Raw genomic sequence first — 72,089 nt, forward strand, 5'->3', positions numbered from 1 at the left:
ATAGAACAGTAGGGAAACCTGAAACAGAAAGATAGAACAGTAGGGAAACCTGAAACAGAAAGATAGAACAGTAGGGAAACCTGAAACAGAAAGATAGAACAGTAGGGAAACCTGAAACAGAAAGATAGAACAGTAGGGAAACCTGAAACAGAAAGATAGAACAGTAGGGAAACCTGAAACAGAGCTTAAGTCCTAAGTGCTGCTTGGTGCACAACATAAATCAAATAAATAAGTGACACAAAATAACAAAATGTAACAAAGGCAGAGTAAAATCCACAATAAAAACCCAGTATTGAAAAGCAGGGTGTATTCATTAATCCAGAAAGCAAGTGCTCATGGTGTGAAGGTTGGAGAAAGTATGTGGAAAGAAAGATATCCCTATTTGGCGGTGCATCTGAACAGGAAAAACAGGAGAAAACTTCCCTTAGGTTCAATGCCCTCATCAGTCCCTCAGTAGAGACTGTATTGTCCACCATTTCCAGTGCAGTGAATTCCTGATGTTTAAGCTCAACATACATTAAGAGAAGCAGTAACACTCCTAGTCATATAAGCTTTTTAAGACAGTCTATGAGAGCCTGCACTCTGATAGACGTCAGTTATGTACATTTGACTGCAAGTATGCACAGAGTTTTACTTCAAAGAACAGACCGTTTATAAGCCTTCCCTTTCTGCTCTTAGTACATTAAACTTTGCTAGAAGCCAATTAAAAGAAAAAAAAACCATATTTAAGATATTATCTCCTTTGCTTTCCAGATTGGAGTAGACACCTTTATTCAAGCAACAGTGACCATCGGTTTTGGATCTCTTCTATACAATGAAAAACAGAAACATGGCTTAATACTACATGGGCATCTGAGGCATTTTGATGATTAAATATGGAAGCCCACACGTCTCACACAAATGACATTATCGCTGTAACAGGATTGGCTTTCATTTTAAGGCAGGCGAAAAGACACTCAATAAATAACATGAATGACTTGGTCAGAACAGGTCATTATAATTCACACAAAAAACAAGCGATTGATTTACTGGACATAATAGCATACAACCCCAGACATTATAACAGCAAAATAATTGATAGTGCAAAATGTCAAAATACTGAAAACCAAATGATAATGTAGCTGCATTTAAACAAGCACTGCCACTTAGCTAGGTGTTATCTTGCTCTTGTCCAGGGCATTAGTGCTGCTTGGTAACACTGGCTCAGTGTTAGCAGGCCACACAAACAGCCTGAATCAGAGTTAGCTGTTATCCAGCTTTCTATCAAGCCTTTTTCCAGAAGGTGATATGACTTGTAACTTCAAATGTAAACCATACATACAAATACATTAATACATAAACAAACTGAAACTTGGATGAGCAGCTTAAGGAGTACTACGGCCCTTTCAGGAGAGATGAGACAAAACGGGAAGAAATGTGGAAAGTGATAAACAAAGACATTCTAGGGAAAGCAGAATCTGAATATAAAGACCCAGCTGCATAAGGAAGACATGACTCTAGCTAAAGCTTCTGTCTTGGAAAGTTTTGTACGATTAAAGCACAGTACCTCAGAAAGCAGGAGAAGAAAGAGAGGAGAGGAAAAGGCAACAATGCAGAGAAAACATATTATTGCCCAAGTAGAGTTCAAGTAATGGAAAAAGGGGATCCAAAAGCACACATACAGTACACACACTGGGGCTCTCACACATACAGTACACACACTGGGGCTCTCACACATACAGTACACACACTGGGGCTCTCACACATACAGTACACACACTAGGACTCTCACACATACAGTACACACACTGGGGCTCTCACACATACAGTACACACACTGGGGCTCTCACACATACAGTACACATACAGTACACACACTGGGGCTCTCACACATACAGTACACACACTGGGGCTCTCACACATACAGTACACACACTGGGGCTCTCACACCTACAGTACACACACTGGGGCTCTCACACATACAGTACACACACTGGGGCTCTCACACATACAGTACACACACTGGGGCTCTCACACCGACAGTACACACACTGGGGCTCTCACACCGACAGTACACACACTGGGGCTCTCACACCGACAGTACACACACTGGGGCTACACACAGTACACACACTGGGGCTCTCACACATACAGTACACACACTGGGGCTCTCACACCGACAGTACACACACTGGGGCTCTCACACCGACAGTACACACACTGGGGCTCTCACACCGACAGTACACACACTGGGGCTCTCACACATACAGTACACACACTGGGGCTCTCACACATACAGTACACACACTGGGGCTCTCACACATACAGTACACACACTGGGGCTCTCATCCTCCACCGCCAGTTCTTTGAGCTTTGACCAGTCACACTACTGGGAGTCATAGACACCCCTCACCAAATCTCTATACTTTTCCCCATATATATTCTCTCTCTCGCTCTCTCTTATATATATGTATATATATATATATATGGCTCTAGAGTGAGAGCACTGAGTCATAGCAGTAGAATGAGTCCCAGCTCCTGTGGGTTTGAGATGGCTTGCGTAACATAACTAAGCCCTGCATGGTCTTTTCCATGGACTGTAATTTGGGCCCTCTGTGGCTGAGGCCTGGAGATGTAGGGCTGACCTGATGGAGCCTTTCCTACTGAGTATAATGGAGACAGTCAATACATCCACCAGCCTCTAGCCCCATAGGACAGCAGTAGGGAGTAGTTGCCCCTATCAAGCTCAAGGAAAAAGTATACATGATAGGATGATATGCGATTTGAACATTACTATGACTCAATCTCATTCTAGTTTCAAGTGTGTCTTGATCATAATAAGCGTCCCCCACTTGGACCCTCCTATTGAATATGTCTGGATAAAGGTTGGTTGGTTAGAGGGGCTCTAAGAGCTAATAGGTGAGTTAAATAAGCAAACTCATCCTTAAATACAGTGGCTACTAACCCAGTCTGTGGCTTGACATCCTAATGAACATGCATAAATAGTGCAAAAACATGTGAAGGGGAGGATAAAGAGAGAGTGAAGGGCAGAGGGGCAGCGTGGTGAAGTAGGGACATGTAGCGTTCAGATATATAGTCCAAATATATAGCGAGTTGCGACATCACACCAACAGAGTCCAGATATAGGCTATAGATATAGGCTATAGTGACATCACACCAACAGAGTCCAGATATAGGCTATAGTGACATCACACCAACAGCATATTAGTTTCAGCTTGTAGGTTGGTCACTGATGTCGGAAATGTATGAGCTGGAAATGTACATTTCCAGATGTGTGTGTGTGTGTGCGACTGTGTCCAGAAAGTCAAGAGGACGCATTACTGCTGTTGAGTCAGCATGGTCCCTCTCCCTTTATTTGTGTTGTCTGTGTTTGTGTGCGTGTGTGTGTGATGATAGCACATAGCAGAGAGGCTAAGAGGCAGAGCAGTTCCTCTCCGGTGGGTGTTGCGTTGGGATCCATCTCATCCAGGTGAGAGTGACGTCAGCGTAGCTCACAAAGCAGGTGTGTGTGAGAGAGCATAACCCTTTCTTAGTCATCAACACTCTCACTGTGTATCCTGGCCGGCTCACACACACAAACACACATGCTTCCATTGACTTTGGTGAGAGTAGCTCTGTGGAGTGGCACCGCTGTTTCAATCTGTGTGTGTGTGTGTGTGTGTCTGCATGTGTGTTTCTGCATGTGTGTGTCTGCGTGTGTGTGTGATCTCCGGGTGTCAGGTGTGTGTGTAGGTGTGTGTGTGTGTGTGTGTGTATTTGTGATCAGGTGTACTGGTAAGGCAGTGTGACGCAGCCTGGTGTATCGTCGTCAGGGCTCCAGAAAGACGAGGCTCTCTTATGGTGGAGCTCTCTGTGTACGCAGCGTGGACACGGCTGGGCCTTCTGATGACACTCTGTATGGAACACCGCTCCACAACCATCACATCTGCACACATACAGACCAAGCACAGAGTCACAAACATCAATACAACACAAATCTGAAGGGGGGGAAAAAGCATATTAGTTTCAGCATGTAGGTTGGTCACAGATGTCGGAAATGTATGAGCTGTTAAATATACATTTCCAGATATACATTTCCAGATATACATTTCCAGATGAACACATCACTGTACTAAAAGACTGGATAAACATTAGTTTCACCCCAGCCCTGTCCAGCCCCGTCTGGAAGATTGATCACATTACCAACCCTCCCAGGTATCTGTTGGACAGGACAGCATTATACACATTCATTCAAAATCCTACAATGTGATTTTCTGGATTTTTTAATATCATTTTGTCTGTCATAGTTGAAGTGAACCTATGATGAAAATGACAGGACTCTCATCTTTTTAAGTGGGAGAACTTGACTAAATACGTTTTTTGCCCCACTGTATGTATAGAAGATAAGACGAGAGAAACCTTGTTCAGCATCCACTTAACTAGGCTACACAGTTCACCTTAAAACTTCTGGAACATAGAATGGTGAAAGCATTTACTTTGCCTGAAAAGAAATACATTTGTAGTGACATTTAGAAGGTAAAATTGGAACAAACAATGTAGAACATATTTCAGAAATGATTATGGAATGCATCCGACACAACATACTCATAGCCACTCCAATCAAAATGGGGCACCGGTCCCAAAGAATCCAATTGTTCACCTATTGATGATTAACAGAGTCTATATGGCAGGCTAACGAACTGAGTGTCCCAGGCTATGTCATGGATGAGGTGGTAAAGCTGATGCAACCAGGAAAGGAGCAGGTCCTGCTCTCGGGGGCCAAAGTCTGACTAAGCTGTTACTCTTACTACAGTATAACTGGTTTACTATCACTATCAGTTAACGTGATCCTTCCTTGCCAAGGGCAATAAACCCTGGTCAAAGGTTCAGGTGTGCCATCCAGCCTGATAGTGAAGGGTGTGTGTGTACCAAGCACTGCAATTAAATCATTAGCTCTAGTCTACAGCATCTTCTGTAAGCTGAAGAAATAGCATAACATTTGTGTGGGGAGTCGATACCTTTAAAGCTAGTTGAGCACAGATTAATATATATCATATATTCACTTCGGCAAAGATTGTAACTCACACACACACACACACACACACACACACACACACACACACACACACACCTCTGCTTCTCATGGCCCTGCCTCCAGAGGCTCTCCGTTAACCCAGAAGAGAGATGTGTGAGCTGAGGCAGCAGAGATCAATAATTTAAGAGTGTGTGGACAGACTAGACATTAATGAATGTTTTATCTGCCTGTCTCGCTCTCGGGCTTCTGGCCAAGAGCAGCACAGCCACGTCTGGCGATCCCTCCTCTGTCCTCTACGCTGTCCTCTTCTGTGTCCTCTCTTCTCCTCATCTCCACCATCCTCTTCCTGTAAAAGAGAGGATCTTCTTTCCTCCTCTTCTCCCCCTTCCTGTCTTGTTCTCTTCAAAGTGAATGAAACCTCCCTGAGGTGAGAGAGGGCCATTCCTTAACAGTGGCATGTCATAAGGCTCAGGCAGAGGGAGACAAGGACAGAAACAGGGACGGAGCAAGGCACTATGGGGATGAACTGTTCCTCTCCAGCAGGACACCATGTTCTCCCTGTCACCCGTGCCCCTGCCAGTGTGTAATTAACACTGCTCTTTACTCCTTCTTCCAGGATGCCATCACGCAAGTCTCTAACATCCGTTTTCTCTGCTACCCTGAATAGTTAAAAAGGTTAAGATTGTTGAAGTATTGAGCTGATCCTATATCTGCGCATGAAGGGGCCTCACCTCTTAGTGGCGCTCTCCTGGAAGGGATAGATGACCTGTCCGTTCTGACACATCTCACAGATGAAGCCCTTCTCTCTGCACTGGCTGCAGCTGAAGACGTGGGAACTGGCAAACTTAATCACCTTGGAGAGAAAGGGGGCCAGCTTCCCATCAATCACCTGTAGAGAGAGAGAGAGGTACGCAAGGAAGGAGATGGAGATAGACAAGAGAGAGAGAGAGAGGTAGGGAAGGAAGGAGATGGAGATAGACAAGAGAGAGAGAGGTAGGGAAGGAAGGAGATGGAGATAGACAAGAGAGAGAGAGAGGTAGGGAAGGAAGGAGATGGAGATAGACAAGAGAGAGAGAGAGGTAGGGAAGGAAGGAAGGAGATGGAGATAGACAAGAGAGAGAGAGAGGTAGGGAAGGAAGGAGATGGAGATAGACAAGAGAGAGAGAGAGGGAAGGAAGGAGATGGAGATGGAGATAGACAAGAGAGATGGAGAGAGGTAGGGAAGGAAGGAGATGGAGATAGACAAGAGAGAGAGAGAGGTAGGGAAGGAAGGAGATGGAGATAGACAAGAGAGAGAGAGAGGTAGGGAAGGAAGGAGATGGAGATAGACAAGAGAGAGAGAGAGGTAGGGAAGGAAGGAGATGGAGATAGACAAGAGAGAGAGAGAGAGAGAGAGAGAGAGAGAGGGAAGGAAGGAGATGAAGATAGACAAGAGAGAGAGAGAGAGAAGGAAAAAAATGGAATAATGGATGAAGTGAAATAAAATGTACTTTCCAAAACATTCTCTTCCTCATTCTCCACGATAGAATTCAAATGAAACATTTTCAACATTCTCATTCTAATTCAACCATTCTATTTCCCATCTATAAGAATGTACTGCTGTAATATATTCTACTATACAGAGAGAAGACAGCAGAATTTTCCCTGTGAGGATAAACACTTTTAATACAGGTCCCATTGGGAGCCACTGCAGCGCAGCACATAGAGGAGATGGACAAGAGTTCACGTCAGGAATTCACATCGGGAATTTACATCAAAACTAATGAAGGCCCTGGGAGAAAGGCTGGCTGGAGAGGCCTGGGGGGCGGGGGGAATTCCTTTTTTGGGGGCCGTTTTAGCAAAAAATGATATGTGAATGCCGGTGGGCGAGTAGTTAAAAACCGGCAGGGCCTTTGATTGGTGAGGGCCTGGTAGAGAGCATTGTGGCTCTGTTGAATGGAGCTGGGGAAGGGAGCGGGCCTGAGTGGACCTCCAGAGAACACTGAGGGAGGCTGAGGGGGCAGAGACAAGTGGCTACACCTGGCAGCGCTGGGGCTGCACCAATTAAGGCCTGCCAGGCATTCTTCAGCCTGGAGGAGAGAAGAGAAGGAGAAAAGACGAGAGAGAGGGAGAGGGGGACAGAGGGAAGGAGAAGCTGAAGAAGGAGGATGGGGGTGAGGAGGGGGGCTGAAGGTGAAAGGAGAACGAAGAAAGGAGAGGAGACCACCCCGACCCCCACTCCTACACACGCACGCACATGCATACATACACACAATGGATGGATAACTGAAAAGGTGCTCTGCAGGGGAGGGGGACGTTATGTCTGTATGGTTTGGACAGAGAATGAGAGATTACATAATGTAATACTAACTGGTCTACAACAGCTCATGACTAACTACATAGAGAATGGGCGACAACCAGGAATAGTCCTAATAACTCCTCAAGCAGTGGCTGAAAACGCACCACACCTCCATCTTTCCATCCCTCCAGCCCGGAGGCTGTGGCAACCCCAGTCTGGGAGAGCTACAACACTGTGAATAATGCTGTCTAGCATGGTGACATGAGCCAGGCTGTAGCCCAGCAATCAAAGGCTGTGTGTAGTGTGGAGCAGTGAGGCAGAGCAGCCAGTTAGTGAGTCAGCCAGCAATCCAGAGAGCCAGTCAGGCAGAGCAGCCTGCCAGCCAGCCAGGCAGTGTTCCCCATCCCCTAGCCAAGCCCAACCCAGATGATATATGCCACCCCTGATCAATGCTGACACCAGGGGTAATCAAGACACGACTGGCAACACACCACACTGGGTTCTGACTGGGACTGATGCTCAGTGGACAAGGAGAGAGGGAGATGAAGGGAAACAGAGGGAGGGAGAGAGGAGGGAAAGGGACAGAGAGAAGGCAAAAGTTGCAGAGGGAGAGAGTGAGGAAGTGAGAGAGATAGAGAGAGTTGGAATTGAAGGGAGAGAAAGGGCAGGAGACGTGTGAATGGGAGATGCTTTAGGGGGAAAAAAGCAGAAAATGGCAGTAGCCCCAGGTTTCCCTTTCTTTGCCAACCAGGTGGATACATTCTCCTCAGAGAAGTGAAACCACACCTACAGCCGGTCTGAGGGAGAGGTGCAGACAGAGCGGGGAAGAGAGGGGCTACCATTCGTTTGTCCTGCCTGCAGCTGCCTTCCTTCGCTGCAGTGTCATTGTGAATGTTCCTGGAACACCAGCCCCAGCATCCCCCCCCCTCCTCCTCCCTCCTTCCACCAACACCCCTCAATCAAATCCTCCTCACCCCCCACCCCTCATAAAGTCACACCCATCTGGCCCTGTCCCGTGCGGGGGGCTTTGTGGTCCAAACGGCTTAATCCCCTAAAACCTCTGTTTAACACCCGCTACGTTATCCCTCTCTAGTGTTCCGCTGATGAAGGCCGGGCCTCCATTAGTGATGCTCAGAAAGCCACCCGGATTACACACATAAAGACAGGGTGAGCTCTGTTTGGATAACACCCCTCTCACCAAACAGGATTACTACCAGCCCCAGTGTGTGTGTGTGTGTGTGTGTGTGTGTGTGTGTGTGTGTGTGTGTGTGATTATGGATGAGAGCGAGTGAGAGATCGAGAGAATGTCCGTGTATGTCTGTGTGGGACAGAGGCAGCGGTGTTTGAGCTTTAAAAAATAAAATATGTGCAACTTTTGAGTTTAAAATCAATATATTACAGTTCAGAAAACGCTGAAAAATGACCATTTACCCAACAGCTCTCAAGATGACCAACATGCCCCTATTCCAATGAGCGTGCCAGTGTAAGGGCATACATGCCTAATGCCTGTGTCTATGCCTGTATCTGGGCTCAACTAGGAAGTCCTTGTGTCTTCGTCAGTGTGGCTACTAGATAGCCTGTGGTGTGCTTAAGTTGTATGCCAGGGTGTCAGTGTGGGAATCTGCCCTATCGCACGTATGTGCGTGTCACCATGGCCACCGTGCAATCCGGGCCGGGCCGGGGCTGCTCAATGCCCCTTTGTCCCCTCCAGTTGTTTGTAGGTCGTTGGCAGGACTAGGACTGCTGCCCCGGTACACAACACACAATACAATTAGCATCTATATGGTACTCCTCAGTCCTCCAAAACAAGCCTATCTCCCCATCCCACTACTTTACAACTGGAAAAGCAAAAAAACATTTCAATGAAGCAACAAAAGGGCCAGTAGCCAAACAAGTCCAGCCTCTGGGCAGGCCCTGGGCAAACAAATATGGCCAACAGTCTGATGGTTTAAAGACAGAGGCTGCTCCAAATAGGACACGTTTGTTGGGAGTTCAATAGCAAAGAGCCAAGTGCACTGCTGCTTTCTATGAAGGACTGGGCCTAGTCTATAACTAGCCAGGGAGAGACGGTTCAGCCTTCACTGATCTCGCTGGGCAACAATAAAAGCCAGGCTTGATGAAGGAGCTCTGATTATTCAGGAGAAATAAAAGAAACAGCTCGTTAATATGGAAAGCCAATTAAGAAGCTGAGAGAGAGAGAGCAAGAGAGAAAAGAGAGAGCAAGAGAGAAAATGTATGGGGAAAAGTATACTTGGCAAATAGGTTTTGATATAGTTGATCAATTATGGGGAAAACAAATGCAGCCATCCATCAATTTATCATTGCTTATCACTGAATTGTTGAGCTGTTTGCAACTTTTAAAGCAGTTGTCAAGCCCCGAGTAAGTTGCCTACAGCAGCATGTCTGTAGTAGCATGTTGCGGTGTCCTCAACTTGAGGTAATCTTTAAGCCATCTATTAGAGTTTGTTTGACATGGGCATCATAACCTGTCTGAGTGTTGTGTGCAGTCCACTGGAGAATGTGACAGTGACACACGCAGACACCCAGAGAGAGAAAGAGAGACAGAGGGAGAGAGGGATAGAGAGAGGAGTGAGAGGGGATAGAAGTACAGAGCGATAGAGGGGGTAAAGCGGAGGAGAAAGGAGATAGAAGGATAGCAAAAGAGGGGGAAGAGAGAGACAGTGTCAGGGCAGGGGATGTAGGGAAGAATGGTGGACTGTCACACTCTTGTTTTTCTGCCTGTTGATTCTGAATGTGTGTAATTAGTGAATGGGCCAGGAGGAGAGGGGACATGGAGGGAGCAGGGAAGGGGGAGAAGAGGGCTATGGACTCTCCCTGGGTTGTTAAGAGAGGGGGAGGGGGGGGGGGGGGTCAGAGAAAGAGAGGGAGTGAGCGGTACCCCACGACATGATCAAAAGTATATGGAGACCTGCTCGTCGAACATGTCATTCCAAAATCATGGGCATTAATATGGAGTTGGTCCCCCCTTTGCTGCTATAACAGCCTCTACTCCTCTGGGAAGGATTTTCACTAGATGTTGGAACATTGCTGCGGGGACTTGATTCCATTCAGCCACAAGAGCATTAGTGAGGTTGGGCACTGATGTTGGGCGACTAGGCCTGGCTTCCAATTCATCCCAAAGATGTTTGATGGGGTTGAGGTCAGGGCTCTGTGCAGTCCAGTCAAGTTCTTCCACACAACGCTCTAGCGACTCCTTGTGGCAGGCCGGCGCATGCATGCTGACTTTGGTTGCCAGTTGTACGGTGTTTCCTCAGACACATTGGTGTGGCTGGCTTCCGGGTTAAGCAAACAGTGTGTCAAGAATCAGAGAGGCTTGGCAGGGTTGTGTTTCGGAGTTGCAGTGACGGAACAAGACCGTAACTACCAATTGGATATCACAAAATTGGGGAGAAAGAGGTAAAAAATACAAAACAATATAAAAATATTTAGACAAATATTCCACACCGATCTCGACAAACCATTTCTGTATGGACCTCACTTTATGCACGGGGACATTGTCATGCCCAAACTGTTGCCACAAAGTTGGAAGCACAGAATTGTCTAGATTGTAATTTCATGCTGTAGCATTAAGATTTCCCTCCACTAAGGAGGGGCTAAGGGGCCTAGCCCAAACCATGAAAACAGCCCAAGACAATTATTCCTCCTCCACAGAACTTTACAGTTGGCACTATTCAATGGGGCAGGTAGCGTACTCCTGGCATCCGCCAAACCCAGATTAGTCCGTCGGACTGCCAGATGGTGAAGCGTGATTGATCACTCCAGAGAACGTGTTTCCACTGCTCCAGAGTCCAATGGTGGCGAGATCTCCAGCCGACACTTGGCATTGCACATGGTGATCTTATGCTTGTGTGAGGATGCTCAGCCATGGAAACCCAGTCTATTGAAGCTCCCGACGAACAGTTCTTGTGCTGCAGATGATTTTTACGCGCTACGTGCTTCAGCACTCCCTTTCTGTGGGCTTGTGAGGCTTACTTTTGTATATATAGTGTATATGGAATTGTTTTAAGGTCATACCAAGTATAATTTTGCTATTTGATTTAGAATTTTAAGACCCCTTGAAGCATAACAAAAAAAAACGAGAAAACATTATTTGATGAAAAAAACTGCCATCAGCCCATACAAACGCACTCAATAACAGATTCCCGACATGGAACAACATATAGACGCATCCAATGCAAAAAACAGATATCTCTAGCTTAAACTGACTGAACGAATGACATTTTTTTCACACATAAACAAACGTTACAATAATTCACTGTGATAATTCAGAGAATTGTTTAATTATGCTAATTCGATTGAATTTAGGGGGTTTAATAAAGGGATACTTCGGGATTTTGTCAATGAGGCCCTTTATCTATATTTTGTCAATGAGGCCCTATTTGACCTAGATAGTTTGTGTGTATGCATTGATATGTAGGCTACATGTGCCTTTAAAAAAAAATGTACGTAGTCCTGTCTTTAAGCTGTTCTTGTCTATTGATGTTCTGCATTATGTCATTCTGTATTATGTTTCATGTTTTTTGTGGACTCCAGGAAGAGTATCTGCTGCTTTTGCAACAGCAAATGGGGATTCTAATAAAATACCAAATATCTACTTCCCCAGAGTTAAGAGGGAAGTTAGAAGTAGTTTTGTGAACCAATACTAACTTCCGTCTGATTGGAAGTCTATGGGTATCTGCTAGCATACACTAGTTAGCATTGTCTCGCATAAATACCTCTAACTTCCTTCATACTGGACACAGAGACATACAAAATCACCTGACTGGGGGAAGTAGATAAAGGACCTCATGGCTAAAATCCCAAAGTATCCTTTTAAACGTTGGAGGAAATGCATTCCTAGTGTATGAGGAATGTGTTTGCTGGCTTCATAAATGCTAACTTATTTTCAATCCCTTTAGCTTTGCTAGCTAGCTTGCTGGCTAGTTAGAGAGGTTAGCTGACTAGTTAGTTACAGTAGTGGGCTACTGTTGTGTTATTATCAGATTTAGCCTTTTCCATCATTTTCAGAATGCATACAGGCATTTGAATATAGTGTGGGATAAGGGAATCCGGACACCATGTAGACACGGTTGACATATTTAAAATGTAGGTGTAGACCAGGGTTCCCCTACTGGTGGCCCTCGTGTCGAATTTGTCCCACGAGTGGTTTTATTTGGCCCCCAAAGTTTAAGAAAATGTCATTTAAAAAAACATGAGGCTGTAAAAACAACAGGAATTCTATTAATTCTATTATAGTTATTTTAATTTTGGAATTCTGCTCCCAAGTATTCCCACGCATAATAGAGAGACACGTGATTGTAAACAAACGTAAGCAAGGTTTGAAATGATGATGTTTTAGTCAAATATGATATCCGTTTGTGCTTCTTGCAGTCAATTTGCAAATCTACAAATGATTTGTAATTATATTCCGTCTCACTGACCATCCCCTCAAGAAAAAAAATCTAGTTGATGATCCCTAGTGTAGAAGCATGCATGGCATGTTCGTAATTCCGTGATCAGAACTCCATGATCAGAATACAAAAGCTGCATCATCTATCAAGTGTAGACATGGCCTAAAAACAGCCTGTGTGTCTTACCTGCTGCAGGTCAGCCAGTGAGTACAGGTGGATGTGTTGCAGTAGGTATTCTCTGGGGAAGATCCTATGAGGAGAGAGAGAGCATTACATCAATGCAAAATGCATTAAAGAGGTCAATGGAAAGCAGACTGGGGAATAGAAGGAGGACGTTGGATTGGTGCACATTTAACAAATCTGATCTAACAAAGTAGATATTTGTCAAATCCGTAATGATTGGTATAAGCAACAGGCCCACAATGTGGTTACTAAAGTCCGATGTGTATCTATTTCGCTGTTTTCCCTGCATAACATTTAGAAATGGTCCCTTTTAAGGTTTAGAAGAAGTGACGGCTAAATGCTAACTCCCGTTCGTATAAACTGGTAGCATAGCTAGCATCAAAAATTGGTGGTGGTATTTAAGGACATTTTGAACTGTAATGCAGTTGATTGGTTAAGGTGACATGAACATGTGTTAGGGTTAACATCCATACAAGCATTATACTCAGATTTCTACCTCAACATAGTGTGAAATACACAGGAATAATAGCCTAAATGTAGGCTAATTTTACTGGGGGGCAATGAGGGTATTCTGAATCTTTCCCCGCACAGATCTTTTCCCCATGCATTTCCATGGCATTTCCATTGTTTTGGTCCAGTTAGATTGACTTCTTTACCGTATATATTCAATTATTGGAATATTTTCTTAGAACCATGACTTATATCCTTTCATAATATATAATAATACATACCATTTGACAGACACTTTGTGTAATTTTGTCTCGCACGCTTGAACTAAACTGACCGGTAACTTCAAAGTACACGTATGTAAATGTATAACACCGTTTAATGGTATTTCATACATTAAACAGTCCTAAACAATATCATAACCGCCATCAATAAAAGACAGTACTGTGCAGCCGTCTTCATTGACCTGGCAAAGGCTTTCGACTCTGTCAATCACCATATTCTTATCGGCAGACTCAACAGCCTTGGTTTCTCTAATGACTGCCTCGCCTGGTTCACTAACTACTTCTCAGATAGAGTTCAGTGTGACAAATCGGAGGGCCTGTTGTCCGGACCTCTGGCAGTCTCTATGGGGATGCCACAGGGTTCAATTCTCGGGCCGACTCTTTTCTCTGTATATATCAATGATGACGCTCTTGCTGCGGGTGATTCTTTGATCCACCGCAGATGACACCATTCTGTATACTTCTGGCCCTTCTTTGGACACTGTGTTAACAAACCTCCAAACGACCTTCAACGCCATACAACACTCCTTCCGTGACCTCCAACTGCTCTTAAATCAAGTAAAATGAAATGCATGCTTTCAACCGATCGTTGCCCGCACCCGCCCTCCTGACTAGCATCACTACTCTGGATAGTTCTGACTAAGAATATGTGGACAACTATAAATACCTAGGTGTCTGGTTAGACTGTAAACTCTCTTTCCAGACTCACATTAAGCATCTCCAATCCAGAGTTAAATCTAGAATTGGCTTCCTATTTCGCAACGAAGCCTCCTTCACTCATGCTGCCAAACATAACCTCGTAAAACTGACCATCCTACCGATCCTTGATTTCAAATCAAATCAAATTTATTTATATAGCCCTTCGTACATCAGCTGATATCTCAAAGTGCTGTACAGAAACCCAGCCTAAAACCCCAAACAGCAAACAATGCAGGTGTAAAAGCACGGTGGCTAGGAAAAACTCCCTAGAAAGGCCAAAACCTAGGAAGAAACCTAGAGAGGAACCAGGCTATGTGGGGTGGCCAGTCCTCTTCTGGCTGTGCCGGGTGGAGATTATAACAGAACGTGGCCAAGATGTTCAAATGTTCATAAATGACCAGCATGGTTGAATAATAGTAAGGCAGAACAGTTGAAACTGGAGCAGCAGCATGGCCAGGTGGACTGGGGACAGCAAGGAGTCATCATGTCAGGTAGTCCTGGGACATGGTCCTAGGGCCCAGGCCAGTTGAAACTGGAGCAGCAGCATGGCCAGGTGGACTGGGGACAGCAAGGAGTCATCATGTCAGGTAGTCCTGGGGCATGGTCCTAGGGCTCAGGTCCTCCGAGAGAGAAAGAGAGAAGGAGAGAATTAGAGAACGCACACTTACACAGGACACCGAATAGGACAGGAGAAGTACTCCAGATATAACAAACTGACCCTAGCCCCCCGACACATAAACTATTGCAGCATAAATACTGGAGGCTGAGACAGGAGGGGTCAGGAGACACTGTGGCCCCATCCGAGGACACCCCAGGACAGGGCCAAACAGGAAGGATATAACCCCACCCACTTTGCCAAAGCACAGCCCCCACACCACTAGAGGGATATCTTCAACCACCAACTACCATCCTGAGACAAGGCCGAGTATAGCCCACAAAGATCTCCGCCACGGCACAACCCAAGGGGGGGCGCCAACCCAGACAGGCTGACCACAACAGTGAATCAACCCACCCAGGTGACGCACCCCCCCCCCAGGGACGGCATGAGAGAGCCCCAGTAAGCCAGTGACTCAGCCCCCGTAACAGGGTTAGAGGCAGAGAATCCCAGTGGAAAGAGGGGAACCGGCCAGGCAGAGACAGCAAGGGCGGTTCGTTGCTCCAGAGCCTTTCCGTTCACCTTCCCACTCCTGGGCCAGACTACACTCAATCATATGACCCACTGAAGAGATGAGTCTTCAGTAAAGACTTAAAGGTTGAGACCGAGTTTGCGTCTCTGACATGGGTAGGCAGACCGTTCCATAAAAATGGAGCTCTATAGGGGAAAGCCCTAACTCCAGCTGTTTGCTTAGAAATTCTAGGGACAATTAGGAGGCCTGCGTCTTGTGACCGTAGCGTACGTGTAGGTATGTACGGCAGGACCAAATCAGAGAGATAGGTAGTTCCAACTTCCGGGTTGGAGCGAGCGGTCGCATCTGCACTCGGTCCGCAGGTAGTATTACATTTCATTACATTTCATTATAGTACAACGGTTGGATTTGTCTAATCTTAGCAATTTCTTCTTAGCTAGCTACATAGCCGTCTTTGTATCATAGATAATTGCGTAATTATCGTATTTCGTCGTCCTAACGCAGTCTACACTGCCCTGCAGCTAGCCAGCTAGCTAACGTCCACCGTTAGCTAGTCCACCGTCTACCGATTAGCAGCACAACTATTACACTCAACTGAACGACTTGATTAGTGTAGTGTTAGCTAGCTACATAGTTGTCTTTGCTGTCTTCGTATCCAATATAATTGTGTAGTTTTAGAGTGTGTAGTTTTAGAGTGATTATCTTAATTTACCGAGGTTAGCTAGCCAGCTATTTGTCGTCCTTAACGTAGGAGACACTGCTAGCTAGCCAACAGCTAGCCAACGTCTACCGAACAGAACTTCCGCACTCAACAATCCGGTCGCATTTCGCTTCGCTCCACAGGTAGTATCACATTTTTCATTTCATTTCATTACAGTACAACGGCTTGATTTGTTTGATCGTAGCTAGCTACATAGCTAGCTACATAGCCGTCTTTGTATCAAAGATAATTGTGTAGTCTAGAGCGATTTCCTAGGTTAGCTAGCCAGCTATTGTCGTTCTTTTAACGCAACGTAACGTAATCAACACTGCTAGCTAGCCAGCTAGCCCCAAATAGCAGCACAGTAGAAACTATTACACTCAACGGAACGACTTGATTAGTGTAGTGTCAACAACGCAGCCACTGCCAGCTAGCCTACATAGTCAACAACGCAGCCTCTGCCAGCTAGCCTACTTCAGCAGTACTGTATCATTTTAATCATTTTAGTCAATAAGATTCTTGCTACGTAAGCTTAACTTTCTGAACACTCGAGACGTGTAGTCCACTTGTCATTCAATCTCCTTTGCATTAGCGTAGCCTCTTGTGTAGCCTGTCAACTATGTGTCTGTCTATCCCTGTTCTCTCCTCTCTGCACAGACCATACAAACGCTCCACACCGCGTGGCCGCGGCCACCCTAATCTGGTGGTCCCAGCGCGCACGACCCACGTGGAGTTCCAGGTCTCCGGTAGCCTCTGGAACTGCCGATCTGCGGCCAACAAGGCAGAGTTCATCTCAGCCTATGCCTCCCTCCAGTCCCTCGACTTCTTGGCACTGACGGAAACATGGATCACCACAGACAACACTGCTACTCCTACTGCTCTCTCTTCGTCTGCCCACGTGTTCTCGCACACCCCGAGAGCTTCTGGTCAGCGGGGTGGTGGCACCGGGATCCTCATCTCTCCCAAGTGGTCATTCTCTCTTTCTCCCCTTACCCATCTGTCTATCGCCTCCTTTGAATTCCATGCTGTCACAGTTACCAGCCCTTTCAAGCGTAACATCCTTATCATTTATCGCCCTCCAGGTTCCCTCGGAGAGTTCATCAATGAGCTTGATGCCTTGATAAGCTCCTTTCCTGAGGACGGCTCACCTCTCAGAGTTCTGGGCGACTTTAACCTCCCCACGTCTACCTTTGACTCATTCCTCTCTGCCTCCTTCTTTCCACTCCTCTCCTCTTTTGACCTCACCCTCTCACCTTCCCCCCTACTCACAAGGCAGGAAATACGCTCGACCTCATCTTTACTAGATGCTGTTCTTCCACTAACCTCATTGCAACTCCCCTCCAAGTCTCCGACCACTACCTTGTATCCTTTTCCCTCTCGCTCTCATCCAACACTTCCCTCACTGCCCCTACTCGGATGGTATCGCGCCGTCCCAACCTTCGCTCTCTCTCCCCCGCTACTCTCTCCTCTTCCATCCTAACATCTCTTCCCTCTGCTCAAACCTTCTCCAACCTATCTCCTGATTCTGCCTCCTCAACCCTCCTCTCCTCCCTTTCTGCATCCTTTGACTCTCTATGTCCCCTATCCTCCAGGCCGGCTCGGTCCTCCCCTCCCGCTCCGTGGCTCGACGACTCATTGCGAGCTCACAGAACAGGGCTCCGGGCAGCCGAGCGGAAATGGAGGAAAACTCGCCTCCTGCGGACCTGACATCCTTTCACTCCCTCCTCTCTACATTTTCCTCTTCTCTCTCTGCTGCTAAAGCCACTTTCTACCACTCTAAATTCCAAGCATCTGCCTCTAACCCTAGGAAGCTCTTTGCAACCTTCTCCTCCCTCCTGAATCCTCCTCCCCCTCCCCCTCCCTCTCTGCAGATGACTTCGTCAACCATTTTGAAAAGAAGGTCGACGACATCCGATCCTCGTTTGCTAAGTCAAACGACACCGCTGGTTCTGCTCACACTGCCCTACCCTGTGCTCTGACCTCTTTCTCCCCTCTCTCTCCAGATGAAATCTCGCGTCTTGTGACGGCCGGCCGCCCAACAACCTGCCCGCTTGACCCTATCCCCTCCTCTCTTCTCCAGACCATTTCCGGAGATCTTCTCCCTTACCTCACCTCGCTCATCAACTCATCCCTGACCGCTGGCTACGTCCCTTCCGTCTTCAAGAGAGCGAGAGTTGCACCCCTTCTGAAAAAACCTACACTCGATCCCTCCGATGTCAACAACTACAGACCAGTATCCCTTCTTTCTTTTCTCTCCAAAACTCTTGAACGTGCCGTCCTTGGCCAGCTCTCCCGCTATCTCTCTCAGAATGACCTTCTTGATCCAAATCAGTCAGGTTTCAAGAATAGTCATTCAACTGAGACTGCTCTTCTCTGTATCACGGAGGCTCCGCACTGCTAAAGCTAACTCTCTCTCCTCTGCTCTCATCCTTCTAGACCTATCGGCTGCCTTCGATACTGTGAACCATCAGATCCTCCTCTCCACCCTCTCCGAGTTGGGCATCTCCGGCGCGGCCCACGCTTGGATTGCGTCCTACCTGACAGGTCGCTCCTACCAGGTGGCGTGGCGAGAATCCGTCTCCACACCACGTGCTCTCACCACTGGTGTCCCCAGGGCTCTGTTCTAGGCCCTCTCCTATTCTCGCTATACACCAAGTCACTTGGCTCTGTCATAACCTCACATGGTCTCTCCTATCATTGCTATGCAGACGACACACAATTAATCTTCTCCTTTCCCCCTTCTGATGACCAGGTGGCGAATCGCATCTCTGCATGTCTGGCAGACATATCAGTGTGGATGACGGATCACCACCTCAAGCTGAACCTCGGCAAGACGGAGCTGCTCTTCCTCCCGGGGAAGGACTGCCCGTTCCATGATCTCGCCATCACGGTTGACAACTCCATTGTGTCCTCCTCCCAGAGCGCTAAGAACCTTGGCGTGATCCTGGACAACACCCTGTCGTTCTCAACTAACATCAAGGCGGTGGCCCGTTCCTGTAGGTTCATGCTCTACAACATCCGCAGAGTACGACCCTGCCTCACACAGGAAGTGGCGCAGGTCCTAATCCAGGCACTTGTCATCTCCCGTCTGGATTACTGCAACTCGCTGTTGGCTGGGCTCCCTGCCTGTGCCATTAAACCCCTACAACTCATCCAGAACTCCGCAGCCCGTCTGGTGTTCAACCTTCCCAAGTTCTCTCACGTCACCCCGCTCCTCCGCTCTCTCCACTGGCTTCCAGTTGAAGCCCGCATCCGCTACAAGACCATGGTGCTTGCCTACGGAGCTGTGAGGGGAACTGCACCTCAGTACCTCCAGGCTCTGATCAGGCCCTACACCCAAACAAGGGCACTGCGTTCATCCACCTCTGGCCTGCTCGCCTCCCTACCACTGAGGAAGTACAGTTCCCGCTCAGCCCAGTCAAAACTGTTTGCTGCTCTGGCCCCCCAATTGTGGAACAAACTCCCTCACGACGCCAGGACAGCGGAGTCAATCACCACCTTCCGGAGACACCTGAAACCCCACCTCTTTAAGGAATACCTAGGATAGGATAAAGTAATCCCTCTCACCCCCCCTTAAAAGATTTAGATGCACTACTGTTCCACTGGATGTCATAAGGTGAATGCACCAATTTGTAAGTCGCTCTGGATAAGAGCGTCTGTTAAATGACTTAAATGTAAATGTAAAAAGGTAGGAGCAAGATTTCCGCGATGTCATTTACAAAATAGCCTCCAACACTCTACACAGCAAATTGGATGCAGTCTTTCACAGTGCCATCTGTTTTGTCACCAAAGCCCCATATGCTACCCACCACTGCGACCTGTATGTTCTCATTGGCTGGTCCTCACTACATATTCGTCGCCAAACCCACTGGCTCAAGGTCATCTATAAGTCTTTACTAGGTAAGGCTCCGCTTTATCTCAGCTCACTGGTCACCATAGCAGCACCCACCCGTAGCACACGCCCCAGCAGGTATATTTCACTGGTCATCCCCAAAGCCAACACCTCCTTTGGCCACCTTTCCTTCCAGTTCTCTGCTGCCAATGACTGGAACGAATGGCAAAAATCACTGAAGTTTGAGACTTATATCTCCCTCACTAACTTTAAGTGTCAGCTGTCAGAGCAGCTTACAGATCACTGCACCTGTACACAGCCCATCTATAAATAGCCCATCCATCCATCCAACCAACTACCTACCTCATCCCCATATTTGTTTTTCTGCTCTTTTGCACACTAGTATTTCTACTTGCACATCCTGTCCTGCACATATATCACTCCAGTGTAAATTGCTAAATTGTAATTACTTCACCACTATTGGCCTATTTATTGCCTTACCTCCTTACTCCATTTGCACACACTGTATACAGATTCTTCTATTGTGTTATTGACTGCACTTTTGTTAATCCCATGTGTAAATCTGTGTTATTGCTTTTGTCACACTGCTTTGCTTGATCTTAGCCAGGTTGTGGTTGTAAATGAGAACTTGTTCTCAAACTGGGCTACCTGGTTAAATAAAGGTGAAATTATTATTATTATTAATTACAGTATTACATACAGCATATTAAACATGAAAGTATATCCATACATCAACATTATCATACAGTATCATACAAGACAGAAAGGAGATTCTGCTTTCATGTTGAGATTCATTTAGGACGATAACAGAATGTACACCATGAGTCACGTCTCACACACACGCCATGATCGGGCCTGTGTAACTGTGGCAACGAGTGGCCAAATTGCCCTGAAAATGGGGGTCAATTCAATAGAGTGGGAGCTGGGTTGGGGTGGCAGTGGAGGCTGGGGTTTAAAATCCCTCTGCCTTTATTACGAGGTGAAGCGGGGTACCCTCAATAATCTCTTCATCCTGCCTGTCTCGCTATTACAGTCCTCTCTACGCTCATCTGCTTGAACTACATACACGCAAACGTTAGCATACATACTCACATACACACACACACTCTCGCCCACGCTAGCTCACATTACAGCTCGAGGATCCACAAAGTGACACAGTGAGAGAGAGAGAGAAAGTGAGAGAGAGACAGACAGAGAGAGCGGGAGAGAGTAGAAGATGGAGAGGGGAAGATATGGGATCACATGGACAATTTGGGTGCACTCACTCTCTGTACTAGTAACAATGTGAAAAGACACACACACACAACTCTAATGTGACTCATGAGAGTGGAGAGAGGCGCACACATACACAGCTCTATGCCACGCCTTTATCTGAAGAGGGTTGCAATATCTATATAAATGATGTGGAATGTGTATGTACATCAGTGTGAGTGAGTGAGTGAGTGAGTGAGAGAGAGAGAGATAGCCAGGGAGCGATAGCGAGGGAGGTGTGTGTGTGTAGCTTTCCAGTCAGTAAGAGATAGACAGGGAGTTGGGGGGACTGTCAGAGAGACAAGCCCCTACTGAGAGAGTGAAGCCAGCAGTCAAGAGGCTTCGTCCTAAACGTCACCATATTCCCTACATAGTGCATTACTTTTGATCAGAGCCCTATGGACCCTGGACAACAGTAGCGCACTTCATAGAGAATAGGGTACCATATGGAACGCAACCAGAGTCAGAACAACATAGAGCATACATACATACCAGAAACACAGCTAGGGAATGTACAGTCCATGCCATAACTGACTAATCTACCTGCTACAGTACAAGGTTCAGCAGACGGACAACACCAGCTTTAATTGGAGGATATCAGTGTTATGTTCAAGGAAGCAGGAGCATAGGGTGTATGTCTACTGACAGACATATTTAGGGCAGACTACCTGCCTCTCACCCTGATTGCTGCAAAATATGTTTTGGCCATATGACATGACAACCCACTATGGATCTTCATCTTCACTCGCTTTTGTTCTGTTGTAAAGAACATACCCCCGGAGAACTCCTTCCCAAAACAACAAATCACTGAAGACAGAAAAAGTGTTTTAAAAACAGACATCGGCATCATAACTGTGATATGTAACCTGAGTGTTTAAGCCTCCAATAGAGACACCCAGTCTGCCGTGTGAATCCCTGTTAAATCACCTGGTTTGTGTGAATGTCATTTTCTCAGGGGCCTGTCTGCCAGTCCACAAGGGCTGGACATTAACTCTCCTTCCCTCTCGAGTGTGGTCCACCAACACAGACAGTGTGGTAAAGAAGGCCCACCTGCGCCTCTTCAACCTCAGGAGGTTTAAGAAATTTGGCTTATCACCCAAAACACCGACAAACCTTTACAGATGCACAATCCTGTCGGGCTGTATCACAGCCTGGTATGGCAACTGCACCGCCCTCAACTGCAAGGCTCTCCAGAGGGTTGTGCGGTCTGCACCACGCATCACCAGGGGTAAACTACCTGCCCTCCATGACACCTACAGCACCCGATGTCAGGAAGGCCATAAAGATCATCAAGGACAACAACCACCCGAGCCACTGCCTGTTCACACCGCTACCATCCAGAAGGCGAGGTCAGTACAGGTGCATCAAAGCTGGGACCGAGAGACTGAAAAACAGCTTCTATCTCAAGGCCATCAGACTGCTATAGAGCAATCACTAACTCAGAGAGGCTGCTGCCTACATTGAGACCCAATCACTGGCCACTTTAAGAAATGGATCACTAGTCCCTTTAAATAATGCCACTTTAAATAATGCCACTTTAATAATGTTTACACATCTTACATTACTCATATCACATGTATATACTGTATTTCACAGCATCTAGTGCACCTTGCCTATGCCATCGCTCATCCATATACTTATATGTACATATTCTCATTCACCCCTTTAGATTTGTGTGTATTAGGTAGTTGTTGGGGAAACGTTAGATTACTTGTTAGATATTACTGCACTGTCCGAAGTAGAAGCACAAGCATTTCGCATTAACATCTGCTAACCATGTGTATGTAACCAATAACATTTTATTTGAAAACACACACACACACACACACACACACACACACACACACACACACACACAGTGTTGATTCTGCCGTGTTGACTCTTCCTGTGGGTATCGGCGCTGGCTCTGGCAGTAACCGACCAGCACACCCTGCTGGGGTAAGATCACAGCCAGTCAGTCAGTGTGTGGTTTGATAAGACTACAACTATTATATATTGAATACAACAGGTTCACTGTTTAATGGAGGTTATGACTTCGGCTTATGTGAATAGGAGATAAAGTATTGTACACTGTAAACAGTATGGTGCATGCCTGTGTTCATATGTATGTGTGCAGACTATCCACACATGTGCAGCGTTTCTGTGTGTCTGTGTATGTGGGGTACCCGTGGGGTTCAGAGGTGTGCGTTAGATCAGCGCAGACAGTGTGGGCCGTGACAGCTCTCTCCCATCTCCCAGGGGTTGAGTATAAACACAGGGCAGGCTTCCTCCGAGCTCCCTAGCCCTTTAGCCCTGTCCAGGGCCATGGCAGGCCTATGGAGGGCCGATGGATGGCCGGGGGAACGTTTTAGCGCCTCCGGCCTCATTAATCCTGTAGTGTTTTGAAGTGTGGGGCATTAGCCGCTGTGGGCTAATGGTGTAGCGGTAAACATGGGCCCCGGTGAGCGAGCATCGTTCCGGGGTCGCCACCACTGCCGTAAACATCACAGCTAGATGAAGTTACACCCTCTTTCCGACAGCCAGATGGGATGGCTCTGAGGGCCCAGGGTGGGTGTGGAGGAGTAGGAGGGTCTCAGAGCCCCACCCTCTTTCCGACAGCCAGATGGGATGGCTCTGAGGGCCCAGGGTGGGTGTGGAGGAGTAGGAGGGTCTCAGAGCCCCACCCTCTTTCCGACAGCCAGATGGGATGGCTCTGAGGGCCCAGGGTGGGTGTGGAGGAGTAGGAGGGTCTCAGAGCCCCACCCTCTTTCCGACAGCCAGATGGGATGGCTCTGAGGGCCCAGGGTGGGTGTGGAGGAGTAGGAGGGTCTCAGAGCCCCACCCTCTCTGTTGGTTTCTGTCAGTAGGTTACTTCAAACAGACCTCAGCATAGCAGAGACAGACATCAAAAGGACAGGTGAACCTGGGATGTCTGCAGTCTACACCGACCTACACACTCACTGTAGACACGGGACATAAACCTGCCAGTCAGACTCTCAAAAGCACATAAAGAAGGACATGTTTTAGACACAAGTATATGGACCAGGACTGTCTTTAAAAACAATATTACTAACCTGGACAAAATGAGAAGCTTACTAACCAGTTCTTTAGAGATGTGTTGAGTGTACTTCACAAAGTGCGAGTACAAGAGTATAGTGTGGGGAGGGGGTACGAAGAGTGTCTGTAGTCCATGGAAGTGACCCCATCCAGGGCAGTGAGCATCCATCACCCCAGAGACAGGCCTTTTAGTCTGGACCCCCTCACATAAACACAATCCCCTCATTCCCATCATACGGAGAGAGCATGTAGGGGCCTTAAGGCCTACAGACAGTCATACTCAACGTGGGCTAGGAATCAAGTCAACAAAGGGTCTTTCAAAGGACATCAGACATACAATTACCATTCCAAGCTTCTTCACTAATATTCCTGTGTTTTATGAAATCCTACTTTGATGCTTGCAGTCTCATTACACACCATTCTCTCTCTTCCTCCTTCACATCACCCTTCACTGTCGTGGCCCCCCAACATCTTGCCCATTCACAACTCTTTATATCTGTAGTCACTAAAGATGGTCTTGGAGTTTCAGTTCAGTGCCCATACACCTGACTCAACAATCAAGGCCTTGATTAATCATTCTTTAAGTACTCCCCTCTCCCCATGCCCCTCGCCTTGAAAGCCCCCCTCGGCCACAGCAGAGTAGCAGCTGAACAGGTATGCTCTGAGGAGGAACTGGGTCTACTACAGTTTGGAAATTGCCCCCCTCTCACCTTCTACGGAGATCCTCGGCCACGGTAGCGCGACAGCTGAACAAGTATGCTCTGAGGAGGAACTGGGTCTACTACAGTTTGGAAATTGCCCCCCCCTCTCACCTTCTACGGAGGTCCTCGGCCACAGCAGCACGGCAGCTGAACAGGTATGCTCTGAGGACTGGAGCTGTTGTCTCAGGCGCAGTACTGCAGCTAGGCCCTCACAGTGTTCATACAGACACGGGTTCAGCTGCTGCACGTCCAGCAGGGGTTCCTCATACACAAACTCCAGGAACTCCTTGGCCTGCTTGGACACCTGGACAGGACACACAGGGGAGTGATGGGAGGGCTGAGTGGTGGAGAACGCATAGGGATGTGGGGTTGTGACTGTGTATACATACATGTGCGTATGTATGTGCGTGTGTGTGTGTGTGTGTGTGTGTGTGTGTGTATGTGTGTGTGTGTGTGTGTGTATGTGTGTGTGTGTATGAGTTGTGGGACCACATGGGGTAGTTTGGAGGGAAAATGTAACCTGGCAACATTCTCTATACTGTATGGGGGCACCCAACCCACATCCATGTGTCCACCCAATTTAAGATACACACATGTGTATCTCAATAAGCTGGACATACTTCTGAAATGTGTGCATTTATCACCATTGATTCTGACCTTGTGTCTGTTGGTGTCCCAGTTGTGCAGCAGGCGGGCAGGGATGAGGAACAGGTTGTCTTGATGACAGCTCTGGCAGTAGTACCAGCCACTGTAGCAACACACCTTGGCCTTGCCCCGCGACAACCCTACTGGCTTCTGACACCCTGCACAGAGATAGAGAGGAGATACTGGATAAGGGAGTGTGTGTGTGTGTGTGTGTGTGTGTGTGTGTGTGTGTGTGTGTGTGTGTGTGTGCGCGTGTGTGTCGGTGTGCGTGTCTACAGCTGAACTAAAGCACAAAATGCTCTGTGTATCTGGAGCTCCAAGTTGAGCAATAAAGTCCCTCATTTACTAGAAATGACCTGTTGGGTAAGACACTAAAGACAGCTCATATTCAGGTCACAGAGAGAAGCTGTTGTCAGGAGATTGAAAATCCCATTTGCTACAGCTAATGATTAGAGAGGAGAGACCCAGTCAGTCTGGGCTCTTAAGCACAGTGTTAATATGTAGCAGTTTATGGCACCTCTTAATTGCCACACTAACCACGTTCAACCAAGCAAACAAACATCTATAACTACGAGAACCATTCAACTGCAGCCACATCACCTGTTCAGTAAATCCCTCAAACCCAGTTGAGACTGAGGCAGAGATCAATAGGTTTCCCCAGTCCTACTTGCAGTCACAACAAGAAGGGACTTCAATGCTCTGCTGTCTAATGAACACTAAAGAGAGAGATCCTAGGATTCTATTGAGGTTGTTTAGTAGTGCTGCTATCCTCTGAAAACTATCTTTTATTGTTCCTGTCTGCATTCCCCCAAATACTCAGGTCCCACGCCACGGGTGACGATTGGAACCCAAACAGGTGAAAGGGGCAACGGCAGGTATCCCTTATCCCCAGGATGATCTGGTAGGGCCGGGAGCGCCACAGAGGAAGAAAGGAACAAGAGAAGAGTGAGAAGGCAATGGAGGGAGAGGGGGAAGGACCTCAGATGGATAAAGACTTGCACGCTCTTGCTCTTTTTCGATGGAGCGTGGTGCCTTCCTCTTTACTTCACAGAGACAAGAGAGAGGCAAGAGATCAGACGTGGATAGAGAGAAGGAAAGAAAAGAGACAGAGGAGAGGAAAAGACAGAGAGGAAAACATCGTCTCCATAGCCGGACACCAACGCCAGCTATCAGAGCAGCAGATCAGGACCTGAGAGACTTAGAATGAACATAATACAAGTCTCTGATTTCGTCTGCTTTATCTGCGGAGGCTTTCTATGGGATGTTGTTGTTGAAGTACCTGATAGAGCACTAATGACAGTCTATGACTACAGAGAGAAACCAAAGGCTAATGCGTCTCAAATAAAAGCATATCGGGCCGGCGGCTCAAGCCTATTCCTGGACATTAGACCGAGCACTTGTAATGGAGATTCTTCAATGAGCATGCTTTTTAGTCCAGGTGTAAAATTAATTTGGGAGTAATTGGTTTAACATTCACCACTGTGTACATAAGGGACACCAATGTAAAAAACCTTACAGATCGCAAACACTACATTAACCCAATAGCCTCTCCAGCCAACATCTTAATTACCTCAAACTCTGGGGACAAACTTTGAGGCCTATTAGTTTCTACTATGATTCAGTCAGAGGGAAAGCCGGTGGAGAACACAACCCAAAGCAATATAAGAGGCCCCAATGAGTCAGATAAATGACTAAGCAGGGACCGATGTGGTGTGTCCGTTTCTCTTGGAGAGAGAACCCATCTCCTCCTTATGCCTTCCTAAATCCAAGGCAATTGGGCATAAACACAGGGGCTTCACTGCCACTGGCTGAGGTAAGGAGTTAGCCATGCACCAATCAGCCGATCAGGCACACTGGAGCTAATGTCAACTTGAGGTTTTTGTGGCAGGGACCCCAAGCTATAAAAAGAGAGTTGGTGTCTTCCCCCCTCAACTCTAGTTCCCTCTTTTACCATCCATCCTCGACACACACACACACACACACACACACACACACCCACACACACACACCCTGGAGGCTGCAGTGTGGCGTGTACCACAGACCTTGCGGCAGGGTGTCGTGTGTCGAGGCTGCCCTGTAATCAGTGTAGGAGCGCAGCACAAACCCACACTAACCACTCCGCTCCATAAATACACACATCCCATCCACTCCCCCAGAAAACAAACCAGCCTGCTGCTGCTCTGATGCCCATCAACTCAACTCACTAGGGCTGGATTTAGCCATTGGGGTTTTCTGAAAAGGGCTCCTCCAAGTGTTCTCGGAAATTATTGATAGCATTCACTAACATTGTCGTTTCCAGAACTACACCTTGGCTTCTGTATAGGTTCGATTCTCCGAAATAGGATCCAGCATGTTTAAATCTGGACGGTAACTTGTTGTGTTGGATGGTGCCTTGGCAATACAGATCCTATACTAATGATGTGGATGATGTGGCTTATTTTAGTGTGTGATGGATGTTAGGGCCTCCATGGGCAATGTCCAGCAGAGAGGAGAGGATGGTCAGTGCCAGCGGCCAAACGCTGTGTAACTGCTGGGAAGGAGCTGGCCACTAGCAAACCACAGCTGGAACGGCCGCTGGGTCTGCTGTCACTGTCAGTAAAAAAACAACAACAACAAAAACCCTCACACAAAAAAACAAACGCATATTGATCTACATGGTTACAGTTTAGTCATATAGCAGACGCTCTTATCCATAGCAACTTACAGTAATGAGTGCCTACATTAATACTGGTTCCCCATGGGAATCGAACCAACAACCCTGGTGTTGCAAGGGCCATGCCCTACCAACTAAGCCACACGGGAGCTCACTTCATGGTTGTCCTCCCTAAAGCCACAGCTCCCTAACACAGCTAGGTACATTCTAGTAGCCTTCTAGTGTAGAGTGCAGAGGGACAGAGCAGTGGTGCTCATGGGAACAACATGCCCTCTAGGATTGTCTATGCCCACCAGTGTGGGAAAGAAGAGGAATAAAACCATGGACCCACCATCTCAAGCTTCCACTTGAGAGGCCACTGTAGGGATTCCCTAAAACCTCCAGTGTCGCCTCAAAATGGCTGACACTGAGGGGAGGAGAGGTGATGGGAGGAGATGGAACGTGAGAGAAATCCACTGTTGTAATACTGAGGCACCCCAGGTCTACCTGCTGCTATGATGAAACTGTGGCCCCTCAGGTCCCAGTCCCACAGCTAGAGAGGGTCAATTCTGCTCTGTCGTCCCCAGAGAGGGGTTCCTACTCAACCACGCTTTCAACTGTCCGACGTTTTACACCACCGCACTGCTGAGTGGACATTGACCAGTGTGTGTGTGTGTGTGTGTGTGTGTGTGCATGCACAGGGGGCAAAGACAAGAGGACTCTGCTTTGATGTGTCTCATTCAGGCAGAAGAACACTTGTGTGTGAGGGAGAAAATCGTGTGTGAGAGAGAGTGAGAGTGCTTGTGTGTGTGGGGAGGGTGGGGGATGTGTGGGGAGGGTGGGGGATGCGCTGCCCATCTTTTGATGTGAACGTCCACCTCTTCCCCTAACACCCCTTTCCACCTACAGATTCCCACCCAACCCCAAAGCATCTCTCTTTTCTCAACCTTGTCTCCCTGGTTGTCCCTCTGGATACTCCAGTCCTCCTCTCTTCCTCGTCCCTACAAAGCCCTCTCCTCCTGAGGACCCTGTGAATCCACACAGGCTGAAAGACCGGGGTCAAGCAAACTTTGAGAGGAACCTGGGGGTACATTCAGCCCCTTATAGAAGGGTAGAGGAGGTGTTGGGGGGGTAATCAGGCTTCAAATGAACATCGGCAACAGAAAAACAACCATGTGTTTCCCCATGTGCAATTAGCTGAATAAATATTGCTCATTAAATTCTGTTTCAGTATGGGTTTGATGTGAACAATCACTTGTCACATATGCATGTGGCGCAATTCTTATGAAACAAAAGGACAAAGACAACACACAGGTGTCACTGGCCTTTCATGGTAGGGTCCTGAACTGCATGACTGGTTAGCAAAAAGTAACTGCCCAGTGATTCCAGATATCTATGAAATATTACCTATAATTACAAACAATATGAAATAGTAGTTATAGTATTTCTTAAAAAAGTAGTATTTCTAGAAATCGTATTTCTTTTTTTCTTTTTATGATAAATGTAACAGATGACAAAAACACGGTAACTGTAATCCATTACGCTACCAGCAAAAATATTCTAATCAGATTACAGATACTTTTGAAAAACTAGATAATTAAATTCAGAAAGGATGTTAGCGAAAAGAAAAAAAAAAACTTTTCCAAATGACATTCAAATAAGCCCGAAAAAAGTTGAATTTGTTCCACCTGAGCGAATCTAACCACAAGTCAGAGATCACTATGATGACACACCAAATGTGCTTGATCGATTGCGGGGAAAAAAGCAGGAATAGGCTTTTGTAGGCTATTATAGTCCCACCCGTGTCTTCCTATGGTGAATAAACGTTTGAGGTAATCACCACAGCTGCTCTCTCATTTAGCTAATTGTGTCTTGTAGAAGTTTGGACACACCTACTTATTCAAAGGTTTTTCTTTATTTTGACTATTTCCGACATTGTAGAATAATAGTGAAGACATCAAAACTATGAAATAACACATATGGAATCATGTAGTAACCAAAAAAAAGTGTTAAACAAATCAAAATATATTGTATATTTGAGATTCTTCAAAGTAGCCACCCTTTGCCTTGATGACAGCTTTGCACACTCTTGGTATTCTCTCAACCAGCTTCATAAGGAATGCTTTTCCAACAGTCTTGAATGAGTTACCACATATGCTGAGCACTTGTTGGCTGCTTTCCCTTCACTCTGTGGTCTAACTCATCCCAAACCATCTCAATTGGGTCAAGTGATTGTGGTCAGGTTGGGTGATTGTGGTGGCCAGGTCATCTGATGCAGCACTCCATCACTCTCCTTCTTGGTCAAATAGCCCTTACACAGCCTGGAGGTTTGTTGAGTTATTGTCCTGTTGAAAAACAAATGATAGTCCCACTAAGCCCAAACCAGATAATATGGTGTATCACTGCAGAATGCTGTGGTAGCCATGCTGGTTAAGTGTGCCTTGAATTCTAAATAAATCACTGAGTGTCAACAGCAAAGTACCCCTTCACCATCACACCTCCTCCTCCATGCTTTATGGTGGGAACTACACATGCAGAGATCATCTACTCTCTCACAAAGACACGGCGGTTGGAACCAAAAGTCTCAAATTTGGACTCATCAGACCAAAGGACAGATTTCCACTGGTCTAATGTCTCGCTCCTGTTTCTTGGCCCAAGCAAGTCTCTTCTTATTATTGGTGTCCTTTAGTAGTGGTTTCTTTGCAGCAATTCGACCATGAAGGCCTGATTCACTCAGTCTCCTCTGAACAGTTGATGTTGAGATGTTTCTGTTACTTGAACTCTGTGAAGCATTTATTTGGGGTGAAATTTCTGAGGCTGGTAACTCGAATTATCATATCCTCTGCAGCAGAGGTAACTCTGGGTCTTCCATTCCTGTGGCGGTCCTCATGAAAGACAGTTTTATCATAGTGCTTGATGGTTTTAGCGACTGCACTTGAAGAAACATGAAAAGTTCTTGAAATGTTCCGCATTGACTGACCTTTATGTCTTAAAGTAATGATGGACTGTCGTTTCTCTTAGCTTATTACAGCTGTTCTTGGAATAATATGGACTTAGACTTTTACCAAATAGGGCTATCTACTGTATAACACCCCTACCTTGTCACAACACAACTGATTGGCTCAAACACATTAAGAAGGAAAGAAATTCCACAAATTAATAAGGCACCCCTGTTAATTGAAATGCATTCCAGGTGACTACCTCCTGAAGCTGGTTGAGAGAATGCCAAGAGTGTGCAAAGCTGTCATCAAGGCAAAGGGTGGCTACTTTGAAGAATTATAATATAATAATTTAATATAATAATTTCTGTTACTACATGATTCCATATGTGTTATTTCATAGTTTTGATGTCTTCGCTATTATTCTACAATATAGAAAATATTAAAAATAAAGAAAAACTCTGGAATGAGTAGGTGTGTCCAAACTTTTGACTGGTACTGTATATATCCATTGATTCTTGAAGAATATAATTTATAAATGTCTCATGAGCTAAGTTCAACTGTCATACACCATCAGAACCCAAAATATAAACTTGTTTTTCTCCAATGTTTGTAAACATTGTAGATGTAAACAAAAACTGTATAGTCTCTTATCAAAATGATTGTTTTAACCATGTTATCAAGGATGGTCAGTCCTCTGTCTATTAGTCATTACATTTCTCCAATCCCATCCCTCAGTTCTTTACCAAAACAGAGGCGGGTGGACATTTTGTTATTGTTTCGTCTGTGGATTTGCCCTTTAAACAGTTGCATATTATCAAGATATCAAAGTGTCACCAACAAAAAGGTAACCAATAGGCCTATAGCAAATGCAGCATATGGCATTCCTTTTTTACATGTAAATAGCCATTTTCAGTAGTGCTCAAAGCATGCCATTCCATAAGGGCAGCATTTATTTATCAAATGAGCCCAATCAGTCCTCCATGACGACAACAAAATCATAAAAAGAGAAGGGCTGGATAATGAGTATTTAGTTTTTTTTCTTTTTTTCGGGTAGAACAATGTGGCTAATCTATACTTCCATATTTCCAAGTCCTATTCTGGAAGATCAAGGGGTATAACATTTATTGGAATGACTGGAATTCTGATAGACTTTGGTTTTTAATGTATAGATATAATTTATTAGTTGTATTATATGTATTAGAAAGTGATGGGTTAGAAAAAGAGTACATAACCAACCCATAAAGTAAAATTTAACATCCATATATGGCCAGCTAGGTAAACTTTAACATGGATTTATCCTGCAAAAGATGTCGTTCAAATGGTAACATACATTTTTGTATTCTAAAAGTATGTAATCAGATTACGTTACTGAGTTTGGGTCATTTAAAAGTTACCTTACTGATTACAATTTTGGTAATTAACTAGTAACGGATTACATTAAAAAAAAATGTTTTAAACTACCCAACCCTGAATATAGTGCATTCACATATTCATCTGACCAGTGACAATCTTATACAGTGGGGCAAAAATGTATTTAGTCAGCCACCAATTGTGCAAGTTCTCCCACTTAAAAAGATGAGAGAGGCCTGTAATTTTCATCATAGGTACACTTCAACTATGACAGACAAAATATGAAAAGAAACTCCAGAAAATCACATTGTAGGATTTTTAATGAATTTATTTGCAAATAATGGTGGAAAATAAGTATTTGGTCACCTACGAACAAGCAAGATTTCTGGCTCTCATAGACCTGTAACTTCTTCTTTAAGAGGCTCCTCTGTCCTCCACTCGTTGCCTGTATTAATGGCACCTGTTTGAACTTGTTATCAGTATAAAAGACACCTGTCCACAACCTCAAACAGTCACACTCCAAACTCCACTATGGCCAAGACCAAAGAGCTGTCAAAGGACACCAGAAACAAAATTGTAGACCTGCACCAGGCTGGGAAGACTGAATCTGCAATAGGTAAGCAGCTTGGTTTGAAGAAATCAACTGTGGGAGCAATTATTAGGAAATGGAAGACATACAAGACCACTGATAATCTCCCTCGATCTGGGGCTCCACGCAAGATCTCACCCCGTGGGGTTAAAATTATCACAAGAACGGTGAGCAAAAATCCCAGAACCACACGGGGGTACCTAGTGAATGACCTGCAGAGAGCTGGGACCAAAGTAACAAAGTCTACCATCAGTAACACACTACGCCGCCAGGGACTCAAATCCTGCAGTGCCAGACGTGCCCGTCTGAAGTTTGCGAGAGAGAGAGCATTTGGATGATCCAGAAGAAGATTGGGAGAATGTCATATGGTCAGATGAAACCAAAATATAACTTTTTGGTAAAAACTCAACTCGTCGTGTTTGGAGCACAAAGAATGCTGAGTTGCATCCAAAGAACACCATACCTACTGTGAAGTATGGGCTGGAAACATCATGCTTTGGGGCTGTTTTTCTGCAAAGGGACCAGGACGACTGATCCGTGTAAAGGAAAAGAATGAATGGGGGCATGTATCGTGAGATTTTGAGTGAAAACCTCCTTCCATCAGCAAGGGCATTGAAGATGAAACGTGGCTGGGTCTTTCAGCATGACAATGATCCCAAACACACTGCCCGGGCAACGAAGGAGTGGCTTCGTAAGAAGCATTTCAAGGTCCTGGAGTGGCCTAGCCAGTCTCCAGATCTCAACCCCATAGAAAATCTTTGGAGGGAGTTGAAAGTCTGTGTTGCCCAGCAACAGCCCCAAAACATCACTGCTCTAGAGGAGATCTGCATGGCGGAATGGGCCAAAATACCAGCAACAGTGTGTGAAAACCTTGTGAAGACTTACAGAAAACATTTGACCTCTGTCATTGCCAACAAAGGGTATATAACAAATTATTGAGAAACTTTTTATTTCATTTTGTCTGTCATAGTTGAATTGTACCTATGATGAAAATTACAGGCCTCTCTCATCTTTTTAAGTGGGAGAACTTGCACAATTGGTGGCTGACTAAATACTTTTTTGCCCCACTGTAGATGCATTTAGGTCACAGTTCAATATTCATCAAGAACTGAATAAAAAAATGTGTGTTCAGCCAGGCCCAGAATTGTTTTTAATTTCTTTTCTTCTGGATTCATGCGAATACAGATGTAAAATCTTAATTTGACCCTTTCTCACAGCAGGAACATAATGTGAAAATGTAAATTATTGTGTGGATTATAATTCAAAAAAATGTGTAGGGGTTGATATATTTTTAGTTAAGGTAAATCAAGTCTGATATTTTAATGTGGAAATTACAAACTTTAGAAGCATTTTTAAACCTAGAATACACTACAAGTTTTCTGCAATAACAGGGTGATCAAATTAAGACCCTTCATCTGAAGCTTTGAGACGCCATACCAAAACTCCTCATTACAGACCGCTGTTCTAACAAGGATATTTTGACTTCTCTCCAGTCAAAAGAACAGCCGAGAAAGAAATGGTAAAGCACATGAGATTTGAGTCAGATTCTCCTCCCCAATTTGTCCTTAATGACATGTACTCTTATAATCTCCACCCAGCACAGCCAGAAGAGGACTGGCCACCCCTCAGAGCCTGGTTCCTCTCTAGGTTTCTTCCAAGGTTCCTGCCTTTCTAGGGAGTTTTTCCTAGCCACCGTGCTTCTACATCTGCATTACTTGCTGTTTGGGGTTTTAGGCTGGGTTTCTGTGTAGCACTTTGTGACATCTGCTGATGTAAAAAGGACTTTATAAATACATTTGATGATTTGGCTAGCACAGGGAAGAGCAAGGCGAGACAGGGGGAATGAAGGCAAGAAGATTCAACTCAAGGATTGTTTTTGGTTGTATTGTTGCATTTTTCTGGCCTATTGTGCTCTGGCCTCTTTACAAATTCCTAGACCATTAAGTTGCTGAAGTCTGATGGGTAATTAGTAGACACCAGAGCCTAGTTGAAAAGAGGGTGCACATGCTCCCTCAACCTTCCCCCCAGAATCACACACACAGGCACAGGAGGAGGCGGGGCCAATCCACCATCCATCATCTATCCTTTATGGGGGCTAACAAATTGGTGCCAGAGGGTGTCGGCCGGTGGGGAGGTGGGGGACAGAAGAGGCACAGGGTGCTCAATCACAGCCCCCAAATAGACAGAGGGGCGAAAGCTACAGTAATGGGGACCCCTGAACCCCCACGCCCCCCTCCTACACTCCCTGGCCATTGTGCTCTCTGTCAGACCCAACAATGGTAACTTCCCCTCTCCCCCACTCTCCTCTCTTTCTCCCACTCTCTCACTTTCCCTCTATTTGCCTGTTGTCCTCACCCCTCCTCATCGCGCGTCCCCTAATCCCCCTAACAGAGCCGTGGAGGCCAGGGATATTTGTTTAGGGAAAAGCCATTAAACTGTAATACAACAGGCTGGCTCCTGACTCTCCATCCAAAGCTAAGTGACTGACAAGAACAAGCAGTCAAAAGGAAACTGGCACTCTACCAAGGAGCCAGGCAAGGGGATTGGGGAGGGCGGGAAGAGATAGAGAGAGGAAAAAGAGAGCGAGTGAGAGCACGAGAGAGAGAGAGAGAGAGAGAGAGAGAGAGAGAGAGAGAGAGGGGACAGAGGGAGAGAATGAGCCAGAGAGAAAGAGTAGAGTTCAGTGAACACAGTGACAGCATGAGAGACTGTGTGAGTCTGAATGAACGAGAAAGAGAGAAAGGAGAAATAGGGAGAAAAAGAGAGCGCATAATTAAAGGGTTTTGTGAACAGAGCATGGGACAAGCTGTATCCAGCTGTTATTCTCTGCTTGTGTCTCATTCAAAGAGGTCTGCAGCCCGAGCAAAAAGAGCCCCTGTATCAAACAATTAGCTTCCGCATTGACGATAGCATCCCAGCCTCCCGGGCGCCTGTCTTTGATTATAAAAAATGATTTTTTTCCCTCTGCTTTATGCCGGCCAATTATCGTCAGGTGCCCCGTTCCCCTTGTTCAGAGGTCCTTTCAGACGGCATTAATAGAGCTGGTTACAGAAGAGAAGGAGGAAACCACCTCATTCATCCCCTTTTAGGAAGCACAGATTTCACACCCAGAAAGACCAAACACAGAGCCGCCATGGCTCCATTTACTGAGCTGTCAGACAGAAGAAGGGGCTATCTGGTCGTGAGATATCAGTTATGGTCCACTGAGGCTTAGGGAACGAAACAGATGTACTGGTGGAGACATCTCTAAGGGGAACTATGAACTGTAGCTACCTCTCTATAACTCCTACAAACATACAGGTAAGGTCATAAGCCTAGTAAATACAAAAACTGATACAGTCAGCCAGCCAGTGTGTGTGTGTGTGTGTGTGTGTGTGTGTGTGTGTGTGTGTGTGTGTGTGTGTGTGAGAAAGCTGGTTATTTGGGGAGGGGGGTCTGTGACCCCCAGTGGTGTAACAGGTGACTGGTCTAAGCTCAAAGGACTGGTGGCTGTGGGTGAGAGCCCCAGACACCTTGATCCCCAGCCGTCTCCCAGCCGCCCTTTTGAAGCCAACCACAACAAAGCTGCATTGCCAACAAAGGTAACGCCACCGCACAGGACTCTGGGTAATGCCATGTCGTCGTGCAGTGAAAAATAAAGAGAAACAAAATAGGGATGTGTGTTTATTTTGGTTGTGGTGAGGTGAACTCATAAAATTAGAGACCCCAAAAAATCTGTGGGTCTACTAAGTGTTCCATTGGAGGGATGCTGTTTGTCTGTCTGTTTGTGTTTGTTTTGTTGGAGGGAAAGTGGCATTGACTGGGTGTATTGATACATCACCCAAAGTGTAATTAATAACTTCACCATGCTCAAAGGGCTATTCAATGACTGTTTTTATTTTTACTCATCTACCAATAGGTGCCCTTCTTTGCGAGGCATTGGAAAACCTCCCTGGTCTTTGTGGTTGAATCTGTGTTTGAAATTCACTGCTCGACTGAGGGACCTTACAGATAATTGTATGTGTGGGTACAGAGATGAGATAGTCATTCAAAAAAAACGATGTTAAACCCCATTATTGCACACAGAGCGAGTCCATGGAACTTATTAAGCACATTTTTACTCCTGAACTTATTTAGGTTTGCCATAACAAAGGGGTTGAATACTTATTGACTCAAGACATTTCAACTTTTTTATAATAATTTGTAAAACAAATTGGAAAATCATAATTCCACTTGGACATTACGGGGTATTGTGTGTAGGCCAGTGACTAAATAACTCAATGTAATCCATCCATCTAAATTCAGACTATAATATAACACAATTTGGAAAAAGTAAAGGGGTGTGAATACTTTCTGAAGGCACTGTAGATAGGATTGAGAGATACAAGGCCTATATTGCACCCTCTGACAGTCATTAGCTAGCTACCCTCACAGAAGTATGCATCTGAGATTGTGCAATGCATGTGTTTGCAGAGCACTACTGACGTATGCTGTCTCTTTCTGTAGTAATATCAATAGATTTTTGACTAATGACAGGAGTTACTCCTTGAGTCAATATAAAGCCACGGTTTTGATGGATTATGTTATAAAACATCTTTCCATAAAGAGTAGAGATATGTAGATGAACCAGTGATGTAACAGATTATATTTTTGGAACTTTAGTGAAGAATGTGTCACTTTAGTGTCAGTGTAAAAAAAGACTTTTCCGGGGGTTTATATTTTACACGTGTGCAAGTGTGTATTAACATGCATGTGTGAATTTGATTTATTTTTTATTTTTTTGGAAATGTGCTTTTAGCGTTCCCAACTCCCCCTGAGAGACCCTGGGAGAGTGGGGTCACGGCCAGGGTCAGCCATTATCAACGGCGACCCTGGAGCAATTAGGGGTAAGTGCCTTGCACAGACTGACTGTGTGTGTGTGTGTGTCTGTGTGGTAACAGGCGGAGGTCTCTACCTGCACACCTGAAGCTCTGGGTGGTCAGGCCCTTCTCCACAGCCAGGCAGGTGAGGATACTGAGGAAGCTGGTGGTGACTGACTGTCTCTTGGCCCTCTGGGCATCCCTCTGCCTCCTCTCCCTGGAGGGCTTGGTCCTCAGCAGCACCCCCGTCCCCATCGACACTGCACCTTGCTGGGCCTGGCTGGAGCCCTGACCCTCCTCCCCCTGGGGCCTCTGGGCCGCCACGGCCGTCCGCAGGTCCTCCACCCAGTCCTGGGCCTTGAGTTGGCTCTCAGCCCGCAGACGGAGCACCTCTCTGGGGAAGACTGCCTGGAAACGGGCGGCGCTGGCCCCCTCGTCCCTCTGCACGGCCAAGCAGGAGGCCAGCGGGTAGCGGAGGACAGGCTCGGACACGGGCCCCCGGCCCTCGGTTGGGAAGGCCTGCAGCGTGGAACGACTCAGCACAAAGGTGAAAGCCCTCCAGTTGTTGAGGTCAGTCTGCTGGTGGAGCAGACCCACCTTAAGGACATCAGCACAGCGCTTGGTGAACAGGGGCAGGGCCGTGGGCCGGGCTGGGGGGAGATGCGAGGTATGAGGGGTCAGGGCAGCCTCAGCAGGACCAATGGGGTCTGGTCTGGTGTCGAGACCTCCAGAGGAGATGGATGACGACGGGGATAAGACTGGAGGCGGCTCTGCCTGTTTGTGGGCGGGCCGGGCAGCCAATACTCTCTCCCAGATCTGCCTCCTCCAGTCTAGCGCCTCCCACTGGCAGGTGGCACGTAATTGCAGGCGGGTGGAGCTGTTGAAGATGAGGTCAGTGAGTGGTCTATTAAAACATGCTGTTATGAGAGAAATAACTTCAATTGCAACTCATGTTTATGTAATTGACTGTTGACTCCAACAATCTTTGATTTATTTCATTTAACCTTTATTTATCCAGGAAGTTCCGTTCAGGTTAGAAGACCTATTTTAGGAAGGAGACCTGGCAAGAGGTCTCCTAAGAGTGTAGCACCGTTATTTTACCTGTTGAAGAAGAGGGCCTGGAGGACTCGTCCGTCCTGTGGTGGCTGGGGCTGGCTAACCCCCTGGCAGTGGGACAGGGAGTAGGCGGTGCAGAGCTGGCGGTTACCACTGCTGTCCAGGCTGTAGAGACGCAGCTCACAGGGGGTCAGCTCTAGGTGGCAGATGCTCCAACGACCCTTCTGACCCTCACGATGCTCCAGGGAGCCCTGCTTCACCACACTGCCGCTGCTGCTGTCCTTATGGGCTGGAACAAACACAACATATATTCAGCAACAGGATCCTCTGCAGAAAACACTATTTGATATACAGCAAAACACCAGTGGTGGTAAAAGCAAAGATACCTTAATAGAAAATGACTCAAGTAAAGGTGAAAATCACCCAGTAAAATGCTACTTGAGTCTAAAAGTCTAAAAGTATTTGGTTTTAAATATACTTAAGTATCGAAAGTAAAAGTATAAATCATTTCAAATTCCTTATATTAAGCAAATTAGGCGGCACCATTTTACAGATAGCCAGGGGAACACTTCAAAACTTAGACATCTTTACAAACTAACAATGTGTGTTTATAGTGAGTCCGCCAGATCAGAGGCAGTAGGGATGACCAGGGATGTTCTCTGTTTAGTGAGTCCGCCAGATCAGAGGCAGTAGGGATGACCAGGGATGTTCTCTGTTTAGTGAGTCCGCCAGATCAGAGGCAGTAGGGATGACCAGGGATGTTCTCTGTTTATTGAGTCCGCCAGATCAGAGGCAGTAGGGATGACCAGGGATGTTCTCTGTTTATTGAGTCCGCCAGATCAGAGGCAATAGGGATGACCAGGGATGTCCTCTTGATAAGTGTCAATTTTACATTTTTCCTGTCCTGCTAAGCATTCAAAATGTAACGACTACTTTTGGGTGTCAAGGAAAATGTATGGATTAAAAAGTACATTATTTTCTTTAAGAATGTAATGTAGTAAAGTCAAAGTTGTTAAAAATATAAATTGTAAAGTAAACTACAGTACAAAAAACTACTTAAGTAGTACTTGAAAGTATTTTTTACCCCACTGCTAAACACATAGGCTAGAACTACATTTATTAGACCTTACTTGTTATATTGAACAATGTATAGCTACTGGAAGAGGTTACAAGTAGAAGATAACAGCCTTAGAAAGATTCAGAGGGCAGACAAAAGAACAGCGACTATCTGATTGCAAATGGGTACGGCGGTGTGGAGGGGGGGGCTGGCAGCCACACATGCTATTACCACTCACAGAATGTCTCTGCAACAATTTCATCTTATTATCTGCTCATTGGATCAATAACACTGGCCTCCATTCAACAGTCAGCACTCAGCAGTGTGCTCTTGGCTAATATACCGCGTAGGACATTCATTCTCCCATCATTAAGGACACATCTTCAAAGCGTAGCCTGGAATTCTCAACTTATTAAACAACTCAAATGCGACACATTACTAAGAGCAGGGGCAAACTTCTAACTGCCTAGCCTATTCTGGGTCAGCTTGCTTAGCCAGCGTTTTCACTAAATGAATTAGGCTACCATGCAACTCCCACCATTTGAGGGCCACAAATCTGATAGCACTTTTGACACGTTATTTATCGGAGCCAAACACAGATGTTCAGGTCTGAACGTGAGAGATGATATTTTGGTTTGTGATAGCAACTAGCACAGTTAGCTTTGAAAGTGCTTCCTGTGAGGTCAGCAGGAAGAAACAGCATTGTTACCCAGAACGCTGTGCAAACACAGAGAACCAGGAGAAACTCACTTATCTGGGGCACACCCTCTCTCTGCCCTTCCTCCCTCCATCCGTTTCTTTTACACACTCCTTTCTTTATCTCTTTTCCTTTCCATTCCTCCTTTTTGCATCTCATCTCTCAGCTTCCTGTTCAGGGGTTTGGTGGATTTTGACTTGTGCTGTGGCTGCACGTAGGGTGTAGAAGGGCAGACGTGTCTCCACCTACCAGTGGCCCAGGAGCATTGCTGAAGCCAAATAGCATGGCACGTAAATAGAAATGTCTGTGAGACATATAGGAGCCAATTTCCTTATCTGTAGTGTCCAGCATACACTAGTTGTCATTGGAGCACAACTCGCAGCCTTGACGTATACTTGTTTTTATCCTTATCAGAAATGTTGTTATACCAGGGTTCATAGGTGGGTGTAATCCTTGACCAATCAATGATAACTGATAATCAACTGACCAAATTTATTTTTACTGGAGTTCAGTTCAATGTATCTTGTACTATACTGTTATGTAGCCTACCTGCTGTTTCACTCCCCTTTAAAAACCCAATAGGCTCTGACCCAACCTACTCCCTGTTCTCCTCTGTCAATCGAGGGTGGCAAAAGGCATCTGTGGGTCTGTAGGCTAATTTGTCTACGTTTGTCAGACGGAGAGAGCAGATGCCAGACGGCCGGGCCGGTTGGCCGCTGTGCTTTGGCCTTCGGGAGCCCCTCAGGCAAAGGTTGGGGGTGCTAGGGGGCTCGCCTGTCCCCCTGGGCTTCAAAGGCTCCTGTGAGCACTAGGGTGCGGTGTAGGTCACTGTTCATTTCACGCTACAAAGGAGGCGAGGCGCACGGACATGACTCAATTAGTAGAGTCGCAGTCGGCGCTTTGCTTTGCTGGGCCTGGTCAAGCAGCAGCATCCTAGCCCTACACGGCCCTACACCTCCACTGGATTGAACTGGCTGTCCTGGCCCTGCATGGCCGTTAGTTCCACCTGATGCGATAGCGTTGCTGAAACGTCACAGGGACTTAACATTAACGTGATGTGAATGGTCTGGCCCAGAGGCAGGTGAGGAGAGGACATCTTGTTATGAACTCATTGTTGGTGTCTGAGCCATCAGTTCATATTATACTCAACTCAAAACTGTGTGGTTTAGCTGTGCCTTGTCCCCTAGTGATAGTATAATAGATTCACTAGATGAACTCGGCTAGCCTAATAAGATGGGAAAATACTTCTAGAAACGAGGCTAAATGTGGTTCAAATGGGCAATGGTCCCTTTCCTTCCTTCTTTCTTAACTACTGAGGTAAACGAAGGTGGTGGTGGGGTGTCCCATCCATCTTACTGCACAAAAACACTGACAGACAAGGTGTCACTTTGAGTCTTGCACTTGCATGCTTAAATACTCTTTAGGGACCAATAAATATGTAAATGCAGCCAGGAGCCAGATTGAGATTCAGCCTCCGCTCGACAGTCGCCACGCTCGGTGGAGAGTGGAGCAGAATTAAGAGGTGAGACACACACACACACACACACACTTTCAATTACTACACCACCGCTTGCGTGCCGTGACATCATGCTCCGGTAACGCTGTGAGACATGAACAAGCTAATGTTACGCCACGCAGCCTTGGGCCCCAACAGCCTGAAATCAAAACGGACATTCTGTAAAACCACCAACACATAGCTAACGCTTGCCTCAGTCCTGCAGCTAAAACGCTGAAATAGGATATCAGTCCATCCAGAGCTGTAATCACACTAAAGCAGCTGCCTTAAGGCTTACATGGGGACGTGACAATAAACACTGTACATGGGCTAGGGTGTAATTTGGGGGGGGAGGGTTGTACCAGGAATAGGGAGTACCGGTTAGGCTGCCAAAGTCCAGACAGAATTGCTAGAGCAGTCACTCTTACTGTAATGACTGACTGCCACACCCAGACAGACCAAGGACAGCCAATCACAACAGAACAAGTGCCATTTTATAACTTTGGCCTTTAGAGACGAGATGTTTTACCAATGGACCCCCTGGTGAATCCTGGACACCATAACCAGGACAGACAGACTCAAAGAGAACAGAAAGGAATGTTTTTTCCAGTAAGGAAAACATCCCAAACATACATATACATTATTAATGTTCTATTTAATTCGCTGGTTCCTAGTTACACCGAACAAAAATATAAATGCAACATGCATACACTTGTAAGATTTTACCGAGTTACAGTTCATATAAGGAAATCAGTCAATTGAAATAAAATCAGTAGGCCCTAATCTATGAATTTAACATGACTGGGAATACAGATATGCATCTGTTGGTTACATCACAGATACCTTTAAAAAAAAGTAGGGGTGTGGAACAGCAAACCAGTCAGTATCTGGTGTGACCATCATTTACCTCATGCAGCCTGACACATCTCCTTCACATAGAGTTGATCAGGCTGTTGATTGTGACCTGTGGAATGTTGTCCCACTTCTCTTCAATGGCTGTGCAAAGTTGCTGGTTATTGGAACACGCTGTTGTACACGTCGATCCAGAGCATCCCAAACATGCTCAATGGATGCCAACCGCTGTTAAACCTCATCAAAGAAGATGAAGAGAAGCTTGGTGACATTATTGGATAGATTCAAAAGTGATAGTTGAGAACCTTTTGGTTATTATTCCATTCAAATTAGTTTCTTCAAATTACAGGAGATGGGGGTGAGATTATACATTGTTTTCTTGGTTTTAGAACTTTATTTTTGTGTCCAGTTAACAAGGCAAATTTAAATCAATTGAACTAACTTCAGTAGCAAGTAGCCGTAGCTAGCTAGCTAGCTATCTACCAGCTCCAGTGTGCCGTTTTCGCCGCCAACTATGGAACGCCGTTTGGGTCTTTGCTATGGATATTGGATAGTGCACTGTCCATTTGGTCTGGGTAACTGTAAGGAGAAAATGTGAATGTGATCAAATTTGGTTTATATTCAAAATGTGGCTGGCTAGGCTGCCTATTCGTTTTCAATCCCTAATTGTTAACGGGAATTAATCTAAATAATAGCGATGACAGATCTGCGTCATTTTTTTTTTTACAAGGCCTACAGTTACATAGAACTGCATGATGCAAGCATTCATAATGCAAGCTCAGCCCTGTGAGTGCTATTGTCTATCACTTGTTGTCTCTGTGTCTGGGTAGAGTTTGCTAATCTAGTCTTAACTATAATTCATATAACCTAGTATAAGGTTGCTGCAGTTGGACAGGGTTTTCACCCCCCAGGGGCCAGGAGTTTTTAAAGTAAAAAAAATCTAAAACATGTGACCTGATTAGGAAAAACTGGTCCCATCATAGCCCTTACAACATTTTTACAACGGATTAATCACTGTCACACCTTATAGGGTCTCCAGTTAACAGGTAAGGAAAAACTCTGGGCCCCCGGGGGTAAAAATTGCCCCGCCACTCTGGGACCTATGGAGCCACCAGTCTGCTTGCAGTTGTCAGTTATGTGGATGACCAGGGCTTTATTCAGGAATGTTTCTTGGGCAAGTGGGTGGGTGAGATGCGCAGTCTGTATTTAACTTCATGGAGAAACGTGTTGTTCAAACCTATGGTGCAGCTGTAATGGAATGTACAGTTGAAGTCAGAAATTTACATACACTTAGGTTGGAGTCATTAAAACTCGTTTTTCAACCACTCCACAAATGTATTGTTAACAAACTATAGTTTTGGCAAGTCGGTTAGGACATCTACTTTGTGCATGACGCAAGTAATTTCTCCAACAAATGTTTACAGACAGATTATTTCACTCAATTCAGTATCGCAATTCTAGTGGGTCAGAAGTTTACATACACTAAATTGACTGTGCCTTTAAACAGCTTGGAAAATTCCATAAAATTATGTCATGGCTTTAGAAGCTTCTGATTGACTCAAATTATGTCAATTAGCCTATTGGCGGTGTACCTGTGAATGTATTTCAAGGCCTACCTTCAAACTCAGTGCCTCTTTGCTTGACATCATGGGAAAATCAAAAGAAATCAGCCAAGACCTCAGAAAAAAAATTGTAGACCTCCACAAGTCTGTTTCATCCTTGGGAGCAATTTCCAAACGCCTGAAGGTACCACGTTCATCTGTACAAACAATAGTACGCAAGTATAAACACTGTGGGACCACGCAGCCGTCATACCGCTCAAGAAGGAACCGCGTTCCGTCTCCTAGAGATGAATGTACTTTGGTGCGAAGAAGTGCAAATCAGTCCCAGAACAACAGCAAAAGGACCTTGTGAAGATGTTGAGGAAACAGGTACAAAAGTATCTATATCCACAGTAAAACGAGTCCTATATTGACATAACCTGAAAGGCCGCTCAGCAAGGAAGAAGCCACTGCTCTAAAACCGCCATAAAAAAGACTACAGTTTGCAACTGCACATGGGGACATAGATCGTACTTTTTGGAGAAATGTCCTCCGGTCTGATGAAACTAAAATAGAACTGTTTGGCTATAATGACCATCGTTATGTTTGGAGGAAAAAGGCGAGGCTTGCAAGCCAAAGAACACCATCCCAACCGTGAAGCACGGGGGTGGCAGCATCATGTTGTGGGGGTGCATTGCTTCAGGACAGACTGGTGCACTTCACAAAATAGATGGCATCATGAGGAAGGAATATTATGTGGATACATTGAAGCAACATCAAGACATCAGTCAGGAAGTTCAATCTTGGGCCTTCCAAATGGGACAATGACCCCAAGCATACTTCCAAATGTGGCAAAATGGCTTAAGGACAACAAAGTCAATGTATTGGAGTAGCCATAACAAAGCCCTGACCTCAATCCTAAAGAAAATGTGTGCGAGTAAGGAGGCCTACAAACCTGACTCAGTTACACCAGCTCAGTCAGGAGGAATGGGCCAAAATTCACCCAACTTATTGTGGGAAGCTTGTGGAAGGCTACCTGAAACGTTAAACAATTTAAAGGCAGTACTACCAAATACTAATTGAGTGTACCGGTATGTAAACTTCTGACCCACTGGGAATGTGATGAAAGAAATAAAAGCTGAAATAAATTACTCTACTATTATTCTGGCATTTCATATTCTTAAAATAAAGTGGTGATCCTAACTGACCTAAGACAGGGATTTTTTACAAGGATTAAATGTCAGGAATAGTGAAACGGAGTTTAAATGTATTTGGTTAAGGTGTATGTAAACTTCTGACTTCAACTGTATCTGCTACTTGTATTTCCAAGTCCTCTCCTGTTCCCTGATTAAGAGGTGATGACCACTCCACACTACTACCATTGTCAACTCTGTCAAGACATGAACTGAAGCCACGTCTCATGTGCCCGCTCATCCACTGGCACATTGAACGTTTTCTCTCCAATCACGGAGTACCCCTATCAATTTGCTCTCATTACTGTATATAGTCAATCACATACACAATTACACATTGATTGTACTTGCTTGGACTAACTCATTCTTAACTCTTTAGTCTGTGTGGTGTTTTATTATAGTTTTTCTTCCCAGTCAAACCCTGAAGTTAAGCCTCTGAACACCTCAACACCTGCCTCATACCCTCAATCACTGCTGTGATCCCTTCCCAACACTAATTAGCCCTCCCATTCCCCATAATATACATTTATAGTACAATATTAAATGCTTTAGGTTAAAATAATTACTTTTATGATTTTTGAAACACACTTTGATGTCTCTGTGCGTCCCGTGCCTGTACCGTGGGTCTCCCATCCTCCTCAATTTTTCAAGTCACCAGCCTCCACTGGTGCCAGTGGCTATCGAAGGTGAGCATTTGCCCTCTGAAGTCGGTTACGACCGTCTGCGGTTGAGGCCAGTTGGACGTACTGCCAAATTCTCTAAAATTATGTTGGCTTATGGTAGAGAAATTAACGTTCCATTCTCTGGCAACAGCTCTGGTGGACATTCCTGCAGTCAGCATGCCAATTGCACTCTCCCTCTAAACTTGAGGCATCTGTAGCATTGTGTTGTGTGACAAAACTGCACATTTTAGAGTGGCCTTTTATTGTCCCCAGCACAATGTGTATCTGTGTAATGATCATGCTGTTTAATCAGCTTCTTGATATGCCACTTGTCAGGTGGATGGATTATCTTTGCAAAGGAAAAATGCTCACTAACAGAGAAGTAAACAAATTGGTGCACAACATTTGAGAGAAAAGCGTTTTGTGCGTATGGACATTTTCTGGGATTTTTGTTATTTCAGCTCATGAAACATGGGACCGTCACGTTGCATTTATATTTTTGTTCAGTGTTGATGAAAAGTCAACAGAACTGAGAGATTCATTAGATGAGGTGAACCAATTGAAAGACCAATTAACAGCTAATAAAGCTAGACTATACATTAAAATCCCAGAAGTACATGTCTGGTCTAATGTCTTAAAACAACCATATAAAACCTTAACGAGTAGATTGGTAAATTAAATAAAATCCCTACAGCACTGACAGCTGAAGGTCGCTGTGAAGCCCACTCTCACTGGCTAGCTTCTGGCCATGCAGAAATCAACAGATCCATCAGCATTAGTGAGTGAGTGTTGCTGCTGAGGAAATCAGTAAATATCACCCCACGGGGACTCTGCAGGAGTACGTGGGCTGGGGTCTTTATGAGGGAACGTTTACCGCTGGCAGTGGGAAAGGGAGGAAGCATTCTTGCATACCAGTGGCACCAAAGCCTCCTTTCCCTGTTGCATCTAATGTGACAACAACTGCGGTGGATCTCCATTTTAGTCACATTGTTCAAGATGGTGGGGATTTCATGGTTTTCTCTTATCAAATAAACAGTTCTGCTAAGGTTTGTCCTAGAAGAGACAGCCTGGGTCTCCCGAGTGGCGCAGTGGTCTAAGGCACTGCATCGCAGTGCTAGCTGTGTCACTAGAGATCCTGGTTTGAGTCCAGACTCTGTCGCAGCCGGCTGCGACCGGGAGACCCATGGTGCGGCACACAATTGCCCCATCGTCGTCCGGGTTAGGCCGGCAGGGATATTCTTGTCCCATCGCGTACTAGCGACTCCTGTGGCGGGCCAGGTGTAATGCACGCGGACACGTCACCAGGTGTACGGTGTTTCCTCCGACACATTGGTGCGGCTGGCTTCCGGGTTAAGCAGGCATTCTGCCAAGAAGTGCTGCTTGGCTGGGTCGTGTTTTGGAGGACGCATGGCTCTCGACCTTTGCCTTTCCCGAGTTTGTACGGGAGTTGCAGCGATGGGACAAGATTATAATCGGATACCACGAAATTGGGGAGAAAAAGGGGGTAAAAGCGCACCTAGGGGCCTACCTACACAGTGCACACAATCAAATGTCATGGAAATATGTTGTACAGGACAAGAAAGAATACAATTAGGCCTACATAAAAGCATTGCCAACTATAATGATTGGCAAACAGCAGTATCTGTTCGGATGCTAAGTGCTGTTGAATGCAGCCCATGATTTTACTATCCTCTTGTGAAGCCTAACTATCCATCCCTCTCCCTGCCTTGAGCCAACTAATGTCTTTTCAGTCGTATGCTAATCCCTCCTAATATGAGGGATAATTGGGCCTCTCTCTTTCTCCTCATTTGAGTACATTTGGTGACAGACCATAATATGTCACTCTCTCCCTAAACAAATACAAACAAGCAGACTAAACAACATGCATCAGGGAGGTTTGTATTATTCACCACATTATCTATCCTGTTACCTAGTCACTTTACCCCTACCTATACAGTACCAGTCAAACCTTTGGTCACACCTACTCATTCCAGGTGTTCTTTATTTTTTACATTGTATAATAATAGTGAAGACATCAAAACTATGAAATAACATATAGAATCATGTAGTAAACAAACATGTTAAACAAATCAAAATATATTGTATATTTGAGATTCTTCAAAGTAGCCACCCTTTGCCTTGATGACAGCTTTGCACACTCTTGCCATTCTATCAACCAGCTTCACATAGAATGCTTTCTAACAGTCTTGAAGAAGTTCCCACATATGCTGATCACTTGTTGGCTGCATTTCCTTCACTCTGCGGTCCAACTCATCCCAAACCATCTCAATTGGGTTGAGGTCGGGTGATTGTGGAGGCCAGGTCATCTGATGAAACACCCCATCACTCTCCTTCTTGGTCAAATAGCCCTTACACAGCCTGGAGGTGTGTTGGATCATTGTCCTGTTGAAAAACAAATGATAGTCCCACTAAGCCCAAACCAGATGGGATGGCATATCGCTGCAGAATGCTGTGGTAGCCATGCTGGTTAAGTGTGCCTTAATCTAAGTAAATCACAGTGTCACCAGCAAAGCACCATCACACCTCCTCCTCCATGCTTCACAGTGGGAACCACAGATGTGGAGATCACCTACTCTGCATCTCACAAAGACATGGCGATTGGACTCATCAGACCAAAGGACAGATTTCCACTGGTCTAATGTCCATTGCTCATTTCTTGGCCCAAGCAAGTCTCTTCTTATTGGTGTCCTTTAGTAGTGGTTTCGTTGCAGTAATTTGACCACGAAGGCCTTATTCACACAGTCTCCTCTGAACAGTTGATGTTGAGATTAGAGGTTGACCGATTAATCGGAATGGGCGATTAATTAGGGCCGATTTCAAGTAACAATCGCAAATCGGTATTTTTGGGCGCCGATTTATTTACATTTTATTTTTTAATACCTTTATTTAACTAGGCAAGTCAGTTAAGAACACATTCTTATTTTCAATGACGGCCTAGGGACGGTGGGTTAACTGCCTTGTTCGGGGGCAGAACGACAGATTTTCACCTTGTCAGCTCGGGGGATTCAATCTTGCAGCCTTACAGTTAACTAGTCCAACTCTAGAACCACCTGCCTCTCGTTGCACTCCACAAGGAGACTGACTGCCTGTTACGCAAATGCAGTAGAAGCCAAGGTAAGTTGCTAGCTAGCATTAAACTTATCTTATAAAAAACAATCAATCAATCATAATCACTAGTTAACTACACATGGTTGATGATATTACTAGTTTATCTAGCAGCGTGTCCTGCGTTGCATATAATCGATGCAACGCTGGGGGATGATTTAACAAGTGCATTTGCGAAAATAGCACAATCGTTGGACGACTGTACCTAATCATAAACACCAATGCCTTTCTTAAAATCAATACACAGAAGTATATATTTTTAAACCTGCATATTTAGCTAAAAGAAATCCAGGTTAGCAGGCAATATTAACCAGGTGAAATTGTGTAACTTCTCTTGCGTTCATTGCACGCAGAGTCAGGGTATATGCAACAGTTTGGGCCGCCTGGCTCTTTGCGAACTAATTTGCCAGAATGTTTCGTAATTATGACATAACATTGAAGGTTGTGCAATTATTACAAGTAAATAAAAATTGGCAGATTAATCGGTATCGGCTTTTTTTTGGGGTCCTCCAATAATCGGTATTGAAAAATCATAATCGGTCGACCTCTAGTTGAGATGTGTCTGTTACTTGAACTCTGAAGTATTTATTTGGGTTGCAATTTCTGAGGCTGGTAACTCTAATGAACTTATCCTCTGCAGCAGAGGTAACGCTGTGTCTTCCTTTCCTGTGGCGGTTCTCATGAGAGCCAGTTCCATCAGTGCTTGATGGTTTTTACGACTGCACTTGGAAGAAATATTCAAAGTTCTTGAAATTTTCCTGATTGACTGACCTTCATATCTTAAAGTAATGATGGACTGTCGTTTCTCTTTGCTTATTTGAGCTGTTCTTGCCATAATATGGACTTGGTCTTTTACCAAATAGGGCTATCCCCTGTATACCACCCCTACCATGTCACAACACAACTGACTGGCTCAAACACATTAAGGAAAGAAATTCCACAAATTAACTTAACTAGGCACACCTGTTAATTGAAATTCATTCCAGGTGACTACCTCATGAAGCTGGGTGGCTACTTTGAAGAATCTCAAATATAAAATATATTTAAATTTGTTTCACAATTTGTCTACACTATTATTCTACAATGTAGAAAATAGTAAAAATTAAGAACCTTGGAAAGAGGTGTGTCCAAACTTGACTGGTACAGTACATACTGTAGCTACCTCAATTACCTCATACCCCTACACCAACTGGTACTCCCTGTATTTAGCCATTGTTATTTTCTACTCCCTACATATAGCCATGTTATTTTCTACTCCCTACATATAGCCATGTTATTTTCTACTCCCTACATATAGCCATGTTATTTTCTACTCCCTACATATAGCCATGTTATTTTCTACTCCCTACATATAGCCATGTTATTTTCTACTCCCTACATATAGCCATGTTATTTTCTACTCCCTACATATAGCCATGTTATTTTCTACTCCCTACATATAGCCATGTTATTTTCTACTCCCTACATATAGCCATGTTATTTTCTACTCCCTACATATAGCCATGTTATTTTTACTCGTTATTCACTGTGCATTTATTCCTCATCACTTTCTATTTTGTTATATATCTTTAACTCTGCATTGTTGGAAATGGACCCGTAAGTAAGCATTTCACCTGTTGTCTATGAAGCATGTGACAAATAACATTTGATTTATTTGATCCTGAGTGGCCATTGCTGTGTTCCAGAAGAATACAATACTGTCTGCTGCATGCAGTACAGCTGTGTCATAGCCTAGGCCTATTCCTTTTCTCTAGGACTCTGAAATTATCTTCATTTAGACAAAGGTGGAAACTAGTCCTAACCTTAATCTAGTCTCTGACACAACAAGGAAAAGTACATGTCATGATAGCATAAGTCTATTCATCCAATTTTAAAAAAAGACACTAGCATTGATTTGAGTATCAACTAGGGCTGTGAAGGTCTTGGAATTTGAGATTGCGGTAATTGGCCAGGGCAATGTACACGGTCACTGACATAATCGTTGGGGGGGGGGGGGGGGGGTTCATTAACATGCATTGTATAAAAGAATGTCCACTCATCAGCGCTTCTACACCCCCGCGCATCTAACGTTAGCGGTTTAGCTGCTGGAGCATCAAATGACCGTTGGAAAGAGGAGATGTAGACAGTTTAATAGACAGACTTAATTAGCTAAACAATTGCTTATAATCTTTAGCAAATAATACCGCTAATAGGTCAAGTTTATCTACATGAAAATATAGTTATTAAAAATGTTTTTCAAAAAAAATGTATGTAGGCCTATTTTTAAATGGTTTTGACAGTTATTTTATTTTCATGACTGTCTTCCTCCATAACCGTCACACGGTTATTCAATTACCGTCACAGCCCTATTATTAACCAATAATACATAAGCTGTGTGTCCTTATCAGCTAACCAAAGAAGAAGGACATACTCTTCCTTCCAGCCTTACCTTCTTCTCTCTGGTCGTTGAGAGCAATGTTCTTCAGCATGTTCTTGTCCACAGCAGGCAGGCCATTAGCGTTGTCTGTGTAGGACGGCCGGTAGTTGACATCAGAACGTGAGCGGTTGTGGCCTTTCTTAAAGGCGGTGTTGGAGGAGTTAGAGGTGGTGTTGTTAGTGTCCTTGGTGTGGGCAGCCAGGTCGTTGGTGGAACGAGCACGACTCCTTTTCCCCTGCCTCAGAGCCAGCACGCTGAAGGCAGAGGGCTGGTCAGCCCAGGCCACGTTACGGGGGGACACCTCGGTCCCCTGCTCCCTGGCCAGCAGGCCCCACACCCCGCTAGAGCTCAGCTTCCCCAGGGCTGCAGACATCTCCTGCAGCTTGGGGTGGTGTTGCCTAGGCTGCCGGAACCCATCCCCACCCTGGCAGTGGCTTTGGCCTCCACCCCCATCCAGGCAGTGTAGGAAGTCCTCAGTGGCCTCCAGGGCAGGACTAATGTCCTCCACTTCCAGCCCTTCCATGATGCTCCCGGGGTGGGTCCCTCCTAGAGGCTGTTAGGGCAGGCGGGTGGTCCTCTATGGGGCGGGATGGTCCTCTATGGGGTAGGGTGGTCCTCTATGGGGCGGGGTGGCTCTGGAACTTGCAGGCGAAGCATCTGCCGTCTGAGCCCCAGAGGGAGGCAGTCTGAGCGGATGGTGTTCCTCGAGGGCAGGAAGCTCCTTCCAGGACAACAATCCCTCTTTAACACAGCTCTGTTAATCAACTAGCTAGAGGCGGATGATCCTATTGAGTTAATGCTAGAGATTGGCACAGTAAGAGGAGTAGGTCTGGCCTTTGCCAGAAATTCTCATGGCACAGTTTTGGGTGGCACTGTTTTTCTTACACAGGCCGATACACACACACACACACACACAAACTTGAAGAACTGTGGTGCTGTGTGTGTGTGTGTGTGTGCGAGAGAGAGAGAGAGAAAGAGCTTTCACATGAATCCACATATGGATGTGTGTAACAAAGAAAAATGCTCCTCCTCCACATTGGGTGATGATGTCAACAAAAGGGGTCAATATGAAGATTCACTGTGTCATGGTAAAGAGGGAACAAAAAAAGGAAGCATGTCAGGGTTGATTATCGGACAGTAAGAAACACAGAACAGGGTCAACATCAGTTAGGTTTAGCACTGAACGAGGCTAAGCAAGCTTCACATTTCCCATTATCATAGAACATGCTAATTATTCTGACAGATAGCCTAAAAATAGTTAAACACTCACTACCAGCAATCTTAACTCATTGTAAATCAATTACCTACAATCAATCTGAACCTACCCTCAATCATCACCTAAAAAGGGTCTCAAATGGACGTCTCCTCAAAGTCAGACTCATCATCGGATGCTCCCTCAACTGTTCCGATCATCCCAGTTTGAGGGAGTAAATGGAGTCTAACACACAGCCAACATGTACCTCAGGCATGGACCAACCTGGTTGGAACGGGGTTCCCTTTCATCTGCCCAGCCAGTTTAGCCTCTCACTGTCAGTGTTTGTTGTTATTTTTCTCTTCCTCCCCGATGAAACCTCTGACTCCTCATCTATCGCTACCTCTCCCTCTCTCACTGACAGGCCCATCGATTTTCCCTGCCTCCCTCCCTTGCCCCTCCCGGCTCAGGGTCTTTCACTTTCTTCCAGTAATGAATTATTTAGAGGGCATTACATCACCATTAGCCAATCGCTGGATGGCATACAGTCAGTACGTCACTTAGAAAGGGTGATGTGGAGGAAGGGGGTGATGGTGGGGAGGTGGATGGATCAGTAAGCAGGCAGGCCAGATGAGGCTGTGCTTAGGAATGTTGTCTCCGTGACAACAACCCTGGCCAAAGGCTGGGGCAGGTTGTGACTCCAGCTTCAGCAGCTATCAGACTCATCAATGTCTCTTCAGCAATGACCTCACTGCATCTAATGAAACACTATGTCGTCATGGCTATGTACTGTGTGCTCATAGCAAACTAACATCCAGACAATCATCCTGCACTAAAGAGTACGCCCAACACTAGGAAAACATATTCAACCATCCCCAAGAGCAAACGGTAAAAAGGAAAACACACATCATAACATTTGACATGAGTGACCTTGACTCAAAAAGGCTTGGTTGCATTTGATGGGTTAAGTGCATGACTGGCTGAGGCTAGCAGCACCCCCAGCAGCAACCAGCAGCTGAGTCACGACTGTGTCCTCACCTTCCCAGCAGACCACCCTGTGTGACACAGAAGCACACAGTGCCTCCTCACTGACTTTTTTTTATCCCTCTCACACAGCAGGCATTGCATCCTCCCTTAGGGTATCAAGCATAAGCATTTCGCTACACTCGCAATAACATCTGCTAACCATGCGTATGTGACCAATAAAATTTGATTTAGGGCAGTAGCTAGCATCAGTGTGTCTGTCTGTAAGCATGAACATATAGTCTATAGCTAGATAGACTATACACTTCTTTATTTTATATATTCATTTGAAATGGTGGTAACGTTAACTAGCTAACAGAGGAAGTGTCTCTAGTGCAGTTAGCGATTCCTTGATCAATACAAGGGGAAAGCGCAGTCAAGACAGGTGTCTTTCTTAGAACTTCAGTCGACTAGTTGTTATCGACGTAAGTATTACAGTTTTAGATAAGGTTAGACATCCTGACCAGCTGCAGCCTGCTTGAGTGGTTCACTGACATAACTAGTTAGCAAGCTATTTAGCTAGCCCCAAACTAGCACAGAATATTAGACCACTTCCAACATTCGTCATTGAAACAATAATTACCTAGCTTGTAGAGCTTGCCTCACGGTACCAATCTAGATAAACGACTCAGCTAGCTACCAGGTGTGAATGTCCATCATCTACTGTAACTAGCTAACTTAGCAAGCTAGCTAACGTTAGCTAGCCTCCATCCTTGAACAATGTCATTTTGATAGCAGGGGTAAAACCATCTACACGCGCAAATATTTATCAATATTTGTTAACATTGTATTTAAAAAACAGCATAAAGCTAGCTAAATACCCACAGGCACGTCTCCGAGAAAAAAACAAATATATAAATCGTGACTCACCTGAATCTGTTTACAAATATGTAATTTTCTGGTCCGTCAGCGAAAACGTTCACCGGATGGAACTAATAGTTCCGTCATTAAATGTTCCGTCTCAATTCTACCGGGGGAGTTATTGCATGGTCTTACAACTTGTGTGAGTTTGCCATGCATTCTAGAGAAGTTTGCCATGTGTTCTAGAGAATGGTAGAAGTTTGCCATGCATCCCAGATCAGGTCAGAAGAATTACTGTACAGAGTTGTAAATTCTTCAATATCATGCATAGTAATGAATTATTGTATAAGTAATAATGTAATAGTATGATAATATTAACACGATAATGCTGGTGTTATTATAATTTCAACATTAATCGAAAGAACCTAAGTGTGTAATAATAATCGACAACCTTTTGGTGAGTTGCTAAACCTTGTATCCCTCTGCCGCAATCACCTCTTTTGTTATTATATTTTTTTTAACCATTTATTGTATTTTTTAATTCACACAAATTAACCTACAGTTGTTTCAAGACCAGTATAATACCAATCTAATGACTAAGGCAGGTGACAGCAGCGGGGGGAACATTTCAAACTGACAGTCCTCCTACAGAGGTCATAAAGACATTTCTCTAATGACGAATCTGAGTGGAGGGGTGGAGGAAAGAGAACAGAGCATATTTTTTCCTAATAGGGCAGAGCTAACAGTCCTTGAAGCTACCCAGCGTCCATTGTGCTTGCCCCACAGAAAGAGAAACATTATTCAAGTCTCTTTCAGGCCAGAGAGAGAAACACAGTAATTATCGTGAGCTCTCTGGCTAAACCTCCGACCTCCCCTCCCCTCACTCGGTCCCTCAGCGCTCCACTGTACCCTTTCTGTGTGCTTATTGTCTAGGCTCATTTAAAAAGCCTTCTCTAATGAGGGGGACTGGCCCGGGCTAATGGGCTCAAATAAGTTCCTCTCCGAAGCATTGTTGTGGGATAATGGTGCTATGAGCCCCAGGTGTAAACTTGCAGACGCCGTATTGTGCATGACCTACATAGAGCTGCATGTGAATTCCTGCTCAATTCTATTTGTCCCAGCAAACTCTCCTCTCTTTTTTTTGTTCTGAGAGGAGAGACAATTATGGCAGTCAGGGATTAGGCCTAGCTGCTTTTGGGAGAGATGCAGGAGGAGGCAGAGAAGGAATTGTAGTTCGGTTTGATAGCTCAATAGTATAATGGATAAATACCCTTTGCAATGGGATTATATTGAAATAATATACACATTAATAGAGCAGTATATAATGTGATAACCTCAAGGACATCACGGCATCGAACACAATTGTAGCACGGACACTACTAACAGTGAATGGTATTGGTTGCTTCCTTCAGAGACTTGAAGGAACTATTGTTCATTCACCAAGTAAAGTATAAATGCAAATTTGTCACATAATGATTTTATTTGTGTATACAATAATACATATTATATGTTATCGTCCTCCCACAGTGTCTGTATCCAGCAAGACACAACAAAACCTTCAAACTAAGTGCGCTGCCTGGATACAAGATTGACATTGCAAATAAGGTTGAGTATCAACATCAAGAACAAGACCATTTCTATCCGTATCCCCCTAATTTTTCCATCTAACAGCACTCTTTCCCTCTCTCGTTTCTTGACCCACGCACTCCACTCCACTCTATCTATCTATATCTCTTTTCTCTCTGTCTGTTTCTCCCATCCATCTCCCCCCTATATTTTGATTATACCCTCCTGTTCTGATGACTAAATTATGATTGGGTTTAAGGATGGCAGTGCTTTCATCTGGCCAGTGTTGTTCTGCTCTCTCCCTCTCCAACACAAAGGGCCCGCTACCTCTGCTCTGCTCGACCGCTTTTGAAGAGTAGAGTGGCTGTTGGGTCCCCATGGAAACGGCAGCACAGGGGCCTCTTATGTCCTCCCTACCGGAGCAAGGTGTCCTCACCACAGAACAGAGACAGAGTTAGAATACAGACAGAAGAACACAAAGGAAAACACAGCTCTTATCTTATAAATCTGTGAAAAGGAAGTGATTTCAGGAGAAATAGGGGCAATTTGACTGTGTATTATGATCTGTTTTTTTTCATGTTGGAATGGCATTTTTTACCAGGGTGTCTGTTTGCTATGCAAGGCTAAGTCACATACCGGTAGACATCTAGTACATTTCAATCCTATGTAAAAAGGTAAAACAGAACAATCATAATCATGCCATTATGTTGCCATTATATATGCTGTTCTATAGGGGCCTGTAAAGGGCATAGTATGTTGTAATTATGAATATCATGACTATAGGATATGAGAGGGAGGATGGACAAAGACTTAATTGAAAGGGGGCCAAATGTATAGCAGTAAACATTTAGGACTACAAGACTAGACCTCCTGAATGTGTTCATTCAAAGCACTGACTAAACCAACAGTATCAACATATGACCAACCTGAAGAGACAGCTTCCTGGCTGGATGTACCCAGCTGGCACAATTGGTTCCTTGGAAGTTCTGGGAACATATACGTTTTTGGTTTCACATTTGTTGTGGGAACAAAGACATATGTTTCCTGACTTTTCTGGGAATATTATTTACAGGTTACAGGGAGGTTCTGAGAATGTTTTACTCTGGTTCCTTGAACGTTTTCCCGGGAGGTTTTATTAACGCTCTGAGAACGGAAATTATAGGTTATTTGGAGGTTTTTGAATAACTTCCTTAAAACTTTCACTGAATGTTTCAATATGACTTTTAGTAACACTGCTAGCTTATTTTGAATGAACTTTTATGAACTGCAAGCACATATAGGACACATGGAACTTAATTTACTTAATCAGACATTAATCATGAAAACTTTTTTATTGTGACTCAGCATCAGTGAGATTTGAACCTATAATCTTCTGTTCCCTGTCAATGGAATAAGTACACCCCGCCAGCATGCCATGTGTTTTTACACATACAAAGCTGTTAATTTTAGTCTATTCAAACAGATTTCAAAGGAAACAAGCACTCATTAAGATCTGTTAGTGGGTGCGGCCAACTCACCTGTACACAATTAACAAGATAGAGTTTTGTTGATGCTGAGACCTGAATGTATGTTTTTAAATAACATTCTTAGAACGTTATCTGAACATTACTGAAGTTTTCTTGTGGTTTTCATGGAAAGTTTTCTTAACGTTCTCAGAACTATTTGAGAACATGACTTTAAATAGAACCATGAGGAAACCTGCAGGAAACATTATGCTGAAGTACTGAAATTCCCACAGAAGAATGTTGTTTCTTAACATTCACTGAAATATTTGAGAACATGCCTAAAGTCAAACCAGTTGGAGAACGTTCCTAGAACATTACCAAATTTGAAATGAAATGTAACCATGTTTGAACTTTCAGGAAACATTCTGTTAACACTTTACACTAGTGGGAATTGGCCTATATGGATAGGGCTAAATTGAAAAGTGTCTCATAGAAGAAATATGAAGCATATACATAACCATGATAGCAATTAAAATGGAACAGTTTGGAGATTATGGAAACATTACTAAACTAAACTGAGGACACAACAGTTCACCTGACACAAGACTGAATCCAAACATGACACTTTTGATTTTATGTGCATTTTACATTTACTGTACTTTTCGCCGTATTTGTCAACAACGAAATCTAAAAATACTCTGGATACATTCAGTAATATGATAAGAATATTCTTGGACAATTTGGGTTAGGTTCAACATAAAACAAAAAAATCCCAAGGGTTTGAGTGAGAGGTCAAACTGGTGACTCCAAGTGACACAGTGTGCACAGTTCCCAAGTAATTTCAATGCACTTTTATGACTCAAAGAAGACTCTTCAACTATAAGGTGCTTTTTTGAGCTCTCCTAGCTGTGCCGTTGAGGAACTAGAGCAAGCATGCTTGTAGTTGTTTTGTTTGGAACACAGTCCTGCATCCCTACCATTAGCTTCCAATTTACCTAATTTACCGGGATTCTATGCCTCTAACCCTATTACGGGGGCTGAGTCACTGGCTTACTGGTGCTCTTCCATCCCGTCGCTAGGAGGGGTGCGTCACTTGAGTGGGTTGAGTCACTGATGTGATCTTCCTGTCCAGGTTTGGCGCCCCCCTCGGGTTCGTGCCGTGGGGGAGATCTTCATGGGCTATACTCGGCCTTGTCTCAGGGTAGTAAGTTGGTGGTTGAAGATATCCTTGTGAGGTCCTATCCTTGTGAGGTCCTGCCTGGTTGGCCCTGTTCGGGGTGATCGTCGGATGGGGCCACAGTGTCACACGAGCCCTCCTGTCTCAGCCTCCAGTATTTATGCTACAATAGTTTATGTGTCGGGGGGCTAGGGTCAGTCTGTTATATCTGGAGTATTTTCTCCTGTCTTATCCGGTGTCCTGCGTGAATTTAAGTATGCTCCCTCTAATTGGGGTGACAGGGTAGCCTAGTGGTTAGAGCGTTGGACTAGTAACTGGAAGGTTGCAAGTTCAAACCCCTGAGCTGACAAGGTACAAATCTGTTGCTCTGCCCTTGAACAGACAGTTAACCCACTGTTCCTAGGCCATCATTGAAAATAAGAATTTGTTCTTAACTGACTTGCCTAGTTAAATAAAGATAAAAATTGAATAATTATCTTTCTCTCAAAGGACCTGAGCCCTAGGACCATTCCTCAGGACTACCTGGCCTGATGACTCCTTGCTGTCCACCTGGTCGTGCTGCTGCTCCAGTTTCAACTGTTCTGCCTGCGGCTATGGAACTCTGACCTGTTCACCGGACGTGCTACCTGGTTCCGGACCTGCTGTTTTCGACTCTCTCTCTTTACCGCACCTGCTGCCTCTAACTCTGAATGATCGGCTATGAAAAGCCAACTGACATTTACTCCTGAGGTGCTGACCTGTTGCACCCTCTGCAAACACTGTGATTATTATTATTTGACCCTGCTGGTCATCTATGAACGTTTGAACATCTTGGCCATGTTCTGTTATAATCTCCACCCGGCACAGCCAGAAGAGGACTAGCCACCCCTCATAGCCTGGTTCCTCTCTAGGTTTCTTCCTAGGTTCCAGCCTTTCTATGGAGTTTTTCCTAGCCACCGTGCTTCTACATCTGTATTGCTTGCTGTTTGGGGTTTTAGGCTGGGTTTCTGTGTAGCACTTTGTGACATCTGCTGATGTAAAAGGTCTTTATCAATAAATTTGATTGATTGACCTAACTTCATTGCTAACATATAAAAGAATGACATACCAAACCCGTTCCTAGGGCTTTTAGTTTTCACACTCCACATTTTTGGAATCACTTACAAAATTATACATTTGGATTCCCTGGTACCACTAGGGCATTTTAAAACCCTGATGATAAATTAGTTCACCGAGCTGTGCAATTATTTTTTGATTTATTTAGTCACTTATTTATTATGGCTGTGATGTTGGTGATGTTTTGGTGTGGTGTACTTGCTATTGTATTTTGTTATATTTTTTTTATCTTTTACTTAGTGGTCTCAGGATGCCATTGACAATGACACCCTGGCCTCCCGAATGGCGCAGTGGTCTAAGGCACTGCATCGCTAGCTGTGCCACTAGAGATTCTGGGTTTGAGTCCAGGCTCTGTCGCAGCCGGCTGCAACCTAGGAGATCCATGGGGCGGCGCACATTTGGCCTGGCGTCGTCTGGGTTAGGGGAGGGTTTGGCCGGCAGGGTTGTCCTTGTCCCATCGCGCACTAGCGACTCCTGTGGCGGACTGGGCTCAGTGCACGCTGACATGGTTGCCAGGTGTATGGTGTTTTCTCTGACACATTGGTGAGTCTGGCATCTGGGTTAAGTGGGCATTGTGTCAAGAAGCAGTGTGGCTTGGTTGGGTTGTATTTCGGAGGACGCACGGCTCTCATCCTTCGCCTTTCCCAAGTCCGTACGGGAGTTGCAGCAATGAAACAAGACTGTTACGACCAATTGGATACTGAGAAAACAGAATAAAAAAAGATGTGAAAAATAATAAAATAATCCTCTCATCTTTTAAAATGCATTGAGTTCCCTTCATTTACAGTATTTCCCTCACTCGTACAACATTTGTCTTTTACAAAAGCTGCCCAATTAGCAGGAAGGATGGGGGCAACTTCTTGTCAGTCAAAACCCAATCAGAGCTGTAAAGCGTAGAACCTGAGCTCTGACGTCATGTATAGAATGTTCCTGTACAGCCGCTGCGTTTAAATTTAGACACCAATCAAAAAGTTTAAAGGGCTTACATTAATGAAATACCAAGTAAATAACGTTTTCTTTGTCAAGGTCCTTAAAGCCAAGCAACTATCCTGCACCAATCCGAGAAAGTTGTGGAAAGGTTGCATGCAAAGTAACCGTAGGACAACCACACTCTAACCAAGCTCTAAGAAACATATAGTTTTCACAGCATGATGTGCTAAATGTGTAGTCGCCATAGAGATACAGCTATAGAAAGCACAGGAGGTTGGTGGCACCTTAAATTGGGTAGGATGGGCTCGTGGTAATAGCTGGAGGGAAATTAAGTGGAATGGTACCAAATACTGTACACCAAACACATGGATTCTGTGTGTTACATGCCATTCCATTCACCCCATACCAGCAGCATCAGTGAGTTTCAAACCTATAATCTTCTGTTCTCTATCAATGGAATAAGTCCACTGCACCACCAGGATGGAGGTAGTGCCTTGGTTTTTTACACATATAAAGTTGTTCACTTTTGTCTATTCAAACATACCCCATTTCAAAGGAAACAAGAACTCATTAAGATCAGGTGTGGCCAATTAGCGGGCGAGGCCAACATACCTGAACAATAGGACAAAGAGTTTAGTTGATACTAAGAATGGAACATATGTTTTTAAATAACATTCCTAGAATGTTCTCTGAACGTTACTACAGCATAATGTTGCTTCTTAATGTTCTGAGAACATGACTTTAAATAGAACCATGAGGAAACGTTATGCTGAAGTATTGACATTCCCACAGCATGTTGCTTCTTAATGTTCTGCGAACCATCTGAAAACATTCCCAATGTCAAACCAGTTGGATAATGTCCCTAGAACATTACCAACATTAAATGTAACCATGTTCTTTCAGTAAATGTTCTGTTAAAGTAATGAAGGGACAACCACACTCTCACCAAGCTCTAAGAAACATTTTCAGAATGTTATGTGCTAGCTGGGTTTACTCCCTCGGAGGGCCGACAGATCAATAAGACAGAGACATCAACAACATGCTACGTTGTCCCATCCATCCCTGATTGAAAACAGTAACCACTGTTCACATTCACAGATAATGATCCTGCTCTTTCAGTGGCACAGCCATCTTTGTGGAGCCTCAGACTGGCAAATGAGACTTCCTTCCCCCGGACAAAATCCAATTACGTTGGGACAATAGTAGCAGCCCTGCAGGCTCGGATACCTTTTTGGAAACCTTGGACATCCAATTGAGGATGGAGAGAACCAAGTGCCTCTGCTTTCCCTTCCTCAGTGTCTATCTAGCCATCCAGCTCAGCTTCCACTAGGATTAACCAAGTGGATGCCATCTGGTGCAAAAAGCTAATCATGTCAAGGGTGCCCCTGAGTGTGTATGAGGACAGTGCACTGCTGTAGGCTTATACTCCCAATGTGGATGCATCACCCAGACAGTCATCCATACAGTGATATATTAGGATTATATGGATGTTGTGCTGCAACTGATAATATATTGGATATGAAGCGCCTATTGTCTATCTCTGCATGATGATCTCTCCTGTCTTAGCCTCCAGTATTTATGCTGCAGTAGTTTATGTGTCGGGGTGCTAGTGTCAGTTTGTTATATCTGCAGTACTTCTCCTGTCCTATTCGGTGTCCTGTGTGAATCTAAGTGTGCGTTCTCTAATTCTCTCTCTCTTTCTTTCGCTCTCTCGGAGGACCTGAGCCCTAGGACCATGCCCCAGGACTACCTGACATGATGACTCCTTGCTGTCCCCAGTCCACCTGACCGTGCTGCTGCTCCAGTTTCAACTGTTCTGCCTTATTATTATTCGACCATGCTGGTCATTTATGAACATTTGAACATCTTGGCCATGTTCTGTTATAATCTCCACCCGGCACAGCCAGAAGAGGACTGGCCACCCCACATAGCCTGGGTTCCTCTCTAGGTTTCTTCCTAGGTTTTGGCCTTTCTAGGGAGTTTTTCCTAGCCACCGTGCTTCTACACCTGCATTGCTTGCTGTTTGGGGTTTTAGGCTGGGTTTCTGTACAGCACTTTGAGATATCAGCTGATGTACAAAGGGCTATATAAATACATTTGATTTGATGATATTAAAGAAGCTACAGATGATATATTCATTCCACTTCAGTGACTGAGTAATGGCTCAGTCCTGGATGTCAGATTCAATCTGACAACCTGTGATACGGTACATTAATAGTAGTCATGTTGGTTTGTATGATTACATGGATACTGCTTTGTACCCAGGGTTACTTTGCAAACCTACCATTATATTCAGTTTTGAGAGCAGTTAAAAGGAATATGCACATACATCATCACGACAACCAATCATGACAATGTCAAATGGATTACAATGGCACCATCTGGTGGCAAACGTTAAGAGGAAAATGGTATTTCCACAAATTTCCAAAGCTGTTCTTGTAAGATATAGTGGAGCTAGATTAACAGCTCCTTTTTTTATTTTTAACATTTGGATCGATTGGTTAATAGACAAGAAAAAGTAAAAGCACAAGACCAAAATAAAATAAAATATTTATTGAGTTAATATTCTAACCACACACACCATCGAGTACCAACCAACAACCCGATACTGGCAGACGTACATTGACACTGGTTTCTGTATTTGAGGAGTAAAGTGTTAAGCGATGGATTATACACACAAAGATAACAAGCAGGCCCACAACAACCCCTTCCACAACCATCCATAAGGAGTAAGTGACGCTAACACCTTTGTGTGAATCAAAGACCACGTGAAGTCAAAAATCAAGCAGGCTTTCGTCTACCACAGTAGTCGACATGGAATATATTGTGTGTGACACAGATCAATTACTTGACATAAAACAAATAAGGCAACAAGGGTAAGACGACCCTCAAACAAACTCAGGCAGGACAATCCACTATTACTGATCAGACTGACTGACAACACTTAAAAACACACACGTCATCATATTTTTTTTTTAAAAGTGCAATTATCGCAAAATATATTACTGACTGTGTGCAGTCTGATTTCTGGAACCATCTGTATGTGTGGTATTGACAGTCATAAGATCATATTTGGCAGAATCCTAACTTGTATAATCACATTTAACTCATGAGTTTGCTCATGGATCTCAAGTTAAGACTCAGGACACTTAGACTGGATGAGTGTTACCAGAAGATATGGCTTTGCTATAGTGGTGAATGATCGATGGAGGGGCCTCAGCTCAGCCTACATCCCCTCCTCCTGGACAAGGAACCTCCATTAGCAGACAGCCTCCTGGAGATGGGAATGATTGATTCAGTATTGTGTCGAACAGTCCCTCCGTCAGTGGTTTAGTGTTGGCTTGGGACCCATAGTCCCGGGTGTCAACAGTGTGTGTGTGTGTAATTGAGAGCTAAGGAGATCACAGTTTGGGTTGGTTGGACATCTTGATCTTCAGGTTCTCCGCCAGCTTATCCAAGAATTCAAAGGTATTCAGGTAGTCTGAGCGTTTGGTACTAAGAAAGGAGGGGAAAAGAAAGAAAGTTTGAATGTCTAGTTTCATAATCAGGTTTACTGTGTGTGTGTGTGTGACTCACTTTGCCATGCCTTTGACACAGATAGCCAGATCCTTGGTCATGAAGCCAGCCTCGATGGTCTCAATGCAGACAACCTCCAGGGCCTCAGCAAACACACGCAGCTCTGCGTTGTCATCCAGCTTCGCCCGGTGCAGCAGCCCCCGCGACCACGCAAAGATGGACGCTGCGCACACACGACCATAACACTTAAGGGACATCTTTTCCTAGGTCCTTGTATTGCCTTTATTTCTCTTGGCTGGTACATTCAGATCTAAAAACTGTGAAAAAGAAGAAGCTAGACTAGAGGACTTAAGAGCAGGTATTATCAGTCATAGAGATACCATTTTTTCTATTTACCAATGGGGTTGGTGGAGGTCTCCTTGCCCTGTTGGTGCTGTCTGTAGTGGCGTGTTACTGTACCGTGGGCAGCCTCTGACTCTACTGTACGACCGTCAGGACAGATGAGCACACTGGTCATCATACCCAGGGACCCGTAGCCTGGTGGACACACAAATACATTGAATACATCTGTCGCAAAGTGCTGAACAGGAAACTAGAGCTAAAAGCTTGTACAGCCAGAAGGGGCGACTGCTTGTTGTTTTTTGCCACATTCTCCTCATTATCCTGGAACTCCTGTTGCTATTTCTATCAGAATACAGTGTATAGTCTGCCTTGAAAACCTACAGCTAAGGTGAGAAATATAGCAATGTAGCCAATGACATTGTTTTCATTCAGAAAGCCTAGCTAAACAGTAACTCACCTCGTGATACTGTTTATCCCTCAGAGCTAGCTACTGTAGTACACAATCTCACCTCGTGCTACCGTTTATCCCTCAGAGCTAGCTACTGTAGTACACAATCTCACCTCGTGCTACTGTTTATCCCTCAGAGCTAGCTACTGTAGTACACAATCTCACCTCGTGATACTGTTTATCCTTCAGAGCTAGCTACTGTAGTACACAATCTCACCTCGTGCTACTGTTTATCCCTCAGAGCTAGCTACTGTAGTACACAATCTCACCTCGTGCTACTGTTTGTCCCTCAGAGCTAGCTACTGTAGTACACAATCTCACCTCGTGATACTGTTTATCCCTCAGAGCTAGTTACTGTAGTACACAATCTCACCTCGTGATACTGTTTATCCCTCAGAGCTAGCTACTGTAGTACACAATCTCACCTCGTGCTACTGTTTATCCCTCAGAGCTAGCTACTGTAGTACACAATCTCACCTCGTGCTACTGTTTATCCCTCAGAGCTAGTTACTGTAGTACACAATCTCACCTCGTGATACTGTTTATCCCTCAGAGCTAGCTACTGTAGTACACAATCTCACCTCGTGCTACTGTTTATCCCTCAGAGCTAGCTACTGTAGTACACAATCTCACCGCGTGATACTGTTTATCCCTCAGAGCTAGCTACTGTAGTACACAATCTCACCTCGTGATACTGTTTATCCCTCAGAGCTAGCTACTGTAGTACACAATCTCACCTCGTGATACTGTTTATCCTTCAGAGCTAGCTACTGTAGTACACAATCTCACCTCGTGCTACTGTTTGTCCCTCAGAGCTAGCTACTGTAGTACACAATCTCACCTCGTGATACTGTTTATCCCTCAGAGCTAGCTACTGTAGTACACAATCTCACCTCGTGATACTGTTTATCCCTCAGAGCTAGCTACTGTAGTACACAATCTCACCTCGTGCTACTGTTTATCCCTCAGAGCTAGCTACTGTAGTACACAATCTCACCTCGTGCTACTGTTTATCCCTCAGAGCTAGCTACTGTAGTACACAATCTCACCTCGTGCTACTGTTTATCCCTCAGAGCTAGCTACTGTAGTACAATCTCACCTCGTGCTACTGTTTATCCCTCAGAGCTAGCTACTGTAGTACACAATCTCACCTCGTGCTACTGTTTATCCCTCAGAGCTAGCTACTGTAGTACACAATCTCACCTCGTGCTACTGTTTATCCTTCAGAGCTAGCTACTGTAGTACACAATCTCACCTTGTGCTACAGAGTCAGACTGAACGTCTCCGTCGTAGTTCTTGCAGGCCCAGATGAATCCTCCATCAGACTTCATGGCCTGAGCCACCATGTCATCAATCAGACGATGCTCATACCAGATCCCCTTCTGCTCAAACTTAGAGCGGTACTCCCTGCGACACACACGGGAACAGGTCTGAGGACAGGGTTTAGGCACCTAAACCTCAAAACTGTCCATTCTAAACTAGTGAGTCATACATTGAAAAGAGGCATGGTAGTTGGGGGTGAGGTGGGGCTTGCCTGCCATTGACCATATATCAACCATGTTTTATTGATAATGATCATGTTTCATGTGTATGATCTACTTCCTGAAAACTATATTGCCAATAGGGATAATAATGATTTACTCGAAAAGATTAAATGTTCTGCGGTTAGGCAGTCTTACTTCTCGTAGATCTCCTGGAAGATATCTTTGAAGCGTCCGTCATACTTCTTGAGGATGGTGTTCTTGGTGCTGAGGTACAGAGGCCAGCCTTTAACCAGGCCCATCTGGAAGGAGCTGTGGGCAAAGTCCCTGATGGAGCTGTCGGTGTTGTACATCCCCAGAGCCACACCACCTGAACCTGGAGGACAGAGAGACAGACACATGCATCATTCTCATGTAGATATGGTACACAGTCACACAAACACACACAAAGAAACATGCATGCACACACACACACACAGCCTCATTAAGACAGCCTTTTCTCATTCAAACAGAATGATGGCGCCAACCTTAAATCAAAGTTCAAGGTTTGTCTAGAGTAGGTTCAGGAAAGGGAGGTCCATGGCTGATTTATCCTACAAGCAGAGTTAAATCAGATAACGCTGGTTTCATTTTGTAATATTTACACTGCAAACATAATGTAAAGATAGCCTATGGTGCCAGCCTGGGTACATCGTATTGACTAACACAGTGTTATATAAGGGAGACAATCTGTACTGGACATTATTGCCTATACAAGAACAAAGATATATATTTTCATCGACAAGTAAACATGTTGCTTGACCTTCAAAGTCGTGGACGACAAAGTTCATTGGCTCCCCAGACTTGGGTGTGAATTTCATCTCCAATCTCCCAGGCCCTGGTACTACAAAGTCTGTGGCCTTGTACTGTGAAAAGAGGCAGGAGAAGAGGTCAATAGATGTAATACAGACAGGACTCCATTTAGTGGAGGAAAACAGCAATGCCACCCCGTGTGGTGCAACAGGCAATAATGGCAGACCCTGGTTGTGACCCCAAGGGCATCTCAGAGGGATATGCTAACAGTTCTTTATGAATAGATGACAGGTTACAATGCTGTTGTATATTGGGCTAATATGAAACATTGTTCCGAATGGCTTCTACCAATCAGGAGTGTGGATGCAGCAGAACAAGCAAATCGAGAAATAGCAGTAAAACAAAACATGTATCATGCATCCAGGCCGTAACGTGACACGATTCTCAACAATCAGTAACCAATCCAGCGCTCACCTCATTTGTCATTTGATCATATTAACTAAGGCATGGTGCCAAGTACATGTTCTATTATCCTCTAGCTGCTGTACAGTATGAATGATGTAGCAGTTTCAGACTTGGATCCAGGGAGACAAGTATCAACATCATGGTCCAAAGGGCAACAGATCCACTTAATCAGTGACTGACTGAGCCTTCAGCGACAACACCAGGCCCCTGCCTGCCCATCTGTCTCCCTGTGAGCAGGCCTGACAACCACAGCTCTAGTCGGCATGAGGTTAACATGTGATCAACTGGGTCGGTTACTGATTTTGAGATTGGTGTACAGGATCTCCCTTCAATGAAAACGTGTTAACAGATACAAGGAACTAATAAACACATTGTGTCATCTATCAATTACCTTCAAAAATGGTAGATTTAAGGAATCGAGGGCCTTGAGAGCGACCTTGAGAGACTCATTAGGGGTGCAGGGAGTAAAGAAGGGTTGATGAATGGTTAGTAAGGGTTCTACTGCTGAACGTTTGGTAAACAGTTACCTGGTCTCCGTGGGCGTGCCTGCCGATGATGATGGGTTTGACCCAGCCGGGCACCAGGCGGGGGATGTTCTTACAGATGATGGCCTCTCTGAACACGGTGCCTCCCAGGATGTTACGGATGGTCCCGTTGGGCGAACGCCACATCTGCTTCAACTTGAACTCCTCCACCCGGTTCTCGTCTGGCGTGATGGTGGCACACTTAATGCCCACGTTGTATCGTCGCGTCGCCTCCGCCGCCTCAACGGTAACCTTGTCATCCGTGGCATCGCGGTTCTCCATGCCTAGGTCGTAGCTGATGGAAGTGCAGGGAGGGGGTAGCAGAAGAGAGGAGCAGGGAAGGGGGTAGGGAGAAAGTAGAATTTAGTTAGTCAGGTTTCATGAGAGGGCAAATGCCATGATGTGTGCCATGACTTTGGATGGAGTATCAATAGACCCAGTCACTACAAAGATGCATTGTGTCCCACCACCCGCCAACCTCTTTTTCCACTTCTGCTACTCTCTATTCATCATTTATGCATAGTCACTTTAACCATACCTATATGTACATACTACCTCAATAAGCCTGACTAACAGGTGTCTGTATATAGCCTTGCTACTCTTATTTTCAAATGTCTTTTTACTGTCGTTTTATTTCTTTGGCACACACACCTTTTTCCCCTCGCACCATTGGTTAGAGCCTGTAAGCATTTCACTGTAAGGTCTACACCTGTTGTATTGAGCATGTCACTGTAAGGTCTACACATGTTGTATTCCGCATTTCACTGTAAGGTCTACACCTGTTGTATTCAGCGCACTTGACAAATAAACTTTGATTTGATACAGGCGTCCTTCCTAACTCAGTTGACGGAGAGGAAGGAAACCTCTCAGGGATTTCAACATGAGGCCAATGGTGAGTTTAAAACAGTTAAGAGTTTAATGCCTGTGAATGGAGAAAACAGAGGATGGATGAAAAACATAGTTACTCCACAAAACTAACCTAAATGACAGAGTGAAAATAAGGAAGCCTGTACAGAATAAAAATATATTCTCAAACATGCATCCTGTTTGCAACAAGGCACTAAAGTAATACTGAAGAAAAAAATGTGGCAAAGCAATTAATTCACTTGTCCTGAATACAAAGTGTAACATTTATGGCAAATCCAATACAACATATTACTGAGTTCCACTCTCCATATTTTTAGGCATAGTGGTGGCTGTATCATGTTATGAGTATGCTTGTAATCGTTGAGGACTGGGGAGTTTTACCAGGATAAAAAAACAAAACAGAATGTAGCTAAGCCACGACAAACTCCTAGAACAAAACCTGGTTCATTCTGCTTTCCATCATACATTGGAAGATAAATTCACCATTCAGCAGGACAATAATCTAAAACACAAAGCCAAATCTACACTGGAGTTGCTTACAAAGTTACAGTTTAGACTTAAATCTACTTGAGAATCTATGGCAAGACCTGAAAAAGTTGTCTAGCAATGATCAACAACCTATATGACAGCTTGACGAATTAATAAAATGGACAAATGTTGCACATTCCAGGTGTGCAACGCTCTTAGAGACTTACCCAGAATGACTCACAGCTGTAATCGGTGCCTAAGGTGATTCTAACAAGTATTGACTTAGGGGGTTGAATACTTACCTAAATCAAGATATATTTGTGTTTTTCCCCCCTTTTTCATATCAACTTTGACATTAGTGTTTTGTATAGATCATTGACAAAAAAATTACAATGAAAAACATTTTTAATCCTACTTATTAACAACAAATTGTGGAAAAAGTCAAGGGGTATGAATACTTTCTGAAGGCACTGTTGAAGATTCTAACAGAAAAAACTCAGTCTTTACCCGCTGCTGCGTGACTGAACAAATGAATAGCTCCTCTGAAAGACCCAACACATCCTCGCAAGGGATGGGGATGCTCTGCTCACAACAACAAGGTAGTGTAGGAAGGAACAACAGTTTCATCACCCCACAAAAATAGAACTGTGTGTGCGCACGTACTACCAAAAAGACAAGACTAAGCATAAAAACCCAGAATTTGCTTGTAGGCCTTTCCTTGTGGAAACTGAGACCTTCAGAAACTAGTCTTCATCCAGTTCTCATTCCACTCCCATCCTCTCTCCTTACCCGTAGCCTAGTATTACAACAATGTGCTGCACCACAGAAATACTGTACGTTAGATAAGAAATATTAGGATACACAACCACAGGTCAGCACACAGTAGAGGTGTAACCCAATGTTACTGTGAAACACCACACACAATCTCTGAGACGGTGTGAAACAGCACTACAGGCTTTTTGTAATTGTGTGTGATGGAGATAAACAGCCCTCTCAGGAGGCAGTGCTGTTTATGAAGTCTGAGGGATTGACCAAGATGACCCTTCCACTCACACCACATCCCCCACCACAATGAATCCATTCCTAAAACTAATGAGGGTGCCCTACAGACACACAGAAACCGAGACAGCAGGAATAACACAACCCACCAAGAAGCCCCCCCACCTCAAGCTATCAGTTAGGCATTCTTGCTTGACCAACTTCACAGATGCCATAATTTGATACATTTTTTTAAATTACTAAAAAAATAAAAAACTTCCCTGGACATTTCTAATGACAGAGGTCATGGGTTTGGAACGCTTGGAGGTTTGTATGACTTGACTGTGCTCATATTTTTACTATTACACCTTATCTTCTTGCATTAATACTGAAAATATTGTGGAAAAAAAGCACAAACTCATAAGCTCTTACAAACCGACCTTATGGATTTATTCCGGGCCTTTAACTTAACGGGCCAAAACTCAGTTTTGAAGTGGAGTTAAGACAGAGGGTGAGGTCATGTGAATTGTGATATTAACTGCACTGCAGCTGAACTCCTGTGTGTGTGTTAATTCTGTCAACAAAAATAATGAAATTCATCAAACACCCATTTTCAGTAGCAATTAACTAGAAGATAACTGCCTAAATAGACCCAGAAAAAAACTCAATGGAAATCATTTTTAAATGAGACTAGACTAAATTATCTCTGACTAAAATCGGACTAGTAAATGGATTGGGCAAGAGTTTTTGGAGAGATTGAACAGCTCTCCAATCTGGCTGAAACACATCATTGATGCAAATAAGGTACACGGCATGGCTACTCTCCCGGTGCACGGCACAAGCTCCTCATAGCAAAGGGGGCAACTTTTGGAGCCACTTATCGTGTCGATTCAAACAAGACCGA

At 44.8% G+C, this 72,089-nt stretch overlaps 2 protein-coding genes across 3 annotated transcripts in view; both read right to left on the bottom strand.

The window, feature by feature from the left end:
* Positions 1 to 2,102: 2,102 nt before the first annotated feature.
* LOC115110324 (pleckstrin homology domain-containing family M member 3) lies at positions 2,103 to 55,248 on the bottom strand. Its single transcript, XM_029635898.2, is given in 10 exon segments — positions 2,103 to 3,925; positions 5,746 to 5,903; positions 12,890 to 12,953; positions 25,096 to 25,153; positions 25,156 to 25,288; positions 25,642 to 25,787; positions 38,076 to 38,857; positions 39,082 to 39,325; positions 52,088 to 53,153; positions 55,161 to 55,248. Coding segments are annotated over 9 exon segments (2,259 nt in total). The 5' UTR covers positions 52,599 to 53,153; positions 55,161 to 55,248; the 3' UTR covers positions 2,103 to 3,762.
* Positions 55,249 to 63,842: 8,594 nt separating this feature from the next.
* LOC115110344 (isocitrate dehydrogenase [NADP] cytoplasmic-like) overlaps positions 63,843 to 72,089 on the bottom strand; it is a 14,845-nt gene continuing 6,598 nt past the window's right edge. The window contains exons 3-9 of one of the 2 annotated variants that reach the window (XM_029635925.2): positions 68,876 to 69,167; positions 67,894 to 67,996; positions 67,290 to 67,467; positions 66,866 to 67,017; positions 65,217 to 65,357; positions 64,881 to 65,043; positions 63,843 to 64,799 (exon numbers count right to left, since the gene is read on the bottom strand). In XM_029635925.2, the coding sequence (XP_029491785.1) occupies positions 64,706 to 64,799; positions 64,881 to 65,043; positions 65,217 to 65,357; positions 66,866 to 67,017; positions 67,290 to 67,467; positions 67,894 to 67,996; positions 68,876 to 69,167 (1,123 nt within the window). In that variant the 3' untranslated portion in view covers positions 63,843 to 64,705. The other variant, XM_029635934.2, reaches the window with a different exon arrangement.

This window comes from Oncorhynchus nerka, linkage group LG3, assembly GCF_034236695.1.
Source record: "Oncorhynchus nerka isolate Pitt River linkage group LG3, Oner_Uvic_2.0, whole genome shotgun sequence".
NCBI classification, from domain to species: domain Eukaryota; kingdom Metazoa; phylum Chordata; class Actinopteri; order Salmoniformes; family Salmonidae; genus Oncorhynchus; species Oncorhynchus nerka.